General features: G+C 48.9%; 1 protein-coding gene and 2 long non-coding RNA genes across 5 annotated transcripts; 1 reads left to right on the top strand and 2 right to left on the bottom strand.

Annotated features, from left to right (window-relative positions):
• Positions 1-1,931: 1,931 nt before the first annotated feature.
• LOC125331425 lies at positions 1,932-3,158 on the bottom strand. Its single transcript, XR_007206051.1, has 2 exons — positions 2,868-3,158; positions 1,932-2,765 (listed from the first exon to the last, which is right to left on the bottom strand). It is a non-coding gene; the product is annotated as an uncharacterized LOC125331425 (long non-coding RNA).
• A 180-nt stretch (positions 3,159-3,338) lies between these two features.
• Positions 3,339-16,408, top strand: EDEM1 (ER degradation enhancing alpha-mannosidase like protein 1). Its single transcript, XM_048315739.1, has 12 exons — positions 3,339-3,749; positions 4,466-4,538; positions 6,062-6,165; positions 6,971-7,142; positions 8,264-8,447; positions 8,961-9,135; positions 9,639-9,759; positions 10,168-10,338; positions 10,925-10,998; positions 11,727-11,823; positions 12,550-12,735; positions 13,638-16,408. Exons 1-12 carry the CDS (start codon positions 3,370-3,372, stop codon positions 13,725-13,727), a joined length of 1,827 nt encoding a protein of 608 aa, XP_048171696.1. The 5' UTR covers positions 3,339-3,369; the 3' UTR covers positions 13,728-16,408.
• A 14,428-nt stretch (positions 16,409-30,836) lies between these two features.
• LOC125331805 lies at positions 30,837-47,822 on the bottom strand. 3 transcript variants are annotated; one of them, XR_007206205.1, is made up of 6 exons: positions 47,736-47,822; positions 47,357-47,411; positions 39,434-40,350; positions 37,579-37,719; positions 37,084-37,236; positions 30,837-31,430 (listed from the first exon to the last, which is right to left on the bottom strand). It is a non-coding gene; the product is annotated as an uncharacterized LOC125331805 (long non-coding RNA). The 3 variants fall into 3 exon arrangements; XR_007206203.1 differs by lacking the exon at positions 30,837-31,430 and having other exon boundaries at positions 36,747-37,236; XR_007206204.1 differs by lacking the exons at positions 30,837-31,430; positions 47,357-47,411 and having other exon boundaries at positions 36,747-37,236.
• Positions 47,823-61,824: the final 14,002 nt, after the last annotated feature.

Below are 61,824 nucleotides of genomic sequence, written 5' to 3'. Positions count from 1 at the left end.
TGATATAGGTCTTGACTGTTGGCATATTAAGAAAAGCAGCTCTTGTGAAAAGGCAGATACTGAGCCAGAGAGAACTCATGATGGTGAATACATGAAGTTAGACAGCACGTCCTACCTGTGTGACCTCGTGGGGTATGGGTGTTGGGTGCTGTCCTGGGGCTTGAAATCAGCTCTCAGTCCTTGGTGGTGGCTCTGTTCAGTGTGAGTGGTCCTGGAGCATCAGTGATGAGATGAGGAATGTCTGTGCTTGCCCCCACAGCTCTGGCTGTGGGACAGTTTTCCTTGGAGTGTCCACGTCCTCCCAGCTTCAGTGTGGATGGTGGTTCCTAAAGTGCAATTACAGAGCAGGGGAGTTCTCATCACCCAGGGACAGCTGAGGGGCTGGGCAGCTGCACAGAGCAGGCCTGTCCCACCACTTGGCAACAGGAAAGATGCACAAATGTGGAGCTGTTCCATGATTCATGGAACAATAATCCAGTTTCTCAATGATTTATGTTTTCTCTTTGCATCTTGATGGAAGCAGGTTGGAAGGATTTTGGGTGCTGACATATCAAACTGCATCATCTTCACCTTCTGGTAAAAGAAAAGGCCAAAGAAAATGCCTCGAACAGTCTCTCTGTTGAATCTAGGAATGTTGTGCAGGGATCTGTAATAACCTGAGGTATGGCTTAGCAGGATTATGAAGCTTTTAACTTCCCTGAGGTTTCATTTGTCGTTGCCATGGCTGTGCAATGGCACGTCCTGGTTTGCTTTGTGCAGGAACTGTGCTCCCCCAGCATGCCCAGCACTGCTCCCCTGCCTTGCTCCTGCACTGACCCTGATAGTGTGGATTCCAAAAAGGGGTGGAAAGCAGGATATTCAAGCTGTGTTTCTAAGCTGACACAAACAGTGAATTGTGTTAAAGGAGAAGTGATGTGTGAGTGCCTGAGCTTCAGGGCTTTAGTTCCCAAAAAGTGAGTGCAGAACAGCTTGTCTCACCAGACCACAACCCTTCAGAGAGTGCTCTGCTGCTTTAGGGCTGCAGATGCTGGATGTTAAAGTGTCTTGGTGAAACAGAGGGGTTTTCTCTTATGTGTCACTCCAATGGCAAACACAGAATGGCACTCAGAGGGGCTTTGCACATACTCTTTAAAAGGAGAAGTGAAATACTTGATGTTTTAATTTCCCTCCCAGTGGAAGGTGGGTAAGTAGACCTTTGTGCCAGGATTAGTGCCTTTTAATTACGACATGACAGGTTTTATTCTGTTAAAGGCAACATCTATCATTGTGATAATTTTGAAGTGCTTCAATAAAGTGTTGTTGAAAACCATTTTTTTGCATATTCATCTGTAGTAGGACAACTGCTTTTATTATTGTTAGAAATATCTAAGAACCTTCATTACCTAATTGTGGGAAGCATTTGGGTAGCTTTAACTACGTAACTTCATCTGGAGAGTGACTGGAAACCTCGTGCTCAGTGGGGGCAACTTTGGGAGGTCAGGCTGTGAAATTCCCATTTCTGATTATTTTTGCTCTGGTACTGGAAGCATTGGTTGGTCTCATTTGTGTTTCTCTCTGAAAAGGCCCATTGGGTTGAAGTTTCTAAACCATATCGTTCAACAAACAGCAAATACATCAGTAGAGCAAGAAAATGTTGTGGTGTGTGAAGTTTAAAGCTGAACTTGGTTCTCACAGGTCTCAAGAGTAAGTAAACTGCTATGGTGCTTTTGTGTAATTGTGTTAACTTGGGGTCTGGATACTTCAGCCTTTGCAACAAGGAGGAATTTTCCTCATTATTTAGAGTAAATAATGAATCCCCTTCTTAGTTTGAATAACATTTAAAAGATCCATTAATTCTGCAGACTGAGGAAGGGAATTGAAAGATTGACCAAGCTAGAGGACTTTGTCCAACTGTCCAGTGTACAGAAGTGTGGATGGACCAGTGAGTGTGATACTTGTTCTGGTTTAGATTTATTCATTCTACTGTTTCTGTTAAAATAATTGGAAAACAAAGATCTCACTTACAAACTACAATACAGGCTGAAGACAGATCATTATTGTCTGGTTGTCTGTCTATGCGTAGTAAGTCCTTTATTTTTTTCCCCTGTGTGGGCATTTTTCATATTCTGTGCCATTTCCTTGGAACAGATCAGGCACTTTGGTAAAAGGATGCAACACCAGAGTGAACAGGGCAGCTCAGTTCAGTGACAAGTGACCTGTTCACAGCCACTTACTCGGATGCTGTTGAGGTTGCTGGGGTAGCTCGGAGCTGGGTCTCCCCTTTACTTCCCCCAGCTGTGGTTGCTTTCTGTTCTTTCGCTTATCTTCAAGGGGTTTGGTACTGCCAGCACTGCCGGAGTGTGTTCACTTTCACACCTACACCTGGCGTTTGTCGGCTCTTCTATTGCTGCAGCTCTCCGACCCGCAGCTGCCTCGGAGCTGCTCCGCTCTCCCCGAGCCCGTCCCACCGGCTCACCAGTGCTGCGGTCACACCTTGATGCTCCGTTTGCCACGTTGTTGTCCAGTCCGTTCTGGCACTGTGCGATGGAAATCCTTGTGCCCATCTCCTCCACGATGCTGGCCCGGCAGCGTGGCTTGGCTTCCTCCCACCCCAGTTCCCTGCTGCCCGAGGAACGCGGCTCCTGCCCTCGCCGGGGCTTGTTCCCTGCCGTGTTCTGTGGCCCCAGGGTAGGCCGAGGGTCTTCTAGTGCCCCGCGTGGGGTGAGCGGGGCTGGGCTGCAGGAGCTGCGGGTCACGCGTGTCGCAGAACCGCAGGATCGCTGAGGCTGGAAAAGACCCAAAAGATCATCGAGTCCCAGCTGTGCCCGATGCCCACCCTGTCCCCAGCCCAGAGCACTGAGTGCTAACTCCAGCCCTTCCTTGGGCACCTCCAGGGATGGGCACTCCAAACCTCCCCGGGCAGCCCCTTTCCATGGAGGTAAATTCCCCCTGCTGTCCAGCCGCTGTCACCGGCACTCCCGGGGCCTTTCCCAGTTCTGCAGCCGCTCGGCCCCAGCCCGGAGCGCTCCGGGGGTGGTTGTGACCGCAGGGCAGGGCCCGGCACCGGAGCAGGGCCCATCGCCCGGCTCTGTCCGGGGAGGCCGCGCCGCTGCCCGGTCCCGCCCTGACCCTACGCCCGGGCGGAGCCGCGGCCGCGAGCCGTGCCACGACAGCCCCGCGCGCCCCGCCCCTTTAAGGCGGCCGGGCGCTGCCCTTGAGTGACACACCGCGCGCCCTGTGGCCGGCGGCCGCTCCCCCTTCCGCGCCGGCTCCACCAATAGCAGTGCGGCGTGGGCGGCCCTTGCGCCGCTCCGGCCCGCGGTTCCTGTCCGCTCTTAAAGGGGCCGCGGCAGGGCGCGGGCGGCGCCGCTGCGCTATGCGCGGGCGGCCATGCGATGGCGGTCGGTGGTGCTGGGGCTGCTGCTGCTGCGGCTCGGGCTGCAGGCGCTGCTGACGCTGCTGCCCGCGCTGGCCCGCGGGCTCTGCCTGCACCCGCGCCTGCCCTGCCCCGGCCCGCGGCCGCCCGCGCTGCCCGGCCCGCCCGTGGGCTCTGCGGGCCGCGAGGCCCGGCTGTGGGGCGCGGCGGCGGGCGGCGATGAGTACGAGCGGCGCTACAGCGGCGCCTTCCCGCCGCAGCTGCGGGCGCGGCTGCGGGACGCGGCCCGGGGCATGTTCGTGTTCGGCTACGACAGCTACATGGAGCACGCCTTTCCCCGCGACGAGCTCGACCCTCTGCACTGTCGCGGCCGCGGGCCCGACCGCCGCGACCCGTGAGTGCGGCCGGGGGATCGGGGCCGTGGGCACGTCCGTGGGATGCCGGGGTGGGCGCGGGGCGCGGGGTGGCACCGCTCCGTGTGTCTGTCCCCCAGGCGGCCGGGCTGGGCCCAGCCTCCTCCCAGTGCTGCCCTGCGACAGGGCAGTTGGTAATGGCCATAAGCTAAAATACAAGAAGTTCCACCTCTGTATGAATCACGGGATGGTTTGGGTTGGAAGGGACCTTAAAGCCCATCCAGTGCCACCCCTGCCATGGCAGGGACACCTCCCACTGTCCCAGGCTGCTCCAAGCCCCAATGTCCAGCCTGGCTTTGGACACTGCCAGGGATCCAGGGGCAGCCCCAGCTGCTCTGGGCACCCTGTGCCAGGGCCTGCCCACCCTCCCAGGGAACAATTTCCTGCTAATATCCAATGTCAACCTACTCCCCTTAAGTTTGAAGCCATTTCCTCTTGTCCTGTCACTCCAGTCCCCTCCATATTTCTTGTAGTCTCCCTTCAGGTACTGGAATGAACTTTTTTCCATGGTGGGGCAGAGCCGTGGAACAGCTGCCCAAGGAGTCATGGAGCCTTCCCTCCTGGAGACATTCCAAACCCACCTGGACACATCCCTGTGTCACCTGCTCCAGGTGACCCTGCCTGGGCAGGGGGTTGGACTGGATGATCTGCACAGATCCCTTCCAACCCTAACGGTTCTGTGATTCTGCTCTTCCAGCTCCAACCTGAACATCAATGATGTGCTGGGGAACTACTCCCTGACGCTGATCGACGCGCTGGACACGCTGGCGGTGAGTCCTTGGGGTGAGGACACTGCCCTGGTCACCCTGGGACCTGCCCTGGTCACCCCAGGGACTGCCCTGGCTGGGGGTGCTCCCCAAGGCGTGGCTGGGTGTGTGGTGGCAAATAGCTGGATCACAAGCTAACAGCTGGATCACAAACCAGCAGTGTCATACGGGGGTAAGAGAATGAGAGTAGCTGGAGATGTGTCAGCAGGGATTTCCAGAGGAGACAGGAAATTTTGAAGCTCCTCCCCAAGGTTCAGACGAGATTATCTTTTGGGATATGCCGTTGTTCTGGTGCTCAGGATGGGTGGATTCGAACTGGGACTGCTGAGAGGTCCATCAGGAGGAGGGCTCCTTGTGTACACAATAACTGGAAGAGCTCTGGTTGTTTCACTTGGCAGAGACGGCTTGACTGACACACAGATCTGTGTGAAGAGTGGTGAAAGGAAGGAGGGGAAAACCTATAAAGCTGCTTGTCCCCTGCATTTCTGATAAAACTGGAAGATAATGTGAGGAGCAGCTCAGTTTTGTGTTAGTAGTACCAGGGTATGGGGTCATGAGGAAGAGCCCCCTCCCTGGGCATACTCAGTGACCCCAGTAGGTTTCATTATTCTCACCTGTGCAGCCAGGGCAGGTTTGTGCCTTCTGGAGTGTCGGCGCTCACTGGTGTGCTGGAGCCATGGGGGATGTGTATCTCCTCTGGTGCAGGAGGTGCTTTGTGCACTTTGGGATATCAAACCCTTCCCATTCTACCCTGGGACTGCAGTAGTGGAGAGGAGCTGCTTGAGCAGGGCAGCTCGGAGCAGAACTGAAAGCAGAAGTGGGGGAAGTGCTGGATTTTACTGAAAGAGAAGTTTGGGATCTGTGATCAGCTATGTGGCTGATAATGGTGCCTTTCTGTCCTCCACCACCAGTGGGGCAGTGCATAAGGTCTTTTCTCAAATATAAAGCTTCTAGTTGCTCAAGTCTCTTGTGTTTGAGAAGCTGCTGCATGGGGGAAGCCTGTTCTGCTCCTCATTGCTCCAATGAAACATGTGGTGCTTCCCCACTGGGTCTGGTAATGGGGAGAGCTGGCACCTGGTGCTTTGGTTAAAAATCTAGGTATGGTCCCTGTAAACCAAGTGTTTTCATGAACTCAGGCAAGCAGGAACCTGTGTTTTCATTCCACATTGCTGCTCCCTTAAAGCTCAGGCTGAATTTACATCTGTCTCTGGATGCAGTGGAAATCACTTCACACCTAGACCTGTAGGAAGCAGGCACAAGGGAACCCTTGGATGTGCAGTGTTGGGTCAGGAACCTGAAAGGGTGGACTTGCCTTTGGTCACATAAACATCAAATCAGACTTCATTGTTGTGCAAGTTATGTTATGCATCAAGCTAAACTTAACTCTTGGATCAATAGTTCAGACAGTTTGAACACTCAATGTGCTAAATCTGACTGCTGGTCTAAGATGTGAACTTGCCATTCTCTTCTCCAGCCCTCTTCCCCAAGCAGTAATTGTACAAAAGAGCTTTGTTTTTCTGTAAAAGGTGATGGGAAACTCCTCTGAATTCCAGAAGGCAGTGAAGTTGGTGATTGACACAGTTTCTTTTGACAAAGACTCAACAGTCCAAGTTTTTGAGGCAACAATCAGGTATGTGGTGCTGAGTTTCTGTCTTTAAAGCAGTAACACGGTTAAAGACCTGGTGTATGTAATTGCAAAGTCAAATCATTGATTATGAGGTCTTTGGCAGGCTTTAGTCCATAATTGTTCCTCAAGTAAGCTGTTTCTTAATCTTCTATGAAAATATTCCATCCTTTCATATTGGAAACTATTTTAATCAGTGCTGTGTGCCCTGGAGCAGTGAGTCAGTGATTGTCTCTGTGCTTGCAGACTCTTTTTTGTTGTTGCTCTTGCAGCAGAGACTCAGATCTGTGCACAACAAACAACCCTGGGACAGCTTTTCCTGGGTCTGTTTTTCTTTCGTGGACTCCTGCTCACTTTCACTTTCGTTTCAGATGCAAAACAGACCCATCTGTCTTGGAAATGGGTTTAGATGCTGTCTGATTTTAAAAGGTTTCATTTTCTGAGTGTCTCAAACAGTGTTTATTCCTGCTTCACTTGGCTAGGCATTCTTTTTGCTGAGTACTAAGTTTATGTAACACCCTTCCTGCCATTTGCAGGGCCAAGGAGCTGTTCCCTCCTAAATAGCCTTGTTACAAGAACTCCTGGGTTAGGTAAATTTTGCAGAACCAGGTTTTGGTACACTGTGGCTGACAACAGCATGACTTCTACATGTTTTCACTACTGGTGGGGGAAAACCCACCATGGGTCATTTTCTGTAGTGCCTGTAAGGAGCACAAAGTAATAATTCTGACAGACATGACACCAGTAAGGTGTTTAGGTGACGAATGAGGTTCAGAACAGACTGAAAACCTGAATTTTCCTTTTCCCACAGGGTTTTGGGAAGCCTGCTGTCTGCCCACATCATAATCACAGACACCAAGCAGCCCTTTGGTGACATGACCATCAAGGATTATGACAATGAGCTGTTGCATTTGGCTCATGACCTGGCAGTGAGGCTGCTCCCAGCCTTTGAGAACACCAAAACTGGCATTCCCTACCCTCGGGTGAGTGGACACAGCAGCCCTGGGGGGAAATAGACTCAAAGCAGTTTTTCAGCTGTCTTACAACTTAAATCTTGTGCCCTTCTATGTGCACTTGGGGTATTGAGCCTGCTCTAAGTTATTCTAAAATGACACAGGGGAAACTGCCCTAAGTTTTGGTGACATGGGCAATACAAGTTGCTCCTTCTGTCTAGTAAATGTTTTCCCTGGGCTGATTTTTCACTGTGTTTATTGTTCCCTGTAGGTCAGGAGTCATTTGGTTCTGTGCTGTTTGGCTGGAGCATTCCCTGCCCCGTGTCACACAGCAGCAAACAGTACTGGCATTAACAAGAAACACTGTAAAGGCAAATAGCTGAGGAAAGTGACTTTATTGGTGACTTGCTACTAAAACAATTGTATTGGAATAAAACTCTTCTGAAATATTTATCATACTGGGCTTGGAATTTATAATTTTCCTGAGTGCTGCTCAGTGGGTACTCAATACTTTGGGATTCTTGGATGCTGCAGCCTCTTGTTTTAAGCAGATGCAGTTGGCAAGGAGAAGGCTGCCACTTCTACTGGAACAACCCTAAACTGCAAAACTGTAATTAGCTCTTGCCTGGCTGCTCTTAATTTCTGGAGACAGCAGCACTGCTTTTCCTCCAGACCTGTCAGGCTGTAGAAACATGAATTTTCACTTCTGTTCAGGGTCTGGTAAAGCAGCTGAGGGTGGTGTAACTTCCCTTCAGCTCTGTGTTCTCTGGGGAAGTGGAGGAACATCCACTAAGGAAGCTTTTGGTTTCAAGAGCACGAACTGAGGGGCAGCAAAGAAGGAGAAGCCTGAATGTTTAGGGGAAAGCATGAAAAAGTGGAGTGGAGCTTGCAAGGATTAGCAAGTACAAGAGAAAAAACAGGATTGCCCACTTTAAGCATGATGCTATAAAGCTGGAAGAAGAATTTCAGGAATTCTACAGGAAAGCTTTCCAAGCAGCAATGGGCTGGTTTTCTCTCTCTGTGACATTCCATGCTGCATATTGTGCAAAAACCACCAAAGAGGCTTGTTCCTAAGTGTGAGGGTGCAGCTGTGAGCACAGCTGGCTGAGGGCCAGCCTGCCTGTCCCTGTTGGCACTGTCGCTGTTCACAGGTGAACCTGAAGAAGGGGGTTCCTCCAGACAGCCACAATGAAACCTGCACAGCAGGAGCTGGATCCTTGCTGGTGGAGTTTGGGATCCTCAGCAGGCTGCTTGGTGACTCCACGTTCGAATGGGTGGCCAGGAGAGCTGTGAAGGCCCTGTGGAGCCTCAGGAGCAATAACACTGGACTGCTGGGTAATGTCTGGGTGCTGCTGTGTCCACTGGCTCCGTGTTCAGCCTGCCTCAGGCTGTGCCAGCAGCCTGCAGTTCCTTCATGTGTCCTAAACTTTGTCCTTCTGCTCCGTCTGTAGCTGTTCAGTCACTTTCTCCTTGTGTGCCCAGGGGCTGTGTTGAACAAATGGCACTGTGGGGTTTTGTAAGAAAAATGGAGTCTCTGAATGACTCCTTAGGGCACACACATCTCAAATAGAATTTTTCACAAAACTGGGAGATGGAACTGAAGGCCCTGATTTGTGTCCCCATTAATGTAATTCAGATTGGCAGATGACTAAAAGTAATTAAAATAACTGCATGTGTGTGGGTGTTCCTCAGATGAATCCACCACTGTAACACTTTATCTGATGTTAATCTTTGATCCTTCCTCCTTGGGAATTTCTGAATGTGTAATATTCCCCCAAATCTTGACTGGATTGGTTTTCTCTGATGTACTCAGCAACCTCAGACTAAACTTTTTGTTTGTTCTGAAAGGAAATGTTGTGAACATCCAGACTGGTCACTGGGTTGGAAAGCAGAGCGGACTGGGAGCAGGGTCAGATTCGTTCTATGAGTACCTGCTGAAGTCTTACATCCTCTTTGGGGAAAAGGAAGACCTGGAGATGTTCAACGCTGCCTATCAGAACATTCAGAACCACTTGAGGAGAGGGTATGTGATTTGTGTCAGCATCAATTCCTGGAGCAGTGAATCCTCCAGCAAGATGAAACACTGTTTATAGTGCTTTGTGTCATGCCCCAGAAAATCTGTGTTCTCTTTACTTGAAGAAGCAAAATCTCATTTTCATGGTAGTCTCCTCACTCCTCAGCAACCGATCGGGTGCAGAGAAACCAAGCTGGTTCCTGTCCCATTTATAAATGTTAAGGCTGAGAAAAGTCTGGCACTGCAAAGGAAATGTATTAAATTGGCTGCTTTGTTCTTCTGAAGGCCTGATCTTGCCTAGCATGACTTTTTGGTAGAGATTCTGCTGGCAGAGCTCTAAGATAGGATACATCCCTTTATGAATTAACTTCTCTGAGAGCATGACCGATGTTTTGGTTCCTTTCAAAATGAGCCCAGCACAGCAAAGCAGTGGCTCCTTGCCTTTGCTGGTGGCAGTGCACTGTGCTCTCCTCAAGCAGAGGCATTTCCATGTTGCTCTTGTTCCCTGGCAGTCGAGAGGCCTGCAATGAAGGAGAAGGTGACCCTCCCCTGTACGTGAACGTGAACATGTACACGGGCCAGCTGATGAACACCTGGATCGACTCTCTGCAAGCCTTTTTCCCTGGACTGCAGGTAAGCTCTCCTGCTGCTAAAGGCCAAGTAGAAAGGCTCATCCTAATCCTGGGCTGGGAATGAGTCTGAGCAGTTCTGAGCTGAGCTCCCACCTGTGGGTTTGCATCTGGTGGCTCTGATAAGAGTTCAGTTCAGCTCTGCATTAACTCAACAATGTGGGGAGGCCTGGCCTGCTCCCTGCTGGATCTGGGAGACTCTCAGCATCCCTCTTTTAACCTCAGATTTGTATTCTGTGCTGTGAGGCTGAGCTCTGCTAAAGCTTTTGCTGCAAAGAATGAATACATTAGTACTTTTTTGGGGGGTTATTTTGTGTGTGTTTTATGAGGGGAGAGTTGTGTTAGATGCCACGTTCTCATCTTTGCTGGCTGGCAGCATTAAGTGTGTGTCTCTGGCTGCTGTTGTGCCCAGGTGCTGATAGGAGATGTGGAAGATGCCATTTGTCTCCATGCCTTCTATTATGCCATATGGAAACGCTATGGAGCTCTCCCAGAGAGGTACAACTGGCAGCTGCAGGCCCCAGACGTTCCCTTCTATCCACTGAGGCCGGAGCTGGTGGAGTCCACATATCTTCTTTATCAGGTATTTCACTTCTCTGAGTTACAAACCGTGGCTTGGCCAAAATGGTTTTGTTCAGAAAGTCACTTTTCCCCCCCTGACCTCTGGCCAGCTGAAGTTTGGCAGCCCTGGAGCTGCCTGTTGGCATGTGGAGGTCTCTGGGCAGGCACTGCGGTGTTGTGCAATGTTGTTGCTCTGCTGATTGCTTCAAAAAAAGCCTTTTTTCTAAGGCAGGCAAAAACAACACTCAACAACCTTTTCTAAAAGGTGCTGGCAGATTTTTGCAAGGCAGAGACTTGTGACTGCTTAACCAAAATTGTTGTAGTAAATATAACAGCTTTCCTTGCAACACTGTCCAGGCACAGATACAATAAACTAAAATAACTGTCTGCCTACAAGGAAGGTATCAGAGAGTTTGGATTTACTGCAGGTTTAGGATTGCACTAAAGCAAATGTGAGAAGCTTGCACAGGCTAATCCAAGTCATGCTCCTATAAAGATAAATTTGCTGTGTGATACACAAGACTCTGGTACCAATAGGCCTTTGTTGTGTTATTTTTACAAGATTTCAAAATTGCTGACTCTAACTCTTGTCTGTCTTCCTTATTTAGGCCACAAAGAACCCATTTTACCTTCATGTGGGAATGGATATTCTGCAGAGTTTGGAAAAATATACAAAAGCAAAGTCAGTCTTCAATGTTTTTTTCTTCTCTCAGTGCTATATACCTACATTTTATTATACAAATATTATATAGAATCCAGTCTGCCACATGTAGGTAAACCAGAAAACCCAACCCTCCTTGAAAGCCACAAGTGGTGATTTACTTACTGAGCACTTCTTTCTTTCCCATCTGAAAATGAAATTACAGTCCAGTGGCAACTTCGTACCTTCAGAATTTTGTAACTGCCTTTGAAAATGCATTGTTGATTATCAGCTGCTAAAAGCTGCTGAAAATAGTAGTTGGGATTTTTCCTAGGGATCCTGCAAGACTATTTCTCACCTCGTGGTGTTGAGCTGAACTGAGGGATGCCCCCTAAGCCAGAAGCTGTTGCATATCAGCTTCCAGTTCAAGACAGCAGCAGTGAATCCTGACTTTAATACTGAGTAGCTGAACCTCTTGCAAGACTCAGAGCGAAGACAGTGAATTTTTATTCCTTATTATTAACTGACTCATTTTGTAACCAATGTGTAATGATTGGCCAGGTCAAGCATTGCAGTTGAGTGGGGTTCAGGTGATCACAGACCCCTCAGGACCCCAGAACTAATAAGCAATGAGTGCTTGCACAACACAGTTGTTCCCTTTGAACTTCACCCCTGGCAGTTGGAATGGTCTGGAGTAAAGGAATATCTGGGGAGCAGTTTGGGAGCAGGACAGCTGGGAATTAAAGCCAAACCAATGTTCCATGTTGCAGGTGTGGCTATGCCACGTTGCACCACGTGGTGGAGAAGACGAAGGAGGATCGAATGGAGAGCTTTTTTCTCAGTGAAACCTGTAAATACTTGTACCTGGTACGTGTGTGTTCCTCATTGCCAAGATACTGTGCACAAACATGCTAGAGTGAGGAGGTGGGAGGCTATTGATTATTAATTATTAATTAAACTGGGTTGGGCTGGGGGTGGGACGTCATTAATTACAACCTGCTGGGCTCTAGGACTTGTGTATGGGAGTGATTCAGGCTGTGCTCCTCTGCTTTGACCTCACCCCAGTCTCTGAGGTTGGGCAGCTGCCCAGCTGTGGTTCCTGAACCTGGAGAGCTGGAAAGGAGAGGGGACAGGACTGGAGGAAGCTGCTGCTCAGCTCTGAGCTAACTGCTGCTTGTAGCCCTCCTGCCTGGAGCAGCCTCTGCTTTCTCCCCACCGGGCTTTGGCACTCCCAGGAGAAAGCATTTGGGCTGACATTACCTAAGCCCCTGTTCTCAATCTCCCTTAGTGCAGAAAACCAAATAAATCTATGACTGAGTGGATGCCAGCCTAGAAGTGCCTCACAGAGCAGCTTAGAAAATAAGGGCACTTCAAGTTGTGTGCAAAGTTTTCCTTCTGCTCTCCTCTTTTAACTGCTCAGATCAATCCCTTGCATTAAGACGATTTATTTCCATTTGCTCCAGCATTATTTAGCACTAAAAGGTGTTTTTGTGTGCTCCTTCAATGCGTGAATACCTGTTTGCAACTCCTCATTACTGGGACATGAAGGGTGCTGCACACCAACAATGACTGTCTCTCCCATCTCTCGTTTAGTTGTTTGATGAAGAGAATCCAGTGCATAAATCTGGGAATAAGTTCATGTTTACTACTGAGGGCCACATCGTGTCTGTGGATGAGCGTTTCCGGAACTCGCTGTGGGAAGACATCCTCCCTGGAGAGGAGGACAGCGCCGAGAAAACCAAACCCACGGAGCTGAAGGCAGCCAACTTCAGCTCCAACGTAAGGAATGCACAGGCTGCTCCTGCCTTGGGGATGGAGGAGGGGCAGGCAGGACAAAAAGAGCCATTTGGAGGTGGTACTGTAGACAATTTCCTTTAGGCATGTTAAATATCTGAGAAGCTCCCGTGAAAAGCACTTGCAGCAGCAGCAAAAATGGGATCATGTGAGGGATTGTGGTGAGAGTGAAACCTGTCCCCTTTGAAGTATTTTGCAGCAATTTTTTTGTTCTTTGTTAATTTATTTCCAGTTATTTTTCCCTTCCCCTTTGCCCTTAAAACTCTGCAGTGCTGCTGTCAGGAGGAGAGGGAGAAGCAGAGGGTCATTTAAACCAAGCTTTGTCTTCCTCAGGGTGGTTTTGGGGGTGTAAAGGGGACCTTTCTTAGCAAGGCCTCAACTGAGCCCAGAGCTGTGAGCTCCAGTGCCCATCACCAACCAAAACAGATCTGGTTTTAATCAGGGCATCACAGAATGGTTTGAATTGAAAGGACTTTGAAGGTCATCTCATTCCACCCCCATGGGCAGGGACACCTTCCACTAGAGCAGTTACAGAACAATGTTTTTAAACCTCTGCTGGTAGGTTCTGGTGTGGTTCCTTCCCTCCTCCCCCCAAAACTCCAGAAAAAGAGCATTATTTTAAACATTCACAGTTGTCATAGTGAAGGAAATCTCAGTTGCACAACAAGCTGTGCTGTATGTTTGGAAGCTGCAGCCTGCACTGAGGAAACACTTGCTGCTCATTTATGGGATTTGTGGGGAAGTCTGCAAAGAATGAGGGAAACTTGGGATAAAAAGTGTTATTTGATACAATTTTCTGTACTGGGAGGATCTGAAAGGATTGCAGAGGGATGGGATTGCCTGGGTTTGGATTTGAGATTTTAAAAATATTTAAATTTTCTTAACAGTGTAACAGAGTCCCTGATGAGAGGAGGTACCTGCTGCCCCTGAAGAGCAACTACATGAGACAGATCGACAGGATGGTGGGACTGATCTGAGGGACTCTCCAGGGAAACTTTGGAGGAGCCTGGGATTCCTCTGCAGACATTCCTCCCCCTTCAGCTGCTCCCTGCACAGGCTGAGTGCCCCAGGTGTCCCCTGGGCCTGTGGTCAGCCGTGGACACAAAGGAGATGGAGCTCAGTGCTCTGAGCTGGGGTAACCTCCTGTGCCACCCGAACACACAGCTCTCGTTTCAGGACTTCCTATGAAAAATGTTGTTGCAAATGAAGGCTGAATATGTTTTAAAAGAAAAAGAAGGCAAATTGGCCTGTGCCACTTAGCTACCTCTTTGTGGCTGTGTTACAAATGTCCCTCTAGAGAAGGGTCTGGTGTTTAATTTGAAGTGATCTTGGCTTGGGGAAGGAGGGGGAAAGTGCAATTTTTTACACCAAGTTGAATTATTGAATTTTTCTGACTAGCAATACACAACCTTAAGGTCTACTCAGGTAGGAACCCACTGGGTTTGTTGAAACAAAACTGCTCTATCTACTCTTGGAAAGAGAACTCCTGGTGGTGTAAAAGCTGTTGGTAGAGTCTGATATCCCTCACACACACAGCTGATAGAACAGGCAGGGTTGTGAGAGCCTGTAGCTGCAGAAACCAGTGATCAAACCAATCCAGGTGCCTTTTTGGAAGGGAATGGGGGGAGGGAAGGGGGAATTGCAGAGCCACTCAGGCAGAAGTTCCCAAAGTTTCCTTGTTTGCCATGTTTTAGTGCCTTTTCAGGAGAGATGCTGCTAAGAACTGGTGTCACAGTACACGAAGAACAAACTGTTCCACATTCCTGACAGGATTTGTGTTAGTGCCTTAAGTTCTCTTCACTAGCAGGGAAAACTGAGCTTCCTTGGGAAGATGGAAAAGTATTTTAGATGAGCTGGTTGCAAAATACAGTGGAGCCCAAAGTCACTTAAAAAGAGATGATTTCCCTTTTTTGTCTTTTAAGATCCTGGAAGAATATCTGTCTATGAAATTTTGGGAAGAAAGCAGTTAAGGGCTTGAGGGATGACAACAAACTGAGGCCAAAACAACATTCTTAAATATAACAAGTTGGGGTTTTTTTTCCAGTGGTTCCCCGTTGCTTATATACTTCTAACTTTTGACTACAGTTGAAATAGTAAAATGTTATTTTTGGGTTAATGACTTTTAAGTTGAGGCTTAAATACCAGGGCAACTTGATCTGCTGTATTTTCACCTTCTTAAAACAACATTGGTTTTCATAAACCACGTGTTGCAACTCAAAACATTTCTAATAAATACGAAGTTTGTGCTGGAGAGGTTATTGTTGAAATCTTTTAATGTACAGATGCATCTCAGGGACTTTGTTATAGGATCTTCTGTTCCATGATAGTTGAATCTTATGTTCAGGCAAAAAAAAAAAAAAATCATCAAGTCTTCATGGTCTTAGTGTGTGTGTTTGAAGGGCTGAAGGGTTGGAGGGGGGGAGAGGGAAATAGGTTAAAATTTCCCAAATTATTGCAGTAGAATGGGTTGCCTTGGTGTTTGAAGCAGCTGGTGATTCCAGCTCCTGTAGAATTGGCTTTGTTAATGTATTATTGGAGTATCTGAGTCACCTGTTTAAAGGAAAACAGGAATTCAGGGTGGTGTGATGCAGAGAGGTGTTGGGAGAGGTTCAGGCTGTGCTTCCCAGCCAGTACAGGGTGAGGAAGGGCAAGAGGATGGACAAAGGCAGGGGAGACCTCTGCTCACCCAGGAAGCACAGGGATCTGGGCTCTGAAATGCTGCTCCTGGGCCAGCACGTCTCATCCAGCTCTGGAATGAGAAGTGGTGGGGTGGGAGCCCAGTGCAGCATCCCACCCTGGCTGTGTAAACTCAGAGTGGCAGTGCTGGGATGGACAGGACACAGGAAGGACAGGACACCAGGACAGACACACCCAAAGTGTGGTGGTGGCTTCTTCTGCTCCTGGTTTGTCCCTGACTCCCAGTTTAGCTCCCTGAATGTGTCACGCTCACCACTATGTGTTTGTGCCTTCTGAACTCCTGAACCCAGGGGAGGGTCCCAGCCCAGGATCACGCACAGAATCCATTCCAAAGTTTTCCAGAGAGAATTCCACGACTGTGAGAAAGTTGCAGAACAATTCTGCCATCCTTGTTTCCTTGTTTTTGCCAGGAATAGTGAAAGGTGGCTGAGTGGGAGCAGCCCAGCCAGGAATTGCAGCTTCCAGCCAAACATGGTCAGCTTCCCTTGGGAATTGCTTTGGAATTTCTGTTGCCAGGTGATGTGACAGTCATCTTTCCACAGAAATGCTCTTTATCCTCAAGGAAGCTGGTGGTAAAAGACTCTTGTGTTCCTTCAGGAGCCAACATTTCTTCCTCTTTGCTCTAAAACTGCTTTTAGTACATTTTTACTCTGTAAGGACAGGGCTCCTGTTATGCACTAAAATGAGAGCTTTTGTACAAGTCAATGGCATCAAAATGGAACTGATAACAGTGCTGGAATCACTTGCTGAAATAGACTCTTGTATTTCTTGGTATCATGTGCAATATCAAGTTTTCCTAACTAAAAGTGCCATGTATGCTCAATTGTTATTTATCCAGGAAGTATTTAACTGAGGAGGGAAACTTGGAAGAGGACCAAATGTGCTTGCATGAAATGTCCTGAATTTTCAACACTTGGCTTGCATTTTGCAGATCCACATTAAAAAGTAGCGTGTTTGACTACTCTGATGTGTGTTTGTCTTGTAGGGTGGTTCTTGCAAGGCTTGCAGGGGATCTCCCTGCACCTTCTGTACACTGGGATTTCACCTGGTTTGAGCTGGGATGGCTGCTTCCTGCAGGGGACTAAACCTACCCCACCCCAAAACAACAGGGCTCTTTCTTCTCCCCCGCTCCTCTTTCTGTCCATGAGGATTTGGGGGCAGCTGAGAGCAGGGAGTGATGTGGGATAAACGAAGTGTGGCAGCACCCAGCCTTGTGAGCAGGTCCTGACCTCCCTGCTGTGATTCCCAATCCTTTGTCCAATCAGTCCGTGAAGCACCTGGTTCAGGTGGGAATTCTGCACCAAGAGCCTTGCTGGGCTCTCTGCAGCCTGTGGATAACCACCCTGGGAAACAGCTCATGCTGGGTTTGAGAACAGGAACGTGGAAATGTGCTGTCTGACCATCACTTTGATTTATGGGTTCTCTTTTGCTGCCTTTTCCTCCTGGATTTGTTTTCTCTCTGATTGGCATTATCTCTTGTGTTGTTTCCTGGTTTGTAGTCCTGGTTCAGAGACTGCTGGAGCTGACAGGACGTTTGCTGTGTCTCCTGATCAAACTCCACGTTCCAAGGAAATGCCTGTTGAACATCAGTGATGGCAATTTTGCAGTGGTTTTAAAGTTCCTCTGGGTTTTTGGATAATGAGATCTTTGCCTTTTGTTACTTTTGTTGCATTCAGACTTCCAAGTGTCAGTTCCAAAGTGAGTGTAAAGGGGCTGAAATCCTGATTTTGGGGCAAGTACCCCAGCTCTGATGTTTTCACAGTGGTTGCACATTTACCAGTGGAGTCACTGCCCTGAGCTGCTGTTTACTGTCATTCTTTATCTTGTCTTGCTGCCTTATCTGCTTCCAGAGGGTTGGTCTGAAGTGGGACTGAGTGCTTTGACTGCAGCTTTTCCAGCCCACATTTAACAAATTACCTCAAAAAAGCCACTCTGCCATTGTTGCTGTCCTGAGAGATCGGAGTGTAGTAAGATCGTCTGTGATACAAGATTTAAAATCCAAAAATGCGCACAAAACCTCGCTGTTTGGGGGTAAAATGCATCGGACTGACTGGGTTTTGGAGCAGAGCAGAGGTCTGTGCTGCTGTAGCTCCGGTTTGCTTCCAGCAGAGCCCTCCCTTGTGCCGCGGTTGAGGTTTGGCTGTGCCACAGCAGCGCAGAAACCTCGGTGTCCCCAGGGCGGAGCGCTGGCAAAAGCAGCTTTCGAGCTTCCTGGGGAAAATGCGGGATTATCCCTGCCCGGGGAGCTGCCAAGGGTCACCGAGTGGGAAAGGGGGAATGGCACTTCTCACTCCTAGCGATGTTTACCTTTATCCGGCCGTGGAACTGCTTTCAGGGAGGGATTTTGTGCCACTGATCACCTCTTGAGGGGTTCATTCGCCTAAAAGACCTCAGCAAACGTTCCCTGGGAGCTGCTTTGTGCCCCTTCAGCCTCGTTTGTCCCCACGCTGAAGAGAGGCCATTGGTTTGGAACCATTTTACTGAAAAGCACCTTTTCTCCCCCAAAGATCTGGGATTTCTGTTGCCTTACGTTCTGCTCGGCTGTGCAAGAACAGGTCCGGGGAGCTGCTCCAGCCCCGGCGGAGCATTCCAGTGGCCAGAGCTGGTCACTCCCAGTTTCCAGGGGGAGGCAGCAGGACTGGTTCTTCAAACAGCAACCCAGGGAAGTTATTTTCCGTTTAGGTGATGCTGCTAAGGGGGGAAAGGCACCGGTACGGCGCAGTCCTCAGCTGGTGAGGATGCTCTGACCTCCTGCACAAGCCACAGGTGGGAACTGCCCTGGGGACTGGGAGAACTGGGAGAGCTGGGAGCAGCCCCAGTCCAGCCTTGGTGATCAGGGGTGGATTTAGTGGGTCCAGGAAGGAGCACCCGTCTCCATGGGGAGCAACTGGTGGGACTGGGAGTGCCCCAGTGCCCCCCTGCCCTGGGGAGAGCAGAGATTGTGGGGAGCACTCCCTGGAATTGGGAGGTTGTGGGGAGAATTCCCTTGGCTTTTGGAGATCATAGGGAGAGCTCCCTTGGCTTTTCCACACTGGAGGCAGGTGCTCTAAAAACACAAAAAAAACCCCAGACAAATTAAATGGAAAAAAAAATTTCAGTTTATTAATACTTTTGAATAATTGAAATTACTCGCTGGATAAGGCCCAGAGGCTTTCCAATAATGGCAATCTGCATACTGTTAATTATTTATAATGTTCATTTGGGCTAAGTCATTGCTAACATGAATAGCTCTTGGAGAGCTCCATGAATCATCATCCTCGTGGTGTGACAGCAGTGTGGTTCTGTCACAGAGCTGTGTTTTGTTAACTTCACATGGAATACAAAACTCATGAAAAAACACTGCTTTTCCCCCTCCTCTGTTTCAGAGGAGAGGGATTTTTTACAGTAGCCTTCAGGAGGAAAAATTAACTCTAGAAGGAGTATTTAAATAAGCATTTTTAATAGATCAAATATCCCCGTGCTCGCAGACGCTGCTTAATGAGAAAACAAATTGTGTGGGAGCTACAGATTCTCTTTTTTTATGTGCAAATGATTCCCTCTCCTTTCCTTTTGCTTCCCTCCCTGCAGCTGAGTGCACGGATACACCACGGCAGAGCCAGGACCTGGGGGAGCTGGTGGAGGGTAGGAAGGATAATGATCCATAATTTGGTGGCAGAAAAATCAGATTCAACAGAGTTGGAGCTGTTTGGTTTTTTTTTTTCCTTTTTTTTTTCTTTTTTCCTTTGCTTTATTTTCCTTCTTTTTCCCTTTGCATTATTTTCCTGCTTTTTCCTCCCTTCTTCTCTCCCTTCTTTTCTTCCCTTCTTTCCTCATTTCCTTTCCCTTTTTCCTTCTTTTTTTCCCTTTCTTTTTTTTCCTGGCTGGGAATGTGTGATAAGGAGAAGGAAAGGAGGTCTGATGTCAGATCTGAGATTCCCTGGAATTCAGGCCGTTGGGGTGTGAATGGAGGTCACAGAGATTTGGGGATAATCCCCTGTGTCCCAGTCCTGTTTTATCCACGGCCTCCTCATCCTGGGAAAGTGCAGATGGAACACAGGGGCAGAGCAAGGATGGGTCCATCAAGGGGGTCTAGAAGGTACATTGAAAACATCAGAAATGCCATTAAAAATTTTTAACTCATTATTTTCATTTTATTCCTGCACTCTGTCAGCTGGACTGGCCATGATCATCAAAAATCACATTTTGGGGGACAAAACCACGCTCAGCCCATCCTTCCCCTTTCTATTCCAGCTTTCTCTCCAGCTTTACCCTGGAATGATTTCTCCTCAGTGCAGAGGAATGCTTCAGCTCGGTGATTAATTAGTATTGCTATTAATACAAGATGCAATTGCATTGGATTAATCTATCTTATTGGTCAGGCTTTAATTAATTAGGTAATAAAAGCAACCCTTAAAAAGCCCCTTTGAACGCTGGTTAATGAAACCCATGGATCTACTTATTAAGAATTAAAACCTTTCTCTCTTTGATACTTCTCTGCTTTATTAAACTCTGCTTTGCATGGTTTGTCCCATCAATAACGAGGCTCTTTCTTCTGAATTGCTTGGTGCGAGCCAAGAAATCCCCTATTATCTAATTGGGGACAGCTCTGCCTGCTCAATAAATGCAGCAGCAGCAAAAGCCATTTGTTCCAGGCATTTTGTGTTGTTATTGTTATTAAAAAGCTCCGGTCTCGTACACCCCACACCCGTTTCCACATTAAAAAATCTTCTCTGCAGATGAAGAACTGGTTGCACCCCTGGGCTGGGAAGCCTGGGGCAGCTGCAGGCCCCGGTGGGACACAGCCTGCCTCGATCCCAAAGTGCTGGAGGAGAACACCCTTCTGGGGAGTTTGCTCCGTTTGGATGCATCCATCCCCTCCCTCCTCTGCATTCTCTGCTCCACCATTATTTTGGTCCCAACAGGTTGTGAGCAGTGGATGGAGCCGTGCTGCCTCCTGTGTTCCAGGAGGGGTGGGATAAAACCATAAACCAGGCTCCTGCTTTGTTTCCTGCCATTGCCTTGCCTTCCTCCTGCCCAGGGATTCCACTGGCATTCGCTGTGAGGAAAGCTCAGGGAATTCTCCTGCAGGGGCAGCTTGGAGGTTTTTAATGCTGGAAGAACCCAGAGGTTCTCTGTTTGTGTTTCACCCTCTGTGTCAAAACATTTCTGGTTGTAGCGTGGAAGGAGCTGGAATTCCATGATTTCTGGCTGTATCCTCAGTGATTCGCTCCAGCTGTTCCCCTGCCTGGCTTCTCCAGCTTTTCCAGCTGATTTAGCCTGTAAATCCATGGTTTTCCAAGGCAGAGTCAACCCCATGCTTTGCCCATTAGGACAGATGGCAACAGGGGGTGCAGGAAAGCTTTTTCTAAGAAACAACGAATTTAGAGAAAGCCAAGGAGGCACAAAGTGATTCTCAAGATCTAATTATTCCAGGGAATGAAAGCCAGCCAGGCTGCTTGAACTTGCCTGCTCAGGGTTATATTAATATGAAGCGTTTAATCATTAGGGAGATGGAATTAGTTCACCCAAATTGATCTCTAAGCTGAGCTGGAAAGTTGGACACAGTAATAATTCCATAAACTTCCTCAGAATAATAATTTTCCTGGACAATTATGCTGAAGGACATCACCTTGAGGGGCTCTGGTATCCACGTGTGCTGCACCTGGGAAGAGAGATGGAAAATGGAGCTGCTGGTTTTGAGAGAAAAGAATGGGAATGTTTTGTCTCCCATGCTGAGGCTCAGACCTCGTGGGGAGTTCTCCTGGATTTTCAATGTTTCTGCCTCTTTTTTTTTGTTGTTTTTAATTGAAGGTTTGGTTGGGGAATATTTAAGGGAAGTGTCTTTCATCTCTCAGTTTTTAATTTCCAGGCAGGAATTGTGATTTTAGCAGCTCCTCTTCAGCTTCTAATCCCAAGTGTAGTTGGGTTCAGCTGCCAGAATTTGTCTGAAGGATGGAAAAAATCGGGATAATAATTGAAGAAAATTGTTGGAAGTTTTTACAATGAAATAATGAGAACCAGGAGACTGTGATTAACAACTAATTATCAGAAAGTCTTTGCAGGTGGTCAGGACCTGCCCTTTCAGATTCTCTTGGCTTTGAGGGACTTTTTATAAAGCCTTTTTGGGTGAGATGTTGTAAAACTGCCCCTCGCCACTGCTTCTTGTTGCCATCCATCTGATACAGGTAGACTTGGCTGGACTCTGGTTTTCCCCACCTAAAATTTGGGAATATTACTCTGAGCACGGCAGATTTCAGAGCCTTTTACTGGCTTCAGTGGTTGAAATGGTGGGGAGGAGGTGGTGAGAATGGTTTGGAAAGGTGGTGGTCAGACAAAGGCTGGACTCAATGCTCTTGGAAGTGTTTTCCAGCTCAGTGAAATGAGAAGTGGTGCTGTCCATCAGCCAGACCTGGTGTTTGTGATCCAGGGTCCAGATCCTCACTGGCAAGGACAAGGACTGGAATTCAGGGCTGGACCCACCTGTGTGCTCTGTGGATCAGGAGAGGGCGACTGGGAGCCACCCAGTCTGCCAGTGGCCCATTAGGAGCAGAGCCTGTCGGTTAACCTGACTTACTGAAGTGGTTTTCAGACTTCTCAAATGTGGAGATGTTCGGTTTTTCCTTGTTCAGTATAAGGGAAAAAAAAGTCATTTATAACCTAAAAATGACTCAAAGTTTTAAAAAATGAATGCAGGAGAATGCAAACCAGAGCTGGAAAATAAGGGATGCTGTTGCTTGCCGGGATCCCTTCAGGAGAGAACAGCTGTGCAATCTGCAGCAGCAGCCAAAATGGACCCGAGGTGATGCTCTGGAAGAGTTTCATTGCCACAGCGAGTGAGTTCAGGGAAAAAGGGAATGGTGGAGACAGAGCCAGGCACCTGGGTCGGAGGAGGCAGCCCCGGTGAGTGTTCCAGGGGATGTTTTGTGTGGAGCTTTCTGGAGCAAACAAAGGAAGTCTGTAGCTGGCTATTGCCAGATGACTCAGGGTAATGACAGTGGGAGCAGTAAACAGTTTTAATTTATACAGGTGACATTTAAAATGCAAATCAGACCTTAAGATAATTGCTGGAAATAAGGCAGCCTCTGTTGGTTTAGGGAATATTTCCAGTTTCTATGGAAATTATTTATAATGCAGTGAGATCAATGAAGGAGCCTGTGCCTCACAGGGCTTGGCTGGAGCTGCTCCTCCGTGGAGTCACAGGATTTGTTCAAGGGGAATGCCTGGGGACAGGAGGGGGTCAAGGGAGTTTCTGGGGTAAAAATACTCAAATCTGTTGAAAAAAGATAATTTTTTTTCCTCTTGATGATGCGGATGGACCAAAGTGAGGTGATGTCACCATAGATGTGAGTGCCTAAAGCTACTCCTGGAGTCTCACACGTGTACCAGGGCTGGAGGGACAGGACAGGGGAACAGCTTCCCCCTGCCAGAGGGCAGGGTTAGGTGGGATACTGGGAAGGAATTCTGCCCTAGGAGGGAACCCTGAGTGGTTTTTGTTGTTTAGTGGATTATTTGAGAGCTCTGCCCTGACCTCTTCCAGAGCAATCATTTCAGTGAATGCCACCAGAGCATCTCCTGGGGACCTCAGCATCTTTATCTGATTTACAGGAGATTTCTGCTCTCTTTACAACCCCCAATCTTGTTTTCTGCTCTGATTCCACCTTCCTCTCCTGGAGCTGGACTTCGAGCCAGAGGCTCTGAGGATTTTTTGATGGGAATTACCTGAGTGCTTTTTTCTCCCCGATTAACCTCCCACAAACCCTTTAATTTACCTGCTATTAATCCCCCTTTGTACTCAGCTTCCAGGTCTGTTATTCCCTGTTCCTGCACACTCACCCAGCTGCCTGTGAGATGCAATCTTCTCCTTCCCATCTGAGCGGTTTCCGTGGGTGTAACAACGGGTCTGGGGCTGCTCCCACCCCTGTGGGTGTAAAAAGAAACCTGTTGGCTGGAGGGAATGGATACAAATGCAATTCTGGGTTGCAAAAGGACGCCTGAGGTGATTTGGGGCTGCAGTTTGGGGTGTGCTCAGTGTGTTTGGGAAGTGAGGGGCGAGGGGCAGCTGTGAGTGCACATGGAGCGGTGCCAGGGCACCTCCTGCATTCCCTGCAGGGGACAGGGATTATCCTGCTAGGGTTCCACAAGTGGCTGAATGATGCCAGCCTCGGGTCTTCCTCCTCCTCCTAAGCCCGTGCTCCCAGCTGGCTGCTCTGTGTCCCTGGAGTCCCTCTGGGGTGGCAGTGCCAAGGACACAAAGGCACTGGGAGCTGCAGCTGCCGCCCAAGGAGGATGTGCTGGGTGAGCCCAGCAGGGGCAGAGGGACCCGCCCGTGTGCCCACGGGGCTGGGGGACACTGTGCTACTCCAGTGAGGCCTTTATAGTCGAATTCCCTGTAAAAACCCATTCTTTTCCCTAATTATTCCTTTCCCAGCTGCTGTTGTATAAGGAAACACGAACCGGTCCTTTTCCCTTGTTCCTGTGCTTGTGTTCCTCTCCACGGCCACTGACACAACAGGTTCCCCTGGATGTCACCCCCTGGATGTCCCCCCTGCCCCTTTTCCCACCTGGAAGCTGCAGCTCAGCTCCCACCTGTGGCTCTGCCTGACCTGAGCCCTCCCTCACAGCTCCTCCATCCCCCCAGCACTCCCTCAAGTTCTCTGCGTCTCTCTGGGGCCAAGCCCCCTCTCAAAGGTGTGAATTGATGCAATTCCTTAGATTTAGTTTGGCTGCCAGCCAGTGTGGGCTGGAACCTGGCAAGTGCAAGAGGTTCTTGATATGTTATTAATTTTAATGTTATATTTAATTCTTTGACTCACCTATCCCGGAACTACAGCACAAGCTCTTATGACTTCTCTATCTTTAATTGGGCCTTCTTAGGAGGTTTGAATAGGTTTTCATATTCAGGTTAATAACCTGCAGTTGCACTTCACTTGGATGTTTTTATTCAGTGATCAGTTGTTGGTGAAGGTTTGAGGACTCAGCAAATCCATAAGTTATTTATAATAAACCCTGTAACCACCTGATAGCTATAACAGACTCTTTAAAATTAATGCCACCCTCATTTGCTGCTGTTTGTGCCAGCCTCAAGTCCTTAACCACTGATAAATAATGCATAAAAAGCAGTGTAAGGAGCGTATTGGTGTCTTTATGCACCTCTTCATGGCAGCCTGTGTTGGGGGCTGTGGCAAAGGTGGGGCTGGTGGGAGAAAGGCTCTCCTGCCCCTCGGTGCCAGGGAGGGGCTGGTTGGTGTCCCTGTCACCCACATGGGATGGTGCAGTGGCTGCAGAGCCTCCCTGGCAGCCTCAGCACGGGCACAGCTCACAAGGGCAAGGGTGTTAAACTTTGATGTGAACTTTTTACAGTGAGGGTGGGCAGGCCCTGGCACAGGGTGCCCAGAGCAGCTGGGGCTGCCCCTGGATCCCTGGCAGTGCCCAAGGCCAGGCTGGACATTGGGGCTTGGAGCAGCCTGGGATGGTGGAAGGTCCCTGTCTGTGGCAGGGGTGGGGCAGCCTCTGGCCCTTCTCTCAGCACCTCTCATGGGCTGCGTGTCCGAGTTTCTCCCCACCTGAGCAAAGCCTGGATAAAAATTCCCAGGGCTGGAGTAGGGAATGCAGCTGTCCCTGGCTGGATTTGGTGGCCCTGGCACAGGTGAGCAGCTCTTGGGAACAGAAAGTGGAGCTGGCTGGGAGCTGCAGATGAGCAGGGGGGTCAGGAGCTGAGCCCCAGCCCCAGCTGAGCCCCCCTGCCCCTGCAGGAGCTGCCAGGGCAGCACTCAGGGCCAGGGCCTCCAACACCTCCATTGTTCCTCTCAGCTGAGCACACACACTGCAAAAGTAATTTAATTCAGGCGTGGCAATTAAGGAAACAATTATCTCTTGTGTCTTGGGCTGATCTCCGGGTCATCCTAGCATTATCCCTTTCGATCTCATTATGAATTTAAAATATGTAATAAATTGGCTCTTAATTCTGAGGGAAAGGTCAGGCTTGCTTTCTACAGGAGACAGGGGTGGATTTAATGGGAAGATCTCAAGGACAAGGGAAACATTTGTTCAGGACTGAGGGAATGAGCACCAGCCCCTCCCCCCCCCCCCGGAGTGTTGTGCAGGACTTCTGCAGGTGCTCAACCTTTCCATGGGCAAATCCTGCCTCAAGACATTCCCAGGAGGTAAAATCTGCCCCAGGTGGCATCTAAAGGTTTGTGCTTCATCAGAAGTTCCTCTTTGGTGATCCAGTATTGGGGCAGCCTGATTGGGTCCAAAACAGGGACTTGGGACTGAAGAACCTCAGCACTTCATTCCCTCAGAGATTTTTGGCAGCCTGCTGGGGAAAGTGGGTGAACAGGTGGGTAACAGCTCATTTAGTGGTCATTTTAAGGTTCCCAACAGCCTTGGCAGGTGCAGGAGATTCCACTGCACCCATCTGAGCTACGCTGACTTACCCGTGTTGAATTCTGATTCATGCAGGTTTTGTTTGGGGTTTTTTCACATACTTATACCATTATGCCAAAATCAAAGCATCCACTCAAAGAAAGCCCCGTATAAGCTATAAACAACTGTGTAACTCTGGTTTCCTCTCTCAGATGTGTAATTACAGCAGAGCTGCAGTGCTGGGCAGGAATGGGAGGGCTGTGGCAGCACCCATGGCATCCCCACCTGGCAGTGGCATCTCTGTGAGTAAAGCAGGTGAGACAGATTTGATTCTCCACCTGGGGGATGCAGAGCACAGACTGTGGCTGCCCCTGGATCCCTGGCAGTGTCCAAAGCCAGGCTGGACATTGGAGCTTGGAGCAGCCTGGGACAGTGGGAGGTGTCCCTGCCCATGGCAGGGGTGGCACTGGATGGGCTTTCAGGTCCCTTCCAACCCAAATCATTCTACAATTGGTAGAAAGTTTAATCATTTCATCAATTGTGTTTGTCAGGATGGGATGCAGGGAAGAAAATGGTCTGGTCAAAGCTGAGGTTGTTAAAATCATCTGTAGGGCTTGGTGGCTGCTGGTCTCCCTTGCTCTGGCTCCCAAGCAGAAAACACATTATAAAGAAAACCACACCAAGAAAGATTCTCTGGTTTATTCCTGCAAATGGAATTAGTTAAATAATAAATCCCACTGATCAAGGTTTTAGTGTGAGCATAAAACCCCTTTGAAGTGTAAAAGGTGCTGCTAAAATGCTGCATTTGTGTAACTGAGGTGAACTTCAATTTGAAAGAAAGAAGATGAGAATTTTTATCTTTTACTGGTTATTCTATTCACTTCTAGTTCTTTATGCTTTCCAGGAGGTAAAAAATAATTCAAAACTGGACTTACTGCAGAATTCTCTATTCAAACATTTTAATATACATTGCCTGGCACTGCAGAGGACAGATAATTACGGAGGCCTGCTTTTCTGCAGAAATGGATTGTTTGGGTGCATGTTTTAAAAAGCACAGAGCACGCAAAATCTGGTGGGTGTGAGGAGCTGGGAGCATCCATCCCTTCCCAGGCCTGGCTGATGCTGGGTCTCCGTGGCTGAGCACAGTATTGATGGTGCCAGAGGTGTTTAGACAATTCTCTCTGGGGACAAACTGCTTTAAGGGAGTTAAAAATTAAACCACAGCATTTTTAAAAGGTTCACTTTTAGCCACCTTTTACATAAAACCTTGATGCATTTCCCCAAAGATGGGGTTGAGCCACCACTGTCCTTCAGGGGTGGAAGGAGGTTGGGCCACAGCCAGAAGGATCTGCTCTGTGCCAGCTCCACAACCCCCTTTCCATAAATTCTTTTGAAACCTAATAATAATGAACAAACTTATTCAGGAGATGTTTCACCAAGCTGAAAGCAAGGGAAAGCAGAGATGTGTTCCTACAGTGAGCCAGCCTTAAACCCTGCAGAGACCCTGGGATTTTTATTTTTCAGTAGTTTTTCTCTTTTCTAAAAAAAAAAAAATCTAAATTCCTAACAAGCTGCAAAGATGAAAAGCTTTCAACCCCCATATATTTATCTGGAGAAATGCTCCGTGAGAGAAATGAACCGGAACACGCTCATGGACTCAGTTAGCATTTTCTGCTGATAAATATATTTATTGGCTGTGCCTGTGGGGGCTGGAGAACCTCTTGCTGCTGCAGAGGGCTCAGGGGGCTCTTGGCGGGCGTTTGGCTCCATGACCACGCCAGGCTGCTGCTCCGAGCTGCTCTGACAGCGGCTGTGCTTTACCCGCAGCCCCGGGCTGCTCCCGAGCTGAGCCGCTCTGGGGGCCGGGCTGTCGCTGGATGTTTGCTGTGATGAAAGGCAGCCAAGTGAGGAGTTTGCTGGGTGCTCCAGAGCGGAATGTTCTGGTTCCAGGCGGTGGAGCTGGATGTGGGATCATCCAACACCGAGGGATGCGGCCGAGCATCCTCCTGGTGCAGCCGCTGAGCCCCTCGGTGCCCAGAGCCCATTCCTGGGAACTCCAGGGTGGGAGAAGCTGGCACGAACGAGAGGTTTGATAGAACAGAAACACTGAACAGAGTAGGCAAAGCCTGCAGTGTTCTCCTTGTGGTTTCCGGGGCAAAAGGCAGGCAGGTCCTTCCCTCCTGCTGGGGAAGGGAGCAGGAACTGGGCATTCCGGGGGGCCATTCCCGTGGGGGTGCAGCCACCAGCCAAAGCCTGGATTGCTTTGAAATTAGGGAGAAGGGTCTGCCCTGCGGGGTACCCCAGCCCTGTGGGAGCAAGGGTCTTGTACTGGAAGGGGGTCAGCTCCAGGAGGCTCCTGGTTTCCAGCTCTGGGACTGTGGCTCTGAATTCCTTGGCCTTGGTCACATTTCTGCTCTGGAAATCAGAGAGCACAAATTTGTTACTGTTCTCAATAGGGTAAGAAAAGTGGGCTTGCTCAGACCTCCAAGGGGCCCTCTAGGGTAAGGTGTCATTTATGTTAATGCAGAAAAATGTATTTATAATTTAAAATAATTTAGATATATTTTAGGCTCATACAGCAAATCACCCTGTTAAAGGTGGGGTTTGTTTTGCATCTGTTTAGCTTCCACAGAACTTCTGTCCCTCATTTTGAACAAAATTAATTTTATTTTGCTGCTTTTTTAACAGACTTGTTGCCTCATCCTCACTTCAAACCACTCCTGACTCCAGCCTGGTGATCCTCAGGTGAATTTGGTGCTCTGTTTGTGCTGGAAATATTGCTCCCTCCATTCCTGTCCCCTTCCAGTGGAAAAACAGGAATGTTGGCAGTAAGAAGGAGAGAGAGCTCTGACATTTCGCCATAAACCCCCTGGAATTGTTTAGAGCCACAGCCCTGCACCAAAATGCCACAGGAAAATGAGAGCAGCAGTGGGTGACAAATATGAGATGCCTCTGTCCCACAGAGCTGATGGAGGGAGGATGCTGCCAGTAATTAGAGCCTCTCTGGCTGCTGCCTGGTGATCTGTGAGCCAGGGTTCCTGGCTGGGCTCTGCAGGGAAAATGGGAAGTTCAGCGTTCTGGTGCAAATCCTGGACACCAGACCTGAGGAACTGGGCTGGGAAACAGCACCTCAGGGAGGGCTTTTTTCACTCCATCTGCTTTCCTTGCTCTGCTGGCAGCGGCTGTCCCAGGGCTTGGCAGAGCAGGGCAGGAGGAGAGCTCAGACCCAGCTTTGTGATGGATGAAGTTCTGCCTTCCTGCCATAATTCCAGAGGTTTCGGGGCATTTTGGGGTGGTCTCCTGGCTCCCACAAATGAATGTGCTGCTGAGTTTCTGCCTGTTCCTCATGGGTCTCAGTTCCTGGTGGGAATGAAGGGCCATGGCACCTTCCAGAGGGTAGCAAATATAGGAGAAGTCCAGGTAATTTCCATTCCAAGTAATCTCCATCCTCTTCCTAAAATGCTCTGGGGCACATTTAAGCAGTGCCCCATCTGTCAGGAAAATCCACCAGCGCCAGAGGTTTATGTCCAAAAAGGAGACAGAGGAGTCCTTCAGCTTTATTCCAATAAAGGGAGAGGCCACAGGGGCACAGCCCACGAGCTTTTCTCTCTGAGGTTTCCGAGGGCACAGCCTCCCTTTTATCCCAAACTCCTCTTGCACTCCTCCTTCCCCACTGCTGAGGTGCTGGGAAGGTGCAGCCTTCCCGATCCACCCACCCCATATCCCCCCTTGAAACTGGCATTTTCCCCCAAAGTTCAGAAGTTCAGGCTTGTGCAGACCCTTGTCTGGGCTCTGCAACCAACCTGCTCCCCAAAGGCACTGGGGACAGACAGACCATTCCAAAGACCTTAACATCCACGGAATTGTTTGTAAAGGCATCAGCACACATCTTTCCTCTCAATCCCTCCTCTTCTCAGTTCTCAAGCTGTCTTTACAAACCCAAGTTATCATTAACTTCACCCTTTTTAACAACCTGCAACACCTGAAGCAGCCCCTCCCCACTGTTCCACAGCTGGTCCCTGCCCCAGGGGTGCCAAGGGAACACAGAGAAGCAGAGAATACAGGAAATACAGAGAACAAGGTAGACAATGCCAGTTCATGCTAGCCCATCAATCACTGGAGCTCCTTGTACATCATCTGTGGCTACTGAGAGCTGAGGGCTCCCATGTTTCCTTCCAGCTGAAAAGTCCAGAGCTCCAGGGTTTTAGAGGCCTTGACCCAAGTGTGGTGGGTCCATCCGTGTCCAGCTGTCCTGGCTGCTGTTCCTGCAGTCCTGGTTGGATGTTCTGGACAGCAGAGTCCAAAGGCAGCATCCGTGCTAACAGGGCTTCCTGGTCATGTAACCCCAAATGACCTCAAGTAACCCCTGGATCAATTAAAAAATACTCAAATGACCTCAAGTAACCCCAATCAGGGACTGAAATGACCTCAAGTAACTCCAATCAGAGACTCAAATGACCTCAAGTAACCCCAGTGTCCTCATTTGACCTCTGGATCCATTAACAGAGACTCAAATGACCTCAAGTAACCCCTATGACCTCAAGTAACCCTGATCAGGGACTGAAATGACCTAAAGTAACCCTGAACACAGCCTCAAATGACCTCAAGTAACCCCAAGTAGCCTAGATCAGAGACTCAAATGACCTCAAGTAACCCCAGTGTCCTCATTTGACCCCAGATCAATTAACAGAGACTCAAATGACCTCAAGTAACCCCTGTGACCTCAAGTAACCCCAACCAGGGACAAAAATGACCTCAAATGACCCCATGACCTCAAATAACCCTGATCAGGGACACAAATGACCTAAAGTAACCCTGAACACAGCCTCAAATGACCTAAAGTAACCCCAAGTAGCCTAGATCAGAGACTCAAATGACCTCAAGTAACCCCAGTGTTCTCATTTGACCCCAGATCAATTAACAGAGACTCAAATGACCTCAAGTAACCCCAATCAGGGACTCAAATGACCTCGAGTAACCCCGAATGACCCCAAGTAACCACTTCCTTCCTCCCCTTTGTCAGGAAGATCCACAAATGCCAGAGGTTTATGTCCAAAAAGGAGACAGAGCAGTCCTGCAACTTTATTCCAATAAAGGGAGAGAGGCCATGGGGCAGTAGAGACAGTCAGACCATTCCAAAGATGTTCACACCCACACTTTCATCCACAGAATTGTTTGTAAAGGCATCAGCACACATCTTTCCTCTCAATCCCTCCTCTTCTCAGTTCTCAAGCTGTCTTTACAAACCCAAGTTATCATTAACTTCACCCTTTTTAACAACCTGCAACACCTGAAGCAGCCCCTCCCCACTGTTCCACAGCTGGTCCCTGCCCCAGGGGTGCCAAGGGAACACAGAGAAGCAGAGAATACAGGAAATACAGAGAACAAGGTAGACAATGCCAGTTCATGCTAGCCCATCAATCACTGGAGCTCCTTGTACATCATCTGTGGCTACTGAGAGCTGAGGGCTCCCATGTTTCCTTCCAGCTGAAAAGTCCAGAGCTCCAGGGTTTTAGAGGCCTTGACCCAAGTGTGGTGGGTCCATCCGTGTCCAGCTGTCCTGGCTGCTGTTCCTGCAGTCCTGGTTGGATGTTCTGGACAGCAGAGTCCAAAGGCAGCATCTTTGCTCACTGGGCTCCCTGTCAAAGAGATTTCACAAGACACAGTATCCTGGCCACAGACTGGTTTAAATATACATCACTTATCTCCAACCCCCCACCACGCTGAGAATGTTAACAGGGTAAGGAATCCCAAACATTTGTTCAAAGGGAGATAATTGGATATCCTCTCTGAATCTAGCTCTTACTCTTGCCAGAGCTAATGGCAAAAGCCGTACCCATGGCATCTTAGTTTCTGTCACCAGCTTCAAAGGGTGTTTCTTTATTCCTCCATTCATCCTTTCTACTTGACCTGAATTCCCAGGGTGCTGGGGGTGTGGAGGTCCCACTGAATTCTCAAAGCAGCCACAATCCCTTGAAGGATCTCCCTGTAAAATGAGTTCCCCTCTCCAAGTCCACTGCCTCCACAATCCCATATTCAGGAATCATTTGTTAACTGATCAAACAGCTGCTGAAGCGACTAGAAACGCCTCTGGCCACCCTGCCAGCCAGCACACCACGACCAGAGGATATCTAAGCCCTCTCACCCGGGGCATCTCAGCAAAATACACCCGACATCCTCGGGAAGGATGTATAGCCCGAGGTCACTCCCCTGCCTTGCAGGCTCCTCTGCAGTCTGGCTATTGACTTTAGCCAGGCACCCCTCAGTAGCTCATTCTGCTAGAACAAAAAGACCCGAGGCAGCACATCTTGAGGAAGGTCTCTGCCAATCCCTGAGAGCCCCAGTGACTCCCCTCATGGAGTTAACATTTGCAGGGGCAAAGCTCCTGGCATCCACTATTTACTGCCCTCTGTAAATCAATTCTCCCCTCGTTCTTCTGCCCCACCGCCTTTAATCATCTCCAGCTCCTCTGGTGGGAAAGACAGCAGCCCTCCCCCAGCAATGGCTGAGCAAAGGGAGGATCCCCGAGGCCTCTGGCAGAAGTGCTGCTTTCTGACCCTCTCCACTGGCCAGTTGATCGCCTATGGTCTCTTCTGAGTACCCTGCCTGATGTCCCCTCACATGGATTATTTCTGCCTCTTTTGGTAAATTCACCACCTCCAACAGGTGAGTAACTGAGCTCTCGTGAGCGAACGTTTTCCCTGCAGGTTAACAAACTTCTCCCAGCTTTCCAAACTCATGAACCACCCCCCACACATACTCTGCACCTGTAAATATTCACCACCTTTCCTTGATACACTTGGCAGGCTTTTTTGAAGGCACACAGTTCTGTGGTTTGTGCTGACCAAATGACAGTAGCTTCTCTCCTTCTTGCAATTCCCTTCCCTCTACTACAGTATAACTGGTAACTTGTTTTCCTCCTACTATCCTTGAAGATCCATCAATAAACACCTTTTCCCCATTTGGCAGAGGGGTCCTGTAAATCTTCCCTAGCTCCAGTCTGGAGATCTGTTACCTGGATACAGCCACGAGCCTCCTTTAAGGCTCCTTCCTTGGGGCCAGTTAAACAGGCGGCTGGGTTCTCAATTCCGAATGCTCCTGTTCCATTTCACACTCTAACAGCCTAGTGCTGGTCACCCAGCTAGAACTTGGTGCCAGACCTGAACAATCCTGCCATCAGTTACCACCAAAGCCGTGGCTGCACACCTCTGCCAACAACAGAGCCTCAGGTAGCGTTAGACAAACAGTGGGGCCACCCCCTCGCTTTGTGGCTCTTTTAGCACCAGAGTTCCTTCGGCACAGCCCTGCACCAGAGGACCACACTGCTTATTACAATTCTGGCTACCTTCGGCACAACCCACAGTTAGCAGAAATAGCCTGTGCATTTCCTCTGCTCAGTAAATTCCTGCACCCTTCCTGAGTTTGGGCATGGGATCACCAGAAAAGCAGTATTTCCAAAGAGTATTTCCACATTCATGAATGATTCACACAGGAGAAATCAGTCCTTGCAACCAGTCCACATACAATTCCAATTCCTTTTCCGGGCCTGGGAGAGACAAAGCTGGGGCATTAGTCAACCTTTCTTTTAATTTTCTTGTAATACCCTATTAATCCTAGAAATTGTCCCATTTCCCCTTCAGTCCTGGGCAACAGCACCTCCAAGATTCCCTCTGGGTTAACACCCCAAACCTTTAGTCCAAAATGCACCCCAAACATTCAACCTTTCTCTCCATACCCATGCCTTCCCTTCAGACACTCCAAGCCTCCCTTCCAGCCAGAAAACAGAACAATTTCACAGTGGCTTCGCCTACCCCCTCCTCCCGTTCTCCCGACTGCAGCAAGTCCTTCACGGGCAGCAATAACCGGATTCCTGGGGACGGAGTAAATTCCCTTCACGCCTTGCCCGAACGATCCCTTCTCCCTCTCGCTCCCAGCCAAAGGCAGGTGCTGTTCCCGATCTCCGGCAGCCCCAGCGCGCGGCCCTGCAACCAAGCGGGAGCAGGGCGAGGAGGGAACCCGGCCCAGGACGGTGCACGGCTCTGGGACCGCGCAGTGCCTGCGGTGAACTTCCCACCTGCTATTCCATAGGGAGGCTGTCCGTCCTTCTGTCCGTCCGTCCTTCCTTTCTTCTGTCCTTCCTTCCGTCCGTCCGTCCTTCCATCCTTCCGTCCATCCTTCTGTCCTTCTGTCCTTCCTTCCATGTGTGCTTTCTTCCTTCTATCCTTCCTTCTGTCCTTCCATCCTTCCTTCCATCCTTCCTTCCTTCCATCCTTCCTTCCGTCCCTCCGTCCTTCCTTCCTTCCTTCCCTCCGTCCATCCGTCCTTCCATCCATCCTCCCTTCCTTCCTTCCTTCCTTCCATCCATCCTTCTGTCCTTCCTTCCATGTGTGCTTTCTTCCTTCTGTCCTTCCATCCGTCCTGTCCATCCTTCCTTCCTTCCATCCTTCCGTCCTTCCTTCCTTCCTTCCTTCCTTCCTTCCTTCCTTCTATCCATCCTTCCTTCCATTCCGTCCATCCTTCCTTCCGTCTGTCCTTCTGTTCTTCTGTCCTTCCTTCCTTCCTTCCGTCCTTCCTTCCATGCGTACTTTCTTCCTTCCTTCTGTCCTTCCGTCCTTCCTTCCGTCTGTCCATCCTTCCTTCCATCTGTCCATCCTTCCATCTGTCTTTCCTTCCTCCCTTCCGTCCTTCCATCCTTCCTTCCTTCCATCCTTCCTTCCATCCTTCCTTCCATTTTTCTGTCCTTCCATCCTTGCTTCCGTTTTTCTGTCCTTCCTTCTTTCTGTCCGTCCTTCCTTCCTTCCGTTTGTCTGTCCTTCCTTCCATCCTTCTGTCCTTCCGTCCTTCCTTCCTTCCATCCTTGCTTCCGTTTTTCCATCCTTCCTTCCATCCATCCTTCCTTCCTTCTTTCTGTCTGTCCTTCCTTCCTTCCGTTTGTCTGTCCTTCCTTCTGTCCATCCTTCCTTCCGTCCTTCCTCCCTTCTGTCCTTCCTTCCTTACCTCCATCCTTCCTTCCGTCCTACCCTCCTTCTGTCTGTCCTTCCTTCCTTCCATCCTTCTGTTCTTCCTTCCTTCTGTCCGTCCTTCGTTCTGTCCGTCCTTCCTTCCTTCTGTCCTTCCTTCCTTCCTTCCTTCCTTCCTTCCTTCCTTCCTTCCTTCCCTCCGTTCTCCCTCCCTCCCTCCCTCCCTCCCTCCCTCTCATGACAGAGGGTATGGCTTTTTAGACACCATGTTGTTCAGGTCACCTCAGAGTAGTGTCAAGAGGCTCCATATTCAGTTTGCCACATTCCCCTGGGACCGCCCACACCTCTGGGCTCACTCCAGCACTCACAACAGTGCCAGCCTCCCCATTACCCCCACAACACCAACTCGCCCAGCCATCAAATCCCCTCCCAGGAAACCACAATCACCAGAAACTCAGGCTTTTCAAACCCATCTCATACATTCAGCAGATGCTCACAGGTGTCCCCGTTTCACTTTTACACTGTTTATATACGTTCAAATTAACACACACATTCACCAGTAGTGGTTGAGTACAACACTCCTGCTCATCTTTCCCGCTCATGAAAAGAACATTTGAACAATTGTTCCCCCTTTGGCATAAAATTCAAATCAGACAGAGAAGTTCCCGTGTCTACTAGGAAACACACTTCTCAGTCCAGCAGTGTGCTGAGCCCCCGTACAACAGCACATCCTGACACCCTTCACAATCCGTTCCTAATATTTTGTTTTACAAATGGCGCATTGGTTCCTTCCCAATCGTTGTCCTGGTGGCCGCCCCCTTCCCTTTGGCCCTGTGGTTCCCTGCACCTTTTCCTGTCAGGGGTTGTAAAAACTGTGCCATTATCCTTGCCTGTAGCTTTACCTTCTCCTCATCCCTTCTTTCACATCTTTCATACACCTGATGTGCCTTCTAACCAGCTCCTGCAAGGGCCCACCCTGCCACCTCTCCAGCCCCTACTCCCACTGCCTGTGGGCTCTCACCCTCCCACAGCCACCAAACAAAATCCCTTCATGGATCAGGCCAGGCTTTGGTGACACATTGTCTCTCATACCGTATACCAAAGCCGGTCCCTGTACCTTACACAGCACACCAGAGTTGGTTTTCCCTGTCCTGGAAGTCGGGAATCCAAAAGACTTGCAGCTGACCCTGTATTAGACTGCAGATTTTGAAGATAAGGCCAGTCCTCACTGTTCTTTACTGATCACGTAGCCTCCTGCTGCTATTTGCCTTAACCATATTTCTCCACACCCCCCTTTGACCAGTCCTTTCCCAAACCAACACCACACTGCCCACTCAGGGTGCCCATGTTCCCCACACTGCCCACTCGGGGTGTCCATGTTCCCCACACTGCCCATTCTGGGTGCCCATGTTCCCCACACGGCCCGCTCTCGGTGCCCATGTTCCCCACACTGCCCACTCGGGGTGTCCATGTTCCCCACACTGCCCATTCTGGGTGCCCATGTTCCCCACACTGCCCACTCTCAGTGTCCATGTTCCCCACACTGCCCATTCTGGGTGCCCATGTTCCCCACACTGCCCGCTCTCGGTGCCCATGTTCCCCACACTGCCCACTCTCAGTGTCCATGTTCCCCACACTGCCCGCTCTCGGTGCCCATGTTCCCCACACTGCCCACTCTCAGTGCCCATGTTCCCCACACTGCCCGCTCAGGGTGCCGATGTTCCCCACACTGCCCGCTCTCGGTGCCCATGTTCCCCACACTGCCCACTCTCAGTGTCCATGTTCCCCACACTGCCCATTCTGGGTGCCCATGTTCCCCACACGGCCCGCTCTCGGTGCCCATGTTCCCCACACTGCCCACTCTCAGTGCCCATGCTCCCCACACTGCCCATTCTGGGTGTCCATGTTCCCCACACTGCCCACTCTCAGTGCCCATGTTCCCCACACTGCCCACTCTCAGTGCCCATGCTCTCCACACTGCCCACTCTCAGTGCCCATGTTCCCCACACTGCCCATTCTGGGTGTCCATGTTCCCCACACTGCCCGCTCTCGGTGCCCATGTTCCCCACACTGCCTGCTCAGGGTGCCCATGTTCCCCACACTGCCCGCTCTGGCCATGGATTGCCGAGACCCTTTCTTGGTGCCTCTTATCTCTGGGCGTCCATGTCCTTAACTGGCTCTGGGACAATGTGCAAACCATCTCAACATTCTCCCAAAGGACCCTCCAGAGGTATTTGGGACCACCATCCCTACAGTCGAGGCCCATTTTTGACTTTCCTTTGCTGCCCACCCTGGGCTCCTGGCACGTGTTACTGCCCAAAGCTGTACTCACCGGTGAGATTTGCAGAGACGCTTCTCGACTTTCCCTTACTGCCCGCTGTGGGTGTCCATGTCCAATGGTCCTTCGCTATGGGCTCTTCACGGATTTGGATTTGTTCTGGGGTGTTTGTGGAGTGTCATCCCAGCCTTCTCCACCTGGATTTGGCTGAAAAACAGGATGGAAACCCTCTTATCTCTGATACCAATCCAATTTTTAACGCCTAACCCCAAACTTCCCTTCACTGTCTATCCCCCATGTAGCACGACCTGCCCTATATTAAGGCACTAATTAAAACAACTTGTGCAGCAATTTGGCAGAGCAGCATTGATGGGCATCTATTTAGTGAAGAGCTCCAGTGTTTTCTCAACATTAATGAGTGATGGGAGACTCTTTGTGCCCTTTTCACAAAGGTCCTGCTCAAATCACTGCATTATCAGCCTTAATTACAGCGAGTTAATTTGCTGTTCCCTGCTTCCCAGATGTGTAGGCAAACATTCCATAGCTCACGGATTGGTGAGGGAGCCTCTGCAGCTGGCCAAGGGTGAGGGGACAGCAGTGCTGATGAATGGTTTTGCAGGGCCTTGCCAGCCAAATCCATCAGTGATTTGTGAATCCTCGTCCCCAGCTCTGTCATGGCCGTGTGTGCTTCTAGAAAAAAAACCAAAACAAAACTACAACAATAATACTGATAACGATGAAGAAAAAATCCTACCACCGCACAGGATGTGTTATTTACCAGTCCTGTGGCACTGATGTGTCTTTGGGGATTCCTGCCAATGCAGAAAGATCTTCCAGCTATTTCTTGGTCCTGTCCAGCTAAATCATTCCCCATTCCAGTTCTGCTGTGTGAGATCCCACACATTTTCCATCTTTTCTTGTCCTTTCTGTGCCCTGGCTAACAGCAAATGGCATTGTGGAAAATCACAGGATCCCAGAATGGTTTGGGTGGGAAGGACCTTAAAACTCATCTTGTTTCACCCCCTGCCATGGGCAGGGACACCTCCCACTGTCCCAGGCTGCTCCAAGCCCCAGTGTCCAGCCTGGCCTCGGGCACTGCCAGGGATCCAGGGGCAGCCCCAGCTGCTCTGGGCACCCTGTGCCAGGGCCTGCCCACCCTCACAGGGAAGGATTTCTTTCCAATATCCCATCTAAACCAACTCTGACAGTTTGAAGCCATTCCCCCTTGTCCTGGCACTCCAGGCCCTTGTCCAAACTCCTTCTCCATCATTCTTGTGGCTCCCTTCAGGAAAATCTCAAGTCCAGTTCACCTTGGGAGAAGGAAACCCCGCTGAGACATTTCTTGTTGTAAGTTCAGTGACTGTTTGATGAATTCCCTCCTGGGAGGGAGCAGAGCCCTCCTGGAATCACCTCCCTGTGGGGACGGTGACCCTGCCTCTGGTGCACAGCCACCCACCCAGGAGGAATTTTTAGGGTTGGTTTTTCGCTGTGGTGGGAGGAAGATGCTCACCTCTCCAGGCCAGGGAGATGCTGTGCTTTGCTGGGGGCAGAGCGGCCACAGCTCCAGAGCAACCCCAGCTCCCGAGCTGCAACATGGAGCTCACACCTCGGGGAAAATCCAGCCCTGCCACGAGGAGCCAAAGGCGCCACGTGCTGCCCCTGCCCTGTGCAGCACCTCCTACAGGGAGCTCAGGCTGACAAAAGTCCAATAATTCACATTTATAGTCACTTTCCATTCCCTATTTGCAAGCCCCAAAGTATCTGTACGCTGAATTAATTGGCAATAAATGGCAGATATGTTGCTGCAGGGCCCAGGGCTGCGGCTTGAAGGGGCTTTTCCCCAGGCTCTGGGTGTCAGGCAGGCAGGGGGTGGAAAGCTGAGGGAACAATGACAACTGGCTGCTTTTTCCTGTTTTCCCCCTGTTCTGGCAAGAAGTCCTCTACATCTTGTAAGTATTCCCAGGGGAGAGGATGAGTGCTGTAGTCAGATTAAGTCAGCATGAGGAGAATCACATTTTCCGAGGGGTTCTGGGAGGCTGTAGCTTATTATAATTATCCAGAGGACACAGCCAAATTGTTTAAACACCCTGTGAGTGTCAGAGAATGAGCTGCGAACTCAAAACATGAAGACACAAATAGTGATAGCAGGCTATTCCAGACTTTTTCCAGAAATGGATGCCCCGGTTTTGGAAAGGGGCTTTGTAAGGCTTTCATAAACCTTATTTAAAAGTGAATTTTGAAAATGCTTTCAAATAGTTACTGAGACTCATCTATTGATAATCATGCTAGTGAAAAATGAGAATCAGAAGAAATCGGAGTTTTCCTGTGCTCTGGGAAGGGTGTAGGGAGGAGGTGGAAGGGATCCTCGCACTGTAGCCTGATTGGGAAACCACGAAGTACTTACCAAGGTGATAACAAAAACAAAGGAAAAGGGCTCGCAAGCTGTGCAGGCTCTCATCTTCTCCCTTTCATGAAGCGCAGAGAAGGAGCGGAGCAGAAAGGTTGCAGGCTTCAGTAAATCCTAATTATCCCTTGATCATGCCCGCAGCAGGGATGAAGTTTTCAAAAGTGCAGTTTCTGCAGTAATTCCGGAAATCTGGCTCTGTGGTTCCCCGGCCGCGGGGCCAGACTCAGGGCTCCAGAGATGTGCAGTGCCTGAAAAACCAGATTGTACCAAAAATCTGCTCCGATTTCTGCCACTCCTTGAGCTGGAGGAAAGCTTTTTTCGCCTCCCTTTTCTGCCCTGCCCCAGGCAGGAAACCTGTTCAGTGCAGGCAGTGTCAATAATCCTGTTTATTTAGCCTGGGATATAAAACTCCTCATTATTTCTGGTTTTCCTTTTTTTCTTTCTTTTTTTTTTCCTTTTTTTTTTTTTTTAAATCCTCCTCCTTTCTTTAGCATTCAGGAAACTCAAGAGCAATTTAGAACAAACTCCGACATTTCTGTCAGAGGACTGAAGCTCTGAACTCTTTGTCTCTTTCTCCAGGTACTTGAATTCTCTGGGAATCAGCGCCCATCGCCTGTAAAATGGATGTTTCATGGGTTCGACTGCAGTTCCCTCTGTTCTGGGTGGTTCAGCTGCCCCAAGTGCTCCGTGTTCGCAGCAATGTGGATTTTAGGAGGAACGGGGAGATGAGAGATTCGCTGTGCTCGGGCAGCCGAGGCAGGGATGGAATTCCCTGAGCTCTCCCTGCTGGAGCCCTTGGATTTCTGGCTTCGTGGTGCTTATTCCCAGGCAAAAGGCACTGAGACCCAGGCATCCTCTGCCGTCCTCGCCATCCTCTTCAAAGATCAGCTGCTCAGGCACACGGAACGTTCTCTCTTTGTATTAAAAAGAGAAAGTTTTTTATTAGAAAAAGCAAGTGGTTTATATGAATTTGATTCCCCAGGTTGCCCACAGAACGCAGCTGACTGAGATAAAAGTGCATCCTCTGTGCCCCCAGGGCCCACATCCCTCTGCCCAGCTCCGGTAAGGAAAAGCCCATAAAAATAATGGCATTGGCATATTTTTTACAGTAGGAATTGCACAGAGTGGTGGATTGGGCTGGCTCCAGGAGCGCTGGATACTGTTCCCCATCTCCACTGGTTTCTTGCTTTGTTAGGCACCTCGGTTCCATGGGATTCCTGTGGCAGGAGTAAGATCGTGCCCAGTCTGGCAGCACCAGTTCCAGCACTAATGGGAGCAGTGCTCTGTGCAGGGCTCTTGATGAGGTTGGGTTTATTTACAGTCAGTGAAGATGGAAACAAACTGAAAAACCTCCTGGCACTCTTTCCACAGGGTTAAATAAATACATTCACTGCACACTTAAATGCAATAAACACGTACAAACACAGTTAACACATGGGATAAATACGAATTATCTCTGTCCACTGACTCCTTGGATGTCCAGGGAGTGCAGGCAGCTACTCAGGGAGCATCAGCGCAAATAATACAAGTATTATTATAATTATTAGAGCAAATAATTACAAGGGCAGCGAGAGGACAAGGGAGAAACGTCTCAAACTGACAGAGGGCAGGGTTAGATGGGATACTGGGGAGAAACTGGGTTGGATGAAACAACCAGCAGCAGTGCCAGCTCCTGGGCTGCCTGGAGAGGGAGGCACAGCCTCAGGAACAGCAGAGCCCGCGGAGGCAGGAGCCGAGCCCTTTCCCAAATCTCTGGGATGAGATTTGTGTGGCCGAAAGAGTCTGTTGTGGGTACTCACCTCAGGCAGGGCGTGTGCAATCCCTTCCCTCTGCCCACCCCTGGGACTCCACACCATGCAGGCTGATTCTGGCCAGTTTCCCCCTATCCAGCTAAAACAGGTGCTGGAATTGTAGGAATTGCCCCCTTTTCTCTACAGTGACCAGTTCTGACCAGTTCAGCCGTTTTAAGGTTGTTCTCCAGAGCTGTGACAGCAGAGCTGAGCAAGGAACATCCTCACCCCAGCTCTGCCTCCGGTGTCCACAGCTGCAGCCAGAGGGAACGAGATGAGATGAGATTCGTGGGCAGCAAGGTGAGGGAGGTTTGTGAGGGCAACTTAATGGAAAAAATCAGTGCTCCGTGTGTGGTTATGTCCTGCTGGTCCTTTGATAATAAAAGGAAAAAGCAGAGCTTTTACATGGAGAAGGAAAAGGAAATGAAGGCAGGTTTGAGCAGTAAAGATGACTTTTTAAAATAAAAAAATTTGTTGAGATCAAAATATTTTTGCTCAGTAATTAGAAATTTCATTTTTCCTGTAGCTAATGGTGTTTGCGAGGCAGTGCCTTGCTGGGTGATTTTTAATTAAAGGCTAGGACATGGAATCAAGCTCCAAAACTATCTTCTGTTTATGCCCATCCATTTTCTTGAGTCTTTCTGGAGATAATGAATCCTGCCTCCCTTCCTCACTGTCAAATTTGAGTTCGACCTTTTTGCTTGTAAATAAATTAGAAAAAATTAATCCCAGGCTGTAATAAGGTCTTTCATTATGCTGTGGGGAAGGTTATTCATGCTTTTAAGGCTTGTTCCAACCTAATAGGTGTGAAAGGAAGAGCACTTAAGCTCTCCACTGCTGACAAGGATGTTGCATCTGAGAAATGAAAAGTCATGGTGGGTTCATCTCGCCGCTGTTATTTAAGATGAATATCGGCACCACATGCATGAACTGGAAGATATATCTTTAAAGATAAAGGAAGCAGGTTTTCCACTGGTTCAGACAGAATTACAGCTGCACAGAATGGAGGGTGAGGAAAAGTGGGGAATTGGGAGTTTCCTTCCCAGCCGGCTTCTGGCAGCTGATGCAACCAGCTGGTGGGTGCCTGTTTGCAGCAGCTCAGCTTCTTGTGTCATTTCCCCCAAAATAAGTTAAAGGATCTCTCTAATCTCAGCTGATCAGAGTGATTAAAGCTGAAGGTGAGAGACGCTGGTCCGTCCCTCTGCAGAAACCAGCGCTGGATGGGGAAAGGGAGCGATGGGCACAGGAAAACAGGGAAAGTCCCAAAGGGCAGCGTGGGCTCGTGGCCACCCTGAACCGGGGGAGATCTGGTTTTCGTGGAGTGGGAAATGTCTGTGTGCTTGGGAAAGGGGAGCGCGAATCTTTTAGAGAGGACACCTTGCACTGGGAGGGCAGCACCGGCTTTTGGCTTCCGGATTCTGCAGTAAAAGCCTGGCTTGGGGTGCAGAATGGACTGATGGTGTCACCCCTGCTACTGTAACTTATAAAAGCCGGTAAAGCCAATTGCTGCCCCAGGGCAGGGGGAAGCTGAGAGGAGTGGCTTGGTTTGGTAATTGTGACTTCCACCAGCACTTCTTGTTTCCTTCACAACTGTTCTTTTAAAAAAGATAATCGTCCTAAACTGTCTCCTCGAAGGAGAAAGGAAGGGCGCCCTTAACATAAACGTGATCTTGTCTCCCAAAACAAACCCCAGGTTCTCAATGAAAGCCATCAGTGGCCACTCACCACCCATTTAACCCCTTTTGTTGGGATCTCTCTGAGGGAAGCTGCAAAGTGTCTTTGGAAAGGTGAACTCTCTGCTGACTCGGCTGCTCGGTGTGTTTTAAATTGGTGTGAGACGGTGCCTCCGCTGCTTCGGGGATGAGCCTCGTGTGCTTTGCTGGGGATTAATAACGTCACTGAGTGCCCAGGGAGAGGAAAAAACAAGCCCTGCTTTATCTGGGGTAAGAAATGTATTTACGTCTTAACTGAGTTGTTTGGGTGTTGCTTAAATTATAATGAGTAAATTGAGGGTGCTTTATTAATATAATTGATGTCACCAAGTGGAATTTACAGTTACTGAAGCAGTGATAAGAAGTAACTTATAAAAACCAGACAATACTATATAACCTTTGAGATTAGATGGGCTTTAATGTCGCTTCCAACCCCAACCGTTCTACGATTCTCTAACCTTTGAGTGATTTGCTGACAATTTGCAGGCATGCCACCCTCTGGATAACCGAGGTGTGCAGTCCTCGGACAGGAACAAACCCTGTGGAAGTCAGAGCTCCCAGGACAGGCTGGGTGCCGCCACTGCCCTGTGTTTGTCACAGCTTACACAAACATTCTGGCTCCCAACTGCGCCCGGGTTGTTGCTGTCTGTACCACCCTTGCAGCTGCGGACAATGAGCCCCAATTAGGCTTCTACCCCAGGGCAAAGCCTGAGGGGTGGCTGAGCCCAGACTTGAGCCCAGCTGGGCTCGACCCAAAGTCCAGCTTGTTCTCTGCTCCTGTTCTCCTCACTCCACACTGCGGCTGGGTTCTATTTATACCCACATTACTTGATTCATTACGAAATTTCTTTCCTGGCAGGGTAGGCATCTATCATTAAATCAAAATCTATCTTGAAACAGAGACTCCAACTTCAAAGCCTGCGACTGCTTTCCGTGGAGCTCTCCTTGCTGGTTGCCTGGGAGGCTTATTTGAAATTATGCACGGAGACGGGCAGAGAGGAATGAGTTCCAAAGTCGTCATAATTATGCCCTTGAGTGGGCGAGACTTGGAACCGCTCGGGTGCAGGAGGCAGCAGGGAGAGGAGAAGCTCCATCCCTGCGCCGCCAGCACCCCCGGGGAGAACCAAAACCCCCAGGGATGCTCCAAACCCTCTGTGGACACTTCCCACCCTCTCTGTCTGCAGACCACCCAACAAGCCCTTGCTTTGTATCAGCTTTCCTTATCATCTCTCGCTGATTGGAGAAGGCCGGTGGGTACAGAGATAACAAAACAGTGCTGACAGAGTGCCCTTTACAGCCCTTTGCCAAAAGCCTCCTTGCTTTGTTACTACAGCCTGGAATCTCAGCCACGCGGTGCTTAAAAATACTATTAAAAGGCCATTTTGCCTTGAAACATTGTCACTTTTATAGCCTTAAACATCCAGGTCTGTGCGTTTCGGTTCACGTAATCACGACGCAAGGAAATGGAAAGTGATTAAGCCTGAGACAGAGAGTTTTCCAGCGTCTGGGAGAATTCGGTGCCTGGGTAAATGCAGCTCAAAACCCCATCGGGTGGGGCTTGGGTCAGGAGGGTTTATTCCGAACAAGCTTTACGGAGGACGGGAGCTCTGCTGTGTGCTCCAAGGCTTTTTCTCTGGGATAACGGGGGTTGGCTGCCAGGAGCCGGTCCTGATGTGCTCTGTGTGTGTTTCTGAAGGGATGACGCTCCTGACTGGGGGGATTTGTTGGGGAAGTGTTGGTCCATCGGATGCGAACCAGAGACTTCCCGTGGCTCAGCGGGAGCTCAGAGGCAGCGTTTGGTTCAAGGTTCAAGTCCATTCCTCTCCCTGCTGCGGCGCCTGGGAAGCTCTGCACAAAAGCAGCTCCAGGTTTTGTTGTTGGGACATTGATCCTCAGCTCCCTGCCGCGGGGCTGGCGGTGCCAGGGGATGTTGGCAGCTTTGGGTGCTTCTTTTGTGCTTCTGAGCTTGCTGTGGGAGCAGCGATGTGAGGGGAGATGGGCAGGTTTGGGGACTTCCGAGGTGTTTTAAAAGAACCATTAATGCTGTGCAGAACAGCGCCGTGGCTGGGGACCGTGACACTGAGTGAGTGCCCGTTATCTCCCAGATAAAAAAGCACCACAGACCACTCCTGTCAGAGGTTTTTGATCCAGCCCAGCCTGCAAATCCTGCAAGCTCCTGATGCCATGAAGATTTTTTGCCTTTTCTTTTATACCGGTTATACCTTTCACAACTTCTATATTCTTAGTGCTCTTTGCCCGCATTCTTGGACTTGGTTGTTCAGCCAGGAGACTCAACATCTTAGAAGCTTCCTAGTTAGGGATCAATGTGCCCCAGACCCCAAGGTCCTCTCCAGAACACATCCTGGAAACTAAGATAGAACCATCCAGGAGAAGGCTCCTTGGGGAGGGGGGCTCACTTGAGCCTCTCATTGGGGAATCTTTGATAGATCTGCTAATTAGTAACACCTATAATGACATACCTGATCTTTTGGGGTGGGTGTTTGGCGGGCTGCATTTCGGTGCATTTGACCTGGACGTGTGCACCTAAGGATCCTTACAATAAATACCAAGGTAAAATCCCTTTTCCCCTTCTAACCGTGTTTGACTCTTGATTTTAAGACCAGGGAAAGGCATCACTCCGTGTGGAAGGGAAATGCTGTGAAATCTCTCCTTAGGCCAGCAAAGGGGCTGTAGCTTGCTGATACAACATGAACCTTCTCTGTACCTGTGCTTTCCTGTTCACAATACACCTGTGCCAGCACAGAGGTTAACAATGGCTCTGGATCATAATGGAGGGCACTGCCGGGTGCCTTCCCCTCGCTGATCTGCTCCTTCTCCTTGTGGAACTGGGGAACCGTTCACAGATATCGAGGGCTCATTAATTTAACCAGTGATCCAAAATGTATTTTTTAACATATACAAGCCTTTATGTGTATTGTTAACTGCCTGCTGTAACTGTGTGTGTACACGTTTAATTTGGTTTCCATGGAATCACAGAATGTCCTGAGTCCAGGGTCAGGGTCACAGGGCCCATGGAAGCAGTTCCACGATTTTGCTGGGAGTTTGTGCTGCTGATAAACATTGGGTTTCCTGCAGCAGTGTGGCAAAAAATGGAATGGCTCTATCATATTTTCAGAGACTAATACACAGTCAGACACTGTCATCTAATTAATGTCTACTTAATTAGGCTCAAGTGAATGATTTCAGGCCATGAAGCCCAGTGGAGGTAGAGTTGATAACAGAGTTGTTTAGAAAATCCAGGGTGTCCGAGTTTGCCTGACTCCATCTCCTCACAGCACAGATCCATGAAATCACTCTCCATAGGCAGGGATAAGGAGTGCCTGGCTCCTTCAAATGATCCCTGCTGATTCATGAGTCAATTCTCAGCTAATACTGAAGTTATAAGATATTTATTCACTCCTGGCTACTTGGGCTGTCCCCAAAGTTCACCTTGGGGGATTGTGCTCTCACTGAAGGCTTTGATAAAAAATTGAAATGCCCTTTTTGTTGTCCTGCAAGTCATTATGTTCACCTGATAAAAATGATTTCAGACCTAACTCCACCCATTAATCAAAAAGGTCAGTACAATAAATAGTTTTTATCTTGCCTGCCAGAAACCTTTCTTCCCCGTGGTCTTAGGAGCTGAGTGCAAGAGAAGATGTAGACGAAGAATAGGATCTCAAAGAGTGGCTGATCAATGCCATCCAGAGACATGAATTATTGTTGAGAACTTAGGGGAGAAATGGAGTGCTCTGATGCCAGGGAGAGGCAATATTGCCTGAGTTTTCAACCTCCAGGCACTAAAGGGGAATGAAGTAGCTTCATTCATCTTAATAAATTTATGTCCAGCATCTGGTTCTGAATGAGATGGATTTTGCTTTTCTGGAGATCTATAGGAGTGAGAATATAGAGATATAAAATATGTATATATCCCCCACACCATTGCTTTCATAAACCTGACACTCCTGACTTTCTCCAGTGTGTCTGGTTGCAAAGCTGGGCTCAAGATGGAGTTTTTGCTCCTGGGCTTTGCACTGATTATCCTGCTCAGTGCTGACTGAAACCCTCCCAGTCCCAGAGCTGCTGCAGCCCCTGGTTTACAGCAGGGTTTGGCAGGGATGTGTTCCTGGGACATCTGACACTTCTGGAAACATGGAATTGGCTTCCCTGGGAATCTGCACCTCCTCCTCCTCCTTCTGTGGGCTTTGTCCTGTGCTTCTTTAATGTTTGCTCATCTGCAGTGACACCCCCCCCCCCCCCACCCCCCACCTCCATTTCCCCGGAATTCCTGGAAGGCTTTAGCAGTTTGGATATGCAGAATACCCGGCCGTGGCTGCCCTGATGGGATGTGTGAGCTGGAGGAAGAACGAGCTACTGCAAATGTCATGAGAAGATAAAATCCCTCGAGTGGCATTTACCTTTGTGATTATTCCCTCTCACCCCTGGCGCGGGGTGGACGTTTCCATTACGGGTCTGTGTGTGACAAAGAGGAGTTAGATTTGCACTGCAAATGAATTTTCAAATGTCCCCACATCCTCTCCAGGAGCGGCTGTGCTCTCCTGACGCGGTGCCTGCCACCCCTCCTGGAGCACCACCTGCAGCCTCTCCTCTCTGCTCAAATGCCTCTCCAAATATCTGCTCTGCATCCTAAATCCTGAGGAACAGCAGCAAAACCGAGGCCACCCACAATATCTGAGGCAGATCTCAGCCTTCCTCGCCCGGCTGGGTGTCCCTTCATCCCCTAACAGGGTAACAAATCCAGTGCTGTGCTCAGGGCTCCAGCACGGAGTAACTTACTCAGAGCAGAGGAATCAGGATGTGTGCAGGTGTCCTGATGGATGCAGCGCTGCTGTGGCTGTACCCAGGTTATCTGAGAGCAGCTTTCTGCTGTGAATGTAAAACACCAGCTTGCACTGAGCTGTTGAGGAACAGATGGGGTTTTTGCCATGTGACGCAGCCTAGAAAACAGATTTGATTTAGTGCACCATGCCTGTCTGACTTTTAAACTTGTATTAACAGGATTTCAGGAAGGAAGACTCCACATAATACCCTCAGCTAACAGAGCACTGGGCAGGAGGTTACGGAGCTCTGAAAATTATCAATTAATTCTACTTTCATTCCAGAGGGGCAGATGGGGATGAATATTTATTTACTTTGACAGCTTTTATTAGAGGGGAAAAAGGTCTTCATTATGTGTTTTGATTTCACAGCACAATCAAGGAAATTAGTACAATGTATAAAACGGTAATTAAGGCCGTTAGATTTCTGAACTCACACTGACACGGGAGATCTTCCCCCTGTGCAAAGCTGCTGCTTTTCCTTGCAGTGCTCCTGGCATTCAGGCACCGAGATTATTATGTAATGTCAGTTCATCTCTCTTCAAAATGGATTTTGCAGGTTTAACCACTTATGAGCCATCTGCAGGTACCCCGGCCTTGCAGCCTTGAGAAAGGCTCCATGCTCTGCACTAATTACCTGAGTTTTGGGAGCTCTGTCCAGACCTGCCAGAATAATGGCCAGTTTACAGATGTTTGATGTGGGGAGGCCAGTGGGTTTTTACATCGAGGGCTGATCCAGCTGGGCTGAGAAAAATGGAGGGATTGCCCCTGCCTTTGCCTGAGATGCTCGTTTATTGGGTTTTTTGGGGATCCCTGTGGTTCCTGGGCTTGTTTTGCAGACCTCATGTGAGAAATTCCTATGTGGTTACACAGGCACTGCTCAAAGGGCTTCAGACCCAGCTGAATACGTGGTAAATATATTAAGGTAGACAATCTATATTAATTATCTAATATATTATGTATATATTTATTAATTAGATAGCTTCCCAACAGGAAAAATGGTGTTTTAGCAATAATGTTGGCAGCTGGAATCAGACAAAATAGGAAATTATCACTGTAAAAAAGAGAGAGTCGAGACCAGATCCTTTATTCTTTTGGACAGTGTCACATTGGGAATGCACCGTATGTGGTTTTTAATGTTGCAGTGAAGTGGGAGAGAAGAGGAAGAGTGGATTGCCCTCGATTTGGCAAATCACAGGGCACCAGCATGACCTGTTTTTACAGCTGAGAACCTTCGGCCTGCAAAGTTCTTGTTTAAAGACTTTATCTCACTGACCAGATGGTGCAATTTGTCTGCCACGGACATTTGGGAATATCTGCTGAATTTTGCATAAGGACAAGTGTTTTAATCATCCAGTGTCTTGCTGTGCAAATCTCATTTGTCTGCAGTGACCAACTCTTCTCTCATCCCTGGCAATCCTGGACCTGTTCTGTGGGGGCTTTTGTACAAGCCCTTCCCATCCCTGTTTTCTTATTGTCTGTCCCTTGGGAATTTCTTTGGGTTTAACTCCTGTTGAGGTGGAATGAAACACAATGGAAAATAAAGCAGATGTGTAGGAGCCTGGGATATTTAAAACCTCTCTCCCAAGTTAATCCTTTCATCAGAAGAAATTCTCTTAGAGATGGAAGCAGTAGAGAAGATTAGGGCAGAGGAGGAGCTGGGAAGCTCCTGGATACAGATGAGGTGGGAGCTGGAGCATGACCAGTGCCCCTGGTCAGGAAGGATGGAAAACAAATATTTGGAGAAATATAAAAAAGCAGCACTGTGAGAGATAAAAGTCATTGACCTTCTAAGCATTATCTGAAGGAAAAAACTCCTAGTGAAGTGTCTGGTGCTTTCCCAGCTGTGGGAGGCTGCAGCTGCGTGGATGGGAATGCAGGAATGGAAGGGCTGGAGCTGTGAGCATCCCCTGCCCTCGGTGACACTCCCAGAGCCGTGTGTGGGGACAGCTGTGTCCCGGTCACACAGTGACCCTCAGCCCCCTCCTCCTCACCTGCTCATCTCTGCGTCCCCCAGAGATAAAGGGAAAAGCAGCTTTGCCCCACAGCCCCCTGTGCTGCCCACGCTGACCCATCTTGCCTTGGAATGCATGTTCCAGTTTTATTTAGGAGGTTCGGGATCAGGTTTGAGCTTCGTTGCAGTTTTAATTGCTGGGATTGCCTGGAGCAATTCTTGTGGATTGATACAGCACAGGAAAGTGCCACCCCTTAGAGCAAACCTCCTTGCCCCTGATTACAGTGGGAAGGTTTATTATTTATTATTATTTAATATTTAGGCTGTATTTGTGGTCATGCAAGGCAGGGAATCCTCTGGCTCCTGCTGCCACATCCCAGGGCAGCTCCATGCATGCCATGGGCAGTGGGGCTTGTGGAGCACCCATGAGGGACACAAAACATGGGCTGTGCTGGTGCTGGGGTGTTAAAGCAGCTCTCTCTGTGCAAAAGCCATGGAATGTCATGGCTGAGGATGTGTTTAATGCGGTGTTACCACTGGAAACTGTGATGGATTATGTGCAACAACTCTGGTGCACAACTGAACAAGCAGGCAGTTAATTACTGCAATGATAACACGTTATGGAAAGGAATTGCACTCATGGCCATTCATTATGATGATAAATTTCCCACAGTTCGTTACTGGTCATCTGCACCACTTGCATGACAAATGGGCAGAGTCCCACGCAGAAGGAAATCCCTCCCCTTCCCTTCCCCCATCCATGGAGGAGATGGTGTTGTTAATGTGACAGTGCCTAATTGCTCTGGCGCCCAAGCTCAATATTTATATTCATTTGTACATATTATTCACATCAGAGTGTGCTGTGACACGCTGCAGAGCTGGCTTTTAGAGATGAATTTATTCCGGGCTTTCTCTGACCAGTTAAATACATAAACCACGGGTCTGAAATCTGGGGAGGGCCGAGGGAGGGAGAGGTTGGGGCAAATTGCATGGAGCAAGCGAAATGACAGGGATTGGGAGGTGGGAGTATTGCTTGGTACAAGATCCTTGACTCTTGCTGAGTGATAAATTTTCCAGCACTAAACAGCTGGCACGTTACGTTACACGGGGTCGATGGGTGCAAATTATCGGTGAGATTGTTTGGAGACGGAATGCCATAACTGGAGGGGAAGGTGGCACAGGGGGAACCTCTGGGTACCTTGTGCTGGACTGCAAAAGCAATTGTGTGTGTTCCTGTTGGCATCCACACCAGCCAAGGCACCACCAAAGCTATACTGAAAGGGAAGAAATTGAGCTTTTTCCAATAAGGACCCTGATCACAGGTAGAATATCAGAATGCCTCGTTAATTACAAACAGCCTGTAATCAATAGCTCAGTTTCCTGCTGCGCTGAGGTCCTGGTGCTCAAAAAAAGGGCTGCAATGATGTGATACGAAAACCTAAAGGGATAAATATTTTAGAGAGGATATTGAGCTCTGTGGTTCGACCAGTCTGTGAAAAATCAAGGTGAGACCTCCTCAAATGCTTGGCTGACCCCCTGCCCTCCTCATCCTTTGGAGATCCCTGCACCTCCTCTCCACGTGCTGGATGCCTCCCAGGAGCTGGTGCTGGGCCAGTGCCGTGGCTGAGCTGGCTGCTGATGTTTCCCTTTCTTGCAGTGACCTCCAGAATGTGCAGCCTTCCCCAGCTCATCCACACACAGAGCCCATTCTCACGGTAATTTATTTTTGGCAGCCAGTGTGCAGAAATTCTGAACCCAAAAGATTAGCTCAAAAACGCCCGTAGTGTGAATAATCAGCAACAGAAAATTTTCCCTGTTCTCCTCCAAGCTGAAGAACGTGGGAAGTCACTGGATTTTCTCACTCCTGCACACAACCCCAGGTCTGTCCTCATTTCTGAAGGTCGGTGCCTCTAGCCCCGAGCAGGTTATTATCCCAGGGATGTTTTATTCATGCTAATGCTGCCAAATGGAAATTATCTTTTTCATGTTAATGAGGAGTAATTTGAGAAATTGGAAAAACCCTGACCTTTGGAGATGGAAAAAAGTATCAAGAAAGAAGAAAACGTGTCCCAAATGAGGGAGTCGCTGTTCCATGGATCAGTGGTTATTCAGTGGCGTGGGCCACCTTTCCAGGGCCCAGGGATCCAGGACGGGCAGCTCCAGCTGCTCCCAGCACAGGAGGATGCTCTGCACTGTGCCTGCCCAGGGACGAGCAGCTCCAGTCTCCATGTGGGTTGGAAAAGAGACCGAGGCCACTTTTTCCTGACTCTCCCGGATGTGTTGTGCCAAAGGCACTGAAAGTGCACTCCGGGATGAATGTCCTGGTATCTCCTGAGTGCTAGAGGTTCATATTTATCAGTCTGCAGTCAGTCCACGCTTGGGAAGTGGCTCTGGGGTCTGATCTGTGCATGGGGACAGGAGTGCTCAGTGTGAGCCTGGCTCCTCTTCCCGCTCCAGGGCTATGCTCTGTGCCCATCCCCCTTCCCAGGGCCAACTCTGATGCTTCCCTGTGCAGGTTTTCTCCTTCCCAAATAATGCTGGCTCAGCTTCAGATGAATTATTAACTACAGAGCACGCTGGGCACTGGTAAAATGGATGGTTTTCTTCCCAGGAGGAAGCAGAGCTGCAGCATCCTTAGGCTCCCCTTGGATTGAGGAATGCTGCTGGGACTGGGGTCTCTGCTGCAGGACCTGCTGCTCTGCCGAGCCCTAATTGCTGCGGCCATTTGGATTTTAAATAGACATTTGAAATGGATCATAGGATTCACAATTAAAGCCCCTCGTTTTCCAGAGTGCTTGTGGGAATCACAACATTCCATTGGCAAAGGAATGGGCATGGAAGGAATGGAGCCAATGGGTCTCTTGCCCAGTGATGTCAGCAGTGACCAGCTGGATTCCGGGGAGCACACCTGAGGGTTTGCGCCTCCCTCAGACCTGGAATGGAGCAAGGATCCACAGAAATCCTCTGGAGATGGAAATGAAGCCTGAAGGTGGCAGCAGAAGATGCAGCTGGAACAGGGCAGGTGCTCACGGCGTGGGGTTCTCCAGGGGATGGTACAAGGTGGGTGTGCAGGGAAGAGCAGGATGGGGGAAACCTCCTGTGAGTGCTCTGTGTCAGTATATCAAAACTATAAAATCTATCCACAGATATAAAGTACCTGGGAGTGACTCTGTGCAAAGCCAGAGGAGTGAGGAGCTCTCCAAGTGCTCCATGTCCCGTCTGGGACAGTCTCTGCGAATCTGTGTCCCCTCTTGTTGGATTAACAGAGACGGTGACTCCGCCTGGCCCCACGGCTGGTGCCCCACTGCTCCCAAGGCCAGCAGCAGCAGAGCTGTGGCTCAGCAGCCCCTGAGGAGAATTCTCCTGGGGTTCCTCAGGCAGCAGACAGGAATTCAGCAGTGGGAGTGGTTGCTCAGAGGATGTCACCCCTCAGCCTGGTGCCAGCGGCGCTGGGCTGTGCCCTCAGACACCTCCTGGCAGAGCAGAAAACCTCAGCCCTGTGTGCTTGTGCCAGGCTGCAGTGCTGGTGTTCAGAGCAGTCAGGCAAACACTGACTGGCGTCAGTGAAGTCTGGACTCGCTCCGTTTGCACACGGGGAGTTGGCCACGGCCGCTCCTCGGTGCCACCAGCACTGCACAAATGCTCAGACGCTGCATTGGCTCTGACAGAACTTCAGAGATCATTTTTCATCTCTACACTCACTGCCTTGGGAAATCTCTGGAGCTGCTCAGACTTCCTGCATTAACACTCTGTGCTGCAGGAATTGCACAGGAGTTGGCTTTCCTGGGAAGAAGGCTGGGTAATGGCTCTGTGCAAAACATCTTTGGGGCTTGAAGAAAAGTGGCTATAAAATCCTTTCCTGCTGCTACAGCAACTCACAGCCACGCTCCTCACTTCCAGGTTTTTAAATTGTTTCAATAATAACGATGTTTAATGTTTTATTTTTCATTTCTTCTGTCTGTTGCACCGTGTGAACATGTGTTGCTGTTTGCAGCGAAATTCAGTGTAAATCTCTGTGACAGAGCATCACCGCTCTGCTCCTCTCTGCTGAGACAACCCCACCATGGCATGAAGGGACTGGAGCAGCTCTTTACCTGCCCCAGGTGGGTAAAGCCCACCAGGGTTACTCCAGCTCACACCCAGGTGAGGAGGGCTGTGTCACACACCTGGGTGCTCCCTCTGGTCACTGCTCCAGGCCAGCTCCCCTTGGGTGGTGTTTTCCCTACACAACCCACTAATGGTTAAATAATTCCCTCTTTTTCTGCATTTATTCCATGGGTGGAGCAGCTCTGGAGCTGCCTGGAGCAGAGCAGGACTTGGCTCTGCCCTTAGTTCTCACCCCTCTCTGGTGCCAGGACCCACAGGGCCACTCAAGGCCACCAGTGAAGGGTTAATTACTGCTCAGACTAATTACTATGGGCAATGTGCATTCTGTTAATACCAAACAGAACTATAGAGGCTTTGCCGCAGGAACATTGCTTATGGCTCTTGTAAAAGGCAGCCTGTCTGCTGCATTAATTCCCCAATGGCACATTAATTCCCTTCCTTTATCATAATTACAGCCCTGTGCTCTGGGACTGTACAATTCATTTGGTCTCTCACTCCACGCCATGGAAAACTGCTGTGTGACCTGCAGGCTCCATCAGCTCCAAGTGTCTCACAACTATTTCAGAGTTGTAAACACAGAACTCAATTTATTGTTTTATTCCCCTCCCCTCCCCCCCCAGCTGAAATAGGAAAGGTGAATGGCAAATTAGGAGATTTTCTTCGTCCAGCATCTTATTTTGGTACCTAGACAGAAATTTAAGATTATGAAATTTCTTGGTCAGAAAAAGAACTGTAGGTGCCCAGCCATCATAATATAAATATAAAATACATCCATATTAAAAAAAAAAAAAAATATATATATATATAAATGTATAAAAAAATATATCCATATGTATGTGCAGGTGTCAAGCTGAGGCTTTGGAAATGCCCAGGCTGTAGGACAGAGGCTGATTTATCCCTCCTGTGATTGACACAGGTTTGGAATTTATATAAAAACCACCTCAAATGTTTATACAGAATGTGTTAGAGAAGTCTCTCTGGGAGTACTGAAGGTTTTCCAGCCTTACTGGGAAAAGTAAAGCTTTATTTAGTAAGTCCTAAAGTGGGATGGTGTCCCACATGGGTGTGGTCTGAGGCCATTCCTGAGAGAAGTGACACCTCTGGGCAGAGCCAGGCTCTTTTTGCCAGACTTCATATCCTGAAAAATTGGCTGGGTTAGGTCTTTACCAGAAAATTGTTATGGTTTGAATGTTATTAGTAGAAATAAATCTCTCTGTTGGCATGAATGAGGTGTCTGTTATCAGGAACTCCTTAGGAGAGCAGGTGGAATTGATGCCATGAAGATTTTTTGCCTTTTCTTTTATACTCCTGTTATACCTTTTACAACTTCTGTATTCTCAGTGCTTTTTGCCTGCATTCTTGGACTTGTTTGTCAAGCTAAGAGATTAAACATTTCAGAAGCTTCCTAGTTAGGGATCAGTGTGCCCCAGAGCCCAAGGTCCTCTCCAGAACACATTCTGTAAACTGAGATAGAACCATCCAGGCGAAGGCTCCTTGGGGAGGGGGGCTCACTCGAGCCTCTCATTGGGGAATCTTTGATAGATCTGCTAATTAGTAACACCTATAATGACATACCTGATCTTTTGGGGTGGGCATTTGGCGGGCTGCATTTCGGTGCATTTGACCTGGACGTGTGCACCTAGGGATCCTTAAAATAAATACCAAGGTAAAATCCCTTTTCCCTTCTAACTGTGTTTGACTCTTGATTTTAAGACCAGGAAAAGGCATCAGAATATCAGAGTGTGTCTGCAGCTTTTGTTTTACGGCAGAGCCATGGTTGCTGCAAACAAACCTCGGCTGTGCTTCATGGGGTGGGCAAATGGCCAAAGGGAGGAGCTGGTCCTCACCGTGAGTGCACTGGCTTACGTGGGCAATAGAGCTTTCCTCCCGGTGCTCTGACACAGCATGTGCATCTCCTCGAGGGAAACAGGAGCACGCAGCACAGAACTCCTGGAGGGTTTGGAAAAGACCTCCGATACCACCAAGTCCAAGTTTTGCCCTAATACCTGCCCAAAACGCACAGGTATTTGTATTCACTGTGACAATTTCCATCAGGTGTGGTGACACCCTGGTGGTGTAGGGGGGACTGTGTACAGGCAGGTACATTTTGCTTTCGTTAACCCACTTTAAAAGGGGTGACACAGACAATTTGAAGTTCATACCAATGAATGGCCCCAGAGCTGGCTTCCCGGAGCTCTGGCATGACTCACTGTGCACTGCCTTAAAAGAAATAACAAGTGCAGTATCATTCATTCCCTCTGCTATTTTAATTATGTGGGGGAAAAGCCCTCATCTCAAACCTGCTGAAGTGGATGGGATGACTTCATTAATTTAAGGCAATTTCATTCTGTATTTCAGGGCTTTACGTAAGAGCTGCCTACGGGCTCCCCCTCTCTGAACAGCTGGAGCCTGACTGAGCACGGGCTCCCCTCGTGTCTCCTCTGGGTGAGAGGAGGGAATGAAGAATTGGTGAATCCATCCTTTGGCTGAGAAAGGTTGGGTGCGTCACTGACAGGAGAGAGAGCAGTGGGTGACACCTCACTGGGTCACGCCAGGCTGGGAGAGCTGGGGGTGCTCACCTGGAGAGGAGAAGGCTCCAGGGAGAGCTCAGAGCCCCTTGCAGGGCCTAAAGGGGCTCCAGGAGAGCTGGAGAAGGACTGGGGACAAGGGCTGGAGGGACAGGACACAGGGAACGGCTGTAAGCTGAAAGAGCAGGTTTAGATTGGTGTTAGGAAGAAATTCTTTACTGAGGGAGTGGGCAGGCCCTGGCACAGGGTGCCCAGAGCAGCTGGGGCTGCCCCTGGATCCCTGGCAGTGCCCAAGGCCAGGCTGGACATTGGGGCTTGGAGCAGCCTGGGACAGTGGGAGGTGTCCCTGTCCACGGCAGGGGTGGCACTGGGTGGGCTTTCAGGTCTCTTCCAACCCAAACCTTTCTGGGATTCTGCAATTCCAGAAGTTTTGCTGGTTCCAGATGAATAGAGAGGACACGGTATTTTCCACATTTTTCAGAAATCTGACCTTTCAGAATCCATCCAAAGAAATGTTCTGCCTTTGATCTCTCCTTGTCCAGAGTAAGAGGGAATTTCTGCAGCTTTTAATGCGTTTTATTCCTCATGCTTATAAATGAAAAAAAAAAAAAATTGAAGCCTTTTGAACTCGTTGTTTGAATAGTGAGGTTCATTTAAAAAATGACTGAGATTAAAACAGAGACAAAAACCTTGTGGGCATGATTCTGAGCCTACTGCAGAGTGGGGGGATTTAAAAGCCGTGTGGATGTGGCACTTGGGGACATGGGCCAGTGGTAACCTTGGCAGGATTTGATCTTAAAGGTCTTCTCTAACTGAAATGATTCGATTCCACGGCTTTATGATCCATCAAAAGAGTCCTGCCACTCTTGCAGGGCTGTGGGAGATGGGATTGTGTCTGCCCGTGCTGATGTCTCGGGTGCTGGACTGCCCAGGGACACGTCCTGGCCCCGGGACACTCGCAGCCAGCAGAGCTGGCCTGGCTTTGCAGCCACGGTTCCTGCGCTGCTGCCCCTGAGGAGTTTTGCAGTCAGAGCCTCAGCAGGGCTGTGCCATGGATTCCTTCTGATGCAGGAGGTATTTTTCAGCATTCCTCACGTGTAAACAGCTCCCCTGCTCCTGCCTCCGAGGCAGAGGGGATACTGCTGCCTGGGAGGCACAGAGAGGGGCTCGGGATGACTTCCACGTGAGAGATCCACTTGGATGGTTGCTGAGGTGGTTTCTAAATTCTGACTTTGTTTTCCACAAGTTTGCTATTCCCCTGCTCTAATTTCTTCCCTTTTCTTGGTAAATACAGATTGACATCTGCAAACTTTCTGCCTATGAAAATTGTGCCTCCATCAGCATCTCCTTCTGCAGGAACTTTGGTAATTTCTGTAAGCTTTTTGTCTTCCCCAAGTCTAATCTTAGACAATAAACAAAGCCAGACAAACACTTTTTCAGTCTGGAAAGGCACAAATAAGCAACCTGTACTTGTTAAATTAGGCATTATGAAAATGCTGAGCTTTAAATCATTGTCGCAGTAATTATTGTCATCATTGTCGTTATTAGATGACATAAGATTTTATTGCTGATAATTCGGAGGCTTGGATACATTTATTTGAACTGACTGCTCCTTTGGCTAAGAATAATTGCTTAAATTTCTCTCTTGGGTTTTTGCTTCTATAAAAAGATTGTTGACCTTGAAGCTTTTGCTTTATTTTGGATTCTTGTTCAAATGCAAATACTGAGAAAATACCTAGAGACAAAATGTAACTCAGCAAGCAGAACATGGAATTTGGGGACCTTGGAGAGAGAAGTCAGCTTTTGGGTTGCCAGAGACCCCCAGCTTCTCTCTTAATACTTTTTATTATTATTTTAAGAGTAGAAAGTGAGGTTTGCTTTTCCATAAGCAGGTGTTGATGTGTTTGAGTGCTTTGACTGCTGAAGGTTTGCACTGGGGGGGGTGATGAAGTTGATGGATCTTTTGTGGAGCTGCTCATGGGAAGAGTCCATGGCCAGGAACCTGCCCCAGCCCAGCTGTTTGCCCAGGAAATGCTGTGTTTGGGGGATGCACCTATTCAGCTGTGGTAAGAACAAAGAATGAGTAAGGAAATAAATTAAGGAGAGAAAAAGAGCCAGGAAACAGCAACTAACGGTGCCAGGCAGGGTGACAGGCTCTGGAGAGCTCCGAAATGTCATGGTTTCATGCAGTGTGCAAATAAGGATGAAATTGAAAACCAGCTCTTTTAGGAGAGGTTACTCTTAATTTGCATGAAATAATAATCAAATCATTATCAGACCACCTTAAACTGCCACACTGAAGGTCACTTAACTGCACAGAGAGACACCACACAACAAGGTCTGTCTGGCATCCGTTTGGAAGGAGAAGGATAATTACCCGTGGGATTTGTTAATTTTTCTGTCGATTAATCAGGTGTGTGTTTCCAGCTAATAACTGACTTTAGTCTGCAAACAACGACAATTCTTTGACTCTCAGGAGGCTTTGTAGGACTGAACGATGTCTTAGCCTGAAAGAAACTGAGGCAAAGTGTGAATGGCACCTGAAATTCTTCAATCTTTTTAATCAGATGAGTGAAGATTAGAGAGCCCAAAGACAGAGACACTCCTTGTGGATAAAAGGCCAGATGAGTCAAAGACCTCCCATCCATAATTTTAAAATTCTCCATTTTTGTGGAAAAGGGAAGAGAGCACCTTTGCTGCAGAGAGCTGAAGTGTTTAGAATTGAGGAGAGGCTTCCCGAGGGCCGTTCTCAGAGCTGTCAGCGATGACATTCTCACTGAGCTCCTGCTTCCCTGGCCAGGAAAAGGTTGCAATCTTGGCAGCACACAGAAATAATCATGTCTGGTCAAGTGCGGCACAAAGGAGTTGAACTCCAACAAAGGGGAAAGCCACCTGTTTTTGGATGATTTATAGCAATGGCAGGAGAGGGCCAGGCTCAGCTCCGGAATCAAAGCTGGAATAAGCACTAACCAAATGTTTTCTGTTTGTATTCACTGATTTAAACCACAATCCTTTATTCGGCTCAGACAGAAATGTGAGTGCTATCCTGGTAATATGGTCTAAGCAGTACATTTTCACTGTTATTCTTCCTATTCATGCCTCATATGATTTTTCTATTGGGTTAATGGCAAATACTCTTGGATAATAACTGGGGTGCAGGTTAATTATTCAGTAAGTGCTGCTAAAGACAGCAGTGTTTCCTCTCCTGCTACAAAAAGGCTTCATTTCCCACCATGTCATTAAACAACCTCACTTAAGAGGCTTGAGAATGAAACATTGCCTCTGATTTAGGATCATCAAAAAGCACATAGCTGCTGCCTTTATTTAATTGACTTGTGATTTAATGGAATTCACGTATCCCTGCTCTTAGATGTTAAAATGGAGCTTGTCTGGGTGATCTCTGAGCCAGTGGAACCCAGCTGGGGTTGGGTATCTCTGTTGGTGGCGATGTCCCACACAAATCCCAGGTGCCAGAGTGCCCTGAGAGCAGCACACTGAGGTGCACAATAAAGCCCATCCCTGTGCAGGTGTTAATTAAAAATCTCTGCATCCCTTCAGCTGTTCATGTTCAAAATCTGTATTTGGTTTGGTCAGCTAAAGGAAGAGTTGCCGTGTCAGGGTGCTAAAAGGTTGGACTTGATGATCTCAGAGGTGTTTTCCAGCCTTAATGATTCCATGACTCTGTGAAATGTGGTTCTCCTGTGCTGACCAAGTCCCTGGTGCCCATCAGTGCCTGGCTGTGTGCCTCTGGAGGGTGGGAGGCGTGGGGATCCTGGAGCACGGGCAGAGCAAAAGCTGTCCTGGGCCAGCTCCTGTGGCATGGGAGGTCTTGGCATGGTGGGGATGTTGGATGGTGAGCCAGGATCAGCGTTCTGTGGCAGAGGGGCAGTGCAGAGTTTGGGAGGAGCTTTGGAGTGAAGAAGTGGGAAATTTGGAAGAGAGAACTATTTGCAGCTCAGAAAAATGAATCAGTAAAACAAGAATGCAGTGGAAGTTCAAAGCAAGGTGTTCCCCCATCTCCCAAGGGTGAATTGTGCTCCTCAGCCCCACCACTGCTGACAGGGGGCACGAGGGGCTGTTCCATGACTTCCTTTGCCTTTCCTCCTCCTGGTGTCTACACAAAATTCAGAGGCTGCAGGAGTGCAACAGGGATTCTTCCCTTCCAGGGCCAGGCATTCGTAGCACTGTTTAATTAACAGTAACAGTGATAATAGTAATAGTAATAATAATAATAACGGTAATGCTAATGGTAATGCTAATAGTTTTTAAAAATCCTCTCAACCCGCCTGTCTTCCACAGCTTAGCTGAGCATTATCCCACAGCCAGACGGGGCACTGGGGTTAATGAACATGCTCTGGGCTGGTGCTCGAGCCAGAAGGGATCTTCTGTCACCATTCCTCACAGGCCTGGTGAACAGTGACCAGTGGCATCTCCAGCTCAGCCCCATTCCATCCCCAAACCATCCCATGGCTGTGTCTGGAGTGGATGACATTCCATGGGATGATGATTTCTGTTTCCTCCCCTGAGTTATTATCAAAGTGCAACATTTGTTCAGATTAACATCTCAACCCCCTCTTCTGTTCTGGGGGGCTCTGAAAGCTTGGGTGATACATCAATGACCAAATGTAATTGCTTTCTCTAAAATATGGCTTTCTAAAAGGAAATCTGACTGGGATGCACATAGTGAAGAATTTAATTTATGTAGAAGCAATGGGTCTGAAAAAGGAGGAGGAGGAAAAGTTGTGATATGGAGGCTGAATTCATCTTTGGTTATGAATAACAGATGATTCACTTGGGAATATTTTTTGCTAGATTTAAATGAAATCTCATCAAAAACATAATTAAATGTATTTATAAACCTGCACAGCCCACTCAAGGGGGTTTTAGTAATATTGTCAATACTAGAGGTTAACCATAAAACCAGTCAGAATTTATTGTTGCAAGGAGTTGTACCCAGCCGTGATGGTAATTCCTTGTAGGAATCCCTGGAAACTGAGGGTTTAACAGACTTCCTCATTCCGTATTTCTGAATTGTCTCCCAGAAATTAGGAAGCGCTTCTTGGCTCAAAGTTGGGAAAACTTGATGAAGTTGGCCAACAGATTCAGATGTTTGTCATATTTGCCCTTCTGATCAGGGAAAACCATCGATCTGAAAACACTTCCCCTGTGAGGGCGGGAAGGGTCTGGGATGGAATTCCCAGAGAGGCTGTGGCTGCCCCTGGATCCCTGGCAGTGCCCAAGGCCAGGTTGGACAGGGCTTGGAGCAGCCTGGGACAGTGGAAGGTGTCCCTGCCCACTGGAAACAGGATGAGCTCTGAGGCCTTTCCAACCCAAACCATTCCAGGGTTCCATGACTTCAGCGTTCTGCTCCTGCCAGCAATGAGCTGCTGTGGTGTCCAAAAGGCCAGAGAAGAGAGAACAAAAGATTGATCTCAGCTTTCAACCTCAAGCACTGATCC

The sequence above is a fragment of the Corvus hawaiiensis genome, chromosome 11, assembly GCF_020740725.1.
Source record: "Corvus hawaiiensis isolate bCorHaw1 chromosome 11, bCorHaw1.pri.cur, whole genome shotgun sequence".
NCBI lineage: Eukaryota > Metazoa > Chordata > Aves > Passeriformes > Corvidae > Corvus > Corvus hawaiiensis.
Note: the sequence above shows the minus strand (reverse complement) of the source record. Positions and strands in the feature narration are given on the sequence as shown.

Bases quoted from the DNA above. Each gene is read 5' to 3' on its own strand.
- EDEM1 (XM_048315739.1), top strand. From the start codon at position 3,370: ATGCGATGGCGGTCGGTGGTGCTGGGGCTGCTGCTGCTGCGGCTCGGG. The intron at 8,448-8,960 runs GTAATGTCTGGG...TTGTTCTGAAAG, and splicing joins CAATAACACTGGACTGCTGG to GAAATGTTGTGAACATCCAG. The intron at 11,824-12,549 runs GTACGTGTGTGT...TCTCTCGTTTAG, and splicing joins CCTGTAAATACTTGTACCTG to TTGTTTGATGAAGAGAATCC.